Source organism: Sciurus vulgaris, assembly GCF_902686455.1.
Source record: "Sciurus vulgaris genome assembly, contig: HiC_scaffold_181_arrow_ctg1, whole genome shotgun sequence".
NCBI classification, from domain to species: Eukaryota; Metazoa; Chordata; class Mammalia; order Rodentia; family Sciuridae; genus Sciurus; species Sciurus vulgaris.
Window position 1 is genome coordinate 1,926,874 of NW_027632872.1, and position 72,089 is coordinate 1,998,962.

General features: G+C 39.8%; 1 protein-coding gene and 1 pseudogene across 2 annotated transcripts; both read left to right on the forward strand.

Moving 5' to 3' along the window:
- Positions 1-1,826: 1,826 nt before the first annotated feature.
- LOC306652386 (inter-alpha-trypsin inhibitor heavy chain H5-like) lies at positions 1,827-37,808 on the forward strand (the record flags this gene model as incomplete). Its single annotated transcript, XM_079125310.1, has 4 exons — positions 1,827-2,075; positions 11,737-11,781; positions 23,017-23,179; positions 37,280-37,808. The coding sequence occupies 4 exons, from the start codon at positions 1,827-1,829 to the stop codon at positions 37,294-37,296; spliced, it is 474 nt and encodes a 157-aa protein (XP_078981436.1). The 3' UTR covers positions 37,297-37,808.
- A 13,834-nt stretch (positions 37,809-51,642) lies between these two features.
- LOC306652376 (AP-3 complex subunit beta-1-like) lies at positions 51,643-68,379 on the forward strand (annotated as a pseudogene). Its single transcript has 2 exons — positions 51,643-52,553; positions 65,812-68,379. The product of its transcript is annotated as an AP-3 complex subunit beta-1-like (transcript).
- Positions 68,380-72,089: the final 3,710 nt, after the last annotated feature.

The following is a 72,089-nucleotide window of genomic DNA, read 5'->3' on the forward strand; positions in this document are numbered from 1 at the left end:
ATAATAGCCCAGGATACCCCTTTTCAGCACAGCCAGCCCCTGCCCCCTAGTCCCAAGCCACCTGTCTCATAATTCTGTTTATCTGAAGGTCCTTGGGACTAACTATATATTTAGCACAGTGCTGGAAGTTGAGAAAGAGGCTGTTCTCAAAGAAATTTCCATCCCATTGGAGATACTGGCCTTTAAGCAAATACAACAGAACATTAGTTCCATGGCTCAGAGTAGAATCAGGGTCATCCAGGACAAAAAATAAAGAAAACTCACATTTCTTAATGTTATTGCTACAAAACTCTGTTAGTATAAAACTAGAGAAAAAGATCAGATGCAAGGGAAAAAATAGTTGAGTATGGTGTCTCCCAGCACTGCCAGGCAGAGGGAGGGTAGGAAAGAGAAGACCATTTGGAGCCTGTAATCAGCTGCTGCAGCCCCGAAATAACAGAAACTGTTCCTGTCCCCTTCAAATAACCTGGCTTTGTCCAACACAACTTTCAGTTTCACAGATAGTTATTTTTCCCTCAGGAGAAGAAATTGGCAAACTGATTTGAAAATATTTGGGGCTGTTTTCTTCGGTTACAAATGAGGACAGTTTTTCTGCTATGAGGTCTAAGTAGAAACGTCATTGGCAACTTTAGTCCTTGTTGGTTAGGTATAAAACTATTATCTTGTAATGGCAAAGATTTTCCTTTCATTTATTGCACGGTAGCAACAAGTTCGTTTGTTTCAACCTCTCTTAATTTCCCTGTTGTGTAAGCAGCAAGAGTAAATAAAAATTTTAATGTGGAGATTTCAGTTCAAAGCACACTTGCTGCTAGACAGCACTTTTTTTCACTTTTTTTAAAGTTGTGTCCATTCACATGTATTTTTACCTAATTACAATCATAAAAGTTGATACAGTTATGTGATCTGAGATTTTTCCTTTAGATTACACTATGAGCATTTTCCATGTTTCCCTGACTTCAAGATTACAGAGGCCACCTAACATTCCACAGATCTGATGCTCCATTATCTGTGGTAGCCATTTTGCTGTTCTCGTGAGTGAGACCTATCAAACACCTCATCTGGTTAGATGGCATAGTCAGAGGTGTAGAAAATGCCTTTGAGAAATGCCTTTTGGAAGATGAAATAAACAAGTAGCCCCAGCTATATTATGTATCTATCAGACAAAAAGATGGCCTCGGACTGTAAAAGGCCATGTAGATAATAATTCTGCCTATGGCAGGTTGGATATATGACTAAAAGTTTATAAGTAAAACACATGGCATTTATTTTCATGATTAATAATCAAAAAATTAAAACTACTATCTCACCGTGCCAATTCTAACTTTCTCTTTTCTGTCTCCTTATGCCAGAACAGCATAAAAGGGAACAATATTGCTACTGGCTTAATCTTGACTTCAATGTGTCAGTGGCAGACTCAGAACATGCTGTTCCCTGAACAGAGGAAGAAGGCCTGTGGCTAAGGTCAGCAGGTGAGGGAGTGGGTACTATGTTGAGGGTCAGGGTAACCTCCCCTGTCCTTTGACACAGGGAAGCATCTCACACCTTGCAGAAAAGGAGGCAAGTGTTAGAGTAGAGTGCTAGCAGGTGAAAACGGAGAAGGTTTCCATACAGAGGGAGTCTGGTCCTTACAAGGGCACCAGGCACAGAATGGGAGGGCAGCAGGAGAACCCACTGAATGGAGCAGAGGTGACTGGAGTGGGACTGCCCTCAGGTAGAGGGCACCCTGATGGACCCAGGCCAGGGGAGGCTGGGCTCTGAAGTGGTGGCTCACAGGAGGCGGGGCCCCATGTCCACAGGGGCTCCTGGGGAGGCTGGACCAGAGGGGGATGCTTGGGGAGGCGGGCCCAGGGAAGGGGTCAGTGGGCGAGCAGCGAACTGGGCCCTTGTGTGTAGGTCTGGGTCAGAGTGAGTCCAGCAGCCGCTGGAACCCAGGGATCTCCTTGCATGTCCTGCCGCCAGTGCACTTCCTGCGCTCTCGCCCCGCCATGCTCCTGCTTTTGGGGCTGTGCTTGGGGCTCGCTTTCTGCACAGAGTCACAGGAAGAGGCACGGAGCAGGAGTGACACCGCAGAGCAAGTAAGTGGTAGAGCTGCGGGGAGCTGCGGGGGCAGGGGTGACCCGGGTGAGGCTGTAGTCCCCACAATTAGCCCGGGCCGCGTGGCTTCTGGACAGGATTCTTAGGGCAGTTGGACGCAAGGCGGGGATGCATCACCTTCCTGTCCTTTCTCAGCTTTCTGCTGGATAGCTTCCCCTTCTGTTGGTCACTTGTGGGTCACTTCTCCATCATTCGTGGTGCAAGCCCGACCCTGAGGCTCCCGCGGGGCTGTGCTTGGGACCTCCAAGCCCTGCGGAACCCAGTTATCTTCGTAGCTTCTGTTTATCTGCGCATATTTCAACTGGTCCTTGCTAATTTCTGAGGCTGAAACTCCTGTCCCCAATTAATTACACGGTTTCATCTTTACTGAGGGTTTGTTGTTGTTTTTGTTGATCCAGGGAGAAGGGTCAACCTGGGGAAAGTTCCAGACTCCTGGAAGCTCAGTCTTTCCCACGTGGAAACGGGGAGAACCTGACTTTCCCATTAGGGTCTCAGCAATGGGTCAGCAACTTAAAAATCTCCTGGAACCAAAGCTTTGTTCCTTTAACTGATAGCCTGTACCTTTGATGGAGCTTGTGCTTTAACTAGCTTAACCTCACAGGGGAATAAAACCAGCAAATATGAAACCCCAGTCCCAAGAATGAGGAAAGCCCTTTAGAAAGTATAAAGCAGCTTCCCACAAGTGGCACTGTAGAGACCTTGTGAGAGAAGTGACTGTCACAGTAAGGTGGAGGAGCTGCTCGCACACACATCATTTAAGTGATAAACGGTCCAGCTCAAAACCTGTTTTTGCAGGATGGGAGGCAGATGTAGGGGTACCTCTTCTCCCTTGTTTCAGCCCCTCCTTTTGGAGGGCAGATCTGAAATAGAAGTCTCCCCAGTCAGTTCTTAATTTCAAGCAGACTCTCTTATGAATGCATTTATTAATCAAGTGGAGGTGGCAGTAAATCTCTCTGTGGATTGGGTTATCAGGTGGAATAACCAATACAAATCCCAAGAAGCTTTGTGGTGGTGTGGGACAGGTGCAGACTTTTGATCCAGAGACAGGCTGGTCCCCTCTATGCCATCTGCAGTGCAGCTCCTTTTGGGCATATTGCCAAGGATTCAGCTCGTGGTAGGAGCCTGGTATATGTATTCAGTATAAGGAAGATGTTTTAGTAAGCAGTGAAGGGCTGCTGGAGTTTGAGTCTTGATTCTGTCACTTACCATCTCTGTGATCTTGGGCAGATTACTTACTGCCTCAATTTCCACTTCTGTAAAATGTGGGAAAATAATAGTTGTGCATTTAAAAGCAGGTTGGCACTGTATGTCAGCAGTTGCTCTTGTGCAGCAGGCGAGTGGAAGCCAGGAATTTAGGGTAAAGATCCTGTAACTTTGTTGTGGGGTGGAGGGAGGACAGTGGGGGAAGAACTGAAGTGAAGATTGTGTTTATGAACTAGGAGAACCAATTACCTCTCTAAAGTCTACAAGTCCAAATTGTAATGCCTTAGTTTCCAGAAGGTATTATCCTGGGTTACATGATTTGGAATGAATGACTTGCTCACTGAAGCCTTTGTTTTTCTCCACATGTTGTTCAGAAACTTGGGGAAGAGCTGCAAAACCAGTAATGAATAACAGCAAAATCATCTGGTGAATTTTTATACAATATGGAGAAAAGTGGGACCAAAATAAAATAACATCCCAAACATAAAACAAAACAAACCCCCACCCCAAAAAACTTGAAGAATAAAGAAACTCGCATCTTCTGTACTTCATATGATTGATGTTATGTTCCTGCTGTTCAGAAGCACTATTTTAAATGAGGATCAGAGTTGGGGCTTAGCTTAGAGGTAGAGTGCTTACCTAGCATACTCGAGCTCTTGGGTTCTGTCCTCAGCACTGCAAAAGACAAAAACAGCTGAGGATTAGGTTCTTTAAGTCATTTTGCATCTCTGCTATTCTACTGAAATAAAATCTGAATGTTCAGTTGGAAAAAAAAAAGAAAAAGTCCACAAGTCCAAGCAGGCTTAACATACTCTAAACTTTCCTTCTTAGAAAAACATGGATTCGGCCATTTAGTGGTTTCATTTGGTCTTTAATACATGGTAATAATTTGTCTTGAAAACAACTAAATAAAATAAATGAAAATAAAAACAAAACCTTTCAAGGTATGAAGTTCTATGAAAATTTGCAACTGTACCTTTGAGTAAATTTTAGTTTAGTGATTTTTGTATGTTTGGTATTTTTGTGAAGCAGAATTTAAGAGACAGGCTCTCACTCTAGACTTCCTGGTTTCACATTCTGTCTGTGCACTTGCTAGGGGTTATTTCATTTCTGAGCCTTTATGTTTCAATGAGGATGACAAAACTACTTAATTACATGGATTTTGAAGAGTGAAAGAACTGATCTACTTAAACCTTAGAACAGAACCTGAAAATGTAGTCAGTGCTCCAGTCTCAGTAATTATGCTCTTCGATATTATATGTAAACTTAATTTTAAAGATGTATCTAGGTATGTAAATTTTACGCAAATCTTGATGTAACTGAATATAACCATTAACCTGCATTGCAATTCTTATTTGTCATTTAACTTAATTGGAAATACACTGATAACACCGGAGATTCAAGTTCCTGCCTCCATCCCCACTCCACCAATCTCTAAACAATATTATTTATAGTGGAATGATTATGATACAACTGCTTTAACAGAGTCTTGCAGAAGATTAGTCTTAAAAAGGAAGTCTATTGTTTAAAATCAGTCTGCTGATTTATTTGTTTTTTTAAGTTTTAAATTTAAATAAAGATTGGCTCTATTCCTATGATTAGAAAAGCAGTTTTAACATTACAAAATAGTAGTAGCCACCAGTTATCAAGTGTCTTCAGTCTCTCAGAAAATTTGTTAGAGTTTTGTGTAAAAGAAATAAGAAGCTGGGTGTGGTGGCTCATGACTGTAATCCCAGCAGCTCAGGAGGCTGAGGCAGGAGGATGGTAAATTCCAAACCAGCCTCAACAATTTAGTGAGGCCCTAAGCAACTTAATGAGATTTTTTTTCTCAAAATAAAATTTTTAAAAAGGTCTGGGAGTGTTGCTTAGTGGTTAAGTGCCCCTGGGTTGAATCTCCAGTATTGTCCTCTCTAAAATAATCAATAAAGTATTATGATTAACCCCCTTTTCAAATATAATCAGACTGCATGGTTTCAAATCTGAGAGTCATTATTTCTTGACTGCGTATACTTGGGCAAGGAACTTAACCTCTCTGGGTCTCAGTTTCATCATCTGTAAGAGTTGGTAATAGTTCTTGCCTCATAGTCTTGGGGATGACAGTAAAGTTAGCACAACTGGCAGAGCCCTTTTATAGAGAAAGAATATCAAATTGTGACCACAAAATTAGGTGCTAAAGCGACCACTTAGAGTGACCCATGGGAACAGATCATACCTGAAAAACACCACAAATATCACCCAGTTTTAGGGGCCTCTTAAGAGGGAGGGAGCTCCAAACTTACAGTCAAAAAGAAATATGTTAATAAATTGTGGTTGCCTAGCATGTCTGAGACCCTGTGTTTGATAATAAATGCACTTATATGCTTTTATGGTTTTGGGGAGGATAGAGTTAATTCAGGCAAAGCATTTGCCTATAATAGGCACTAAGGTAATAGTAGCAGTTTTTAGCATTTATGTTCAGCCCTGTTAAATCTCCAGAAATTCCACTGCAAAGTCTCAGTGACCTGCTTTACAAAGGACAATCAGGAAAGGCCACCCAGGAGAAGTGATGCACCCAAGCTACCTGGGTGGTGCCCTCACCAGAACCCAGTTCTACTGAGACAAGGCTGGAGCTGGCCTTGACTCCTCTAGGTAGTAGCCCACTGTCATATTGACCACAGAATTGGTTTAAATGTGATATTTGTTTGTAACTCCTGGCACATCAGTTGTGTTCAATGAAAGCTGATGGAATTCTAGCATCTATTGTAATACATTTTTGATTCCCTGAATTTAAAAATTTCTTGTAAATGTTCATTTAGAGCCACATCTTTGTATTGGGGGGAAAAACAGAGAAGACAAATACACATATAATTGTGGTATGTATGTGAGTATATGTGTGTGTGTGTACCAGTTCCAGATTGTGCAAACTTCAGGCCCCTCAATCATGCCTCGCTTATGTGCATGAATGTGATTGCTGCAATGGAATCATAGAACTGAATAGGGAAGGAGGATACTGTAGGAGAAATTCCAGATTTGCTCCCCTCCCCAGCCAGTCTTGTCTTGTTTCTTGGGGGTGGAAAGGAGGGTCCTGAGCACTGTGTGATGAGTTGTATGTGACTGTGTTTCTAACTAGCACTATCTCAAAGACTTGGATGCCCAGGTTTGAGGGCACTTGCTCAGTGTGCTGTTGGAGATGCAGTCAGGAATGTGAGCAATGTTTCTGTATCCCTGGAGCTTATCCCTTATTTTTCAGAAAGAAAGAATACAGGGTGACTTGCCTTAAGGTCACTTAATTTGTTTTCCAAATCTTTCTGGAAATTGTTTGGATTTTTAGCTCAAATTTGAAGTTTCTTCTTTCATTGCTGAAGTTATAGGCACCCCAAATTGCAAGTGGCTAGTAACTGAACAACTTGCAGCACCTTTACCCCAAAGGAAGAGTAATTTTGTTCAGGTGACATAGAAAACCCAAAGGGCAGTTTTCGAACTGGTGACAACAGCATCTCAAGTGACCTTCCATGTCTGACCTTGGTTTCAGTACAGGTTCTATAGCAGACCTCTAAGGTAGCTTGTCTCATCAGTTGCTGGGTCTTAGTTTCAGCATTTTGGAAAGCTCTCAGAAGGGTGGAGACCAGCTGCTAGATGAATCCCTCATGCTTATCCCTCTATGACTTTGGTTGGGGTGTCTGGTGAGGCTGGCCTAAGTTGGCATCTCTTAGATGTGTTAATGAGACCTAGAGTCATGGATCCAGAGATAAAGCCCAAAAGGAAGAATAGAAGGATATAATCCCACCTTCATGCTCTGTTGGTTAGCCTGGGTCAGTCAAGCATCTAAACCCAAAGGGAGTGGATAGACTATAGATTTAGGCTTTGCCTGTGCCTGCCCATCTGATATTCTTTCCCACTGATGGACTATATTAATCAGCTTTGTGGTACTATAACAAATACCTGAGACAATCATTTTATAAAGATAAAAGATTTATTTTGGTCACACTTTCAGAGGTTCCAGTTCATGATCAGTTAGGCCCATTGCTTTCAGGCCTGCAGTGAGGCAGCAACATTATAGGGGAGTCACATGGCAGAGTAAAACCATTTACCTCCTTGCTGGGAAGCAAAAGAGAGAAAGGAAGAGACCAGGGTCCTACAATCACTTCCAAGGGCATGCGCCCAATGGCACAAAGAGCTCCTACCAGGTCCCACCTCCTAAATTTTCTGCCACATCCAAACACCACCACAGCTCTAACACATCGGCCTTTGGGGGACACTGAAGTTCCAAAATATAGCATGAACTCATGGAATGTTTGCTTGTTTGTTTTGTGAGACTGAAGACTGAACCTGGGGTGATTCAACACTGACCTATACCCCCATCCCTTTATTTTTTATTTTGAGACAGTGTCTCCCTAAGTTGCTTAGGCTGGCCTTGAACTTGTGATCACTCTACCTCAGTTTCCTGGATTTCTGGTGTGTACCATCACACCTGGGTCTTGGAATGTTTTAAGGACATTTTACCTTTTTTCCCTTAGCTGTGACTCAACACTGTGATAGATCCTGGAAGAAAACAGGCCCTCTTTTATTCAAATTACAAACTTATAAGAAGCACCTGCAATTTTTAAAAATAACTGTAGTTGAACTTATATTTGCAGTAATTGATGATGAATAGATGCAGAGATTTTCAACTTCACTGCCCTCATAGTGTAATGCTACATGCTTGAACCTTTACCTGCCCTTCAATTTTCTGGGAGTGATTGCTGCTTGGTTCATACAAGTTCAAGAGGCAGTGACAAATCCTTGAAGCTGATTATTTCTGAGCATAGTTCCTATATTAAACTTTAAATTCCTTTTCCCTTTCATCCCACTCCAATAGACAAAGCTAGATCTAGCCATACCTCCATCATGAAACCCTCCATAGTCATAGAACAGGATAATCTTGATCTTTTTCCATTCATTTTTTTTTTTTCTTTTGTGGGGCTGGGGATTGAACTGAAGGCCTTGCACATGCTTGGCAAGTGTTCTACCACTAAGCTCCATCCCCAACCCTTTTCCATTCCTTTGTATCTACAAAAGCTTACCTCATGCTTTTATTTTCATGGGTATAATTTTTCTTTTTTAGTTAGATAGTACACCCTTGATTGTAGAGATCATGGCTTATTATTGTGGTCTGAACATCAGATCCTGAAGAAATAAGCTTCACTTCGTAGAACCAAAGAATCCTACTCAAATCATCTCTTTGGGGTTGCACTGCAAGTTGGTGGGAGCTGAGGTTACTATTTATGGAAGTTCTTTTCATGAAGCTGAAAACCAGTAACTTTGTTCCCAAGTCCTACTCCCAAATTCTTATAAGACAATGGAGAAATACTCAAACAATAAAAAGGATCAGGAATTCCTAACTCAAAATAATAATGATGACTTTGGTGCCATTTGCACTTCCAGTCCCAGCTGGCACCAGGAATCTCTTTGTTCTGAGATGTTTTGGTTCTGGGTCACTCTGAGTTGAATCTTGGACTGAACTGTAGCCATCATGATCCCCTGAGACATCAGATAGTCATCTCAAAAATGAAAAACCCACTTCTCTTGTTCTCCTTAAAGCTTGCTTATTTTCTTGAAAAAAATATTTTAAAAAGGAGGAGACTTCAAAGAAAATACTTCAGATAAATTGGAGAATTTAATACCTATGGGGGTGCTGGGCTTTCTGCCCATAGTTATTTTAAGTGGTCCCAGACTATTTTGCAATTTTAGGGAGGGGAAGGCCTGAAATGAACCTGCAGAACTGGCAAATAACTTACCCAGGATCCTCCCAATGCTCAATTATACATATCACCTCTTTTCAAAATCAGAGACCAGCATTCACTTAGGAATTGTTTGGTTCCCATTTGAATTCAGGGTGACTGTCAACCTAAATCCTGTATTGTTTCCTCTCTATTCATGTTATTTTGAGTATGAAGTTGTATAGTGACTTCTAGTGTTAATTTATAACAACACACACACACACACACACACACACACATACACACACACTTGAGATAAAAGAGAGGGTGAGGTTAAACAATTTCTGTAAAACACACAGTTTTCAAAATGGAAATACCTTCATTGTTTTTTCTACTATGGACTGGATACCTGCTAGTTTGTCAAAACTGAAGAGATATGGCAAAGTGTTAAGAGAAAGAATTTAACCATCCCAAAGTATTCACCATTCGCATTCTGGTGCAGGTTCCATGCATAAAAATGCTTAGACTTGCAAAAATGGATCTTGTTAAATGTAGTGTTTTGTCGCCTGATACAATGCTTTAAAATGTGTCATGAATAAATGTGTCAGGATAAGTTATATGTGGTAGCAAGCCCCTTGTTCATTTCTTGGTTATACACCTTGTCTATCCTTGTTAGGCAGTAAAATGCATGTGTACAATGTTGCTCTTGTGAACTTGGGCCTGATGGAGCTCCTGATCCAAACACTGATAACTACTATACTGGAGGATAGAGTGTCTGTAATTTAATTCATGGCCCAGAAGTGACAAACATTACTTGACTTCATAAGTTATTGGTACAGCTAATCATGTGGCCCCACCTACCTGCAGGGGTGATAATTCTTCCAGAGGAGAGCTAGAAAAATATTTGATGAACAGCATTAAAGTTTAGTAACAAGAGGATTAGTTGATGCCAGTAAATATAGATCCACATCATCATTTTCAACAACTCTATTATAATTACTGTATCATGATGTGTGTGTATTTATTTGTTTGTTTGTTTATTTATTTATTTATTTAGATACTGGGAATTGAACCCAGGGGCACTTTACCACTGAGTCATACCCTCAGCCACCCCGACTTTTTTTGTAATTTATCAGAGATAGGGCCTTGCTAAGTTGCCAAGGCTGACTTTGAACTCACAATCCTCCTGCCTCAGCCTCCTGAGTCACTGGGATTACAGATGTGCACCACCATGCTCAGTTTTAATTGAACCCCTTTAAAAGGATATTTTGGACAATTTCCAATTATAAACAATTGTTTTAAAAGTTGCAGAGAATTTTCTTGTATATCTATGTTTTTCCTACTGATTTTCTCCCTTATACTTTTCTATTTTTTTCCTACTGATTTGTCCCCCTTATGATACTTTTCTATAAGTAGAATTTTCAAAGTAAAAGACATGCGTTCAGGTGAGAATATAAAATGCTGCAGTCACTTTGGAAAAACATTTTGGCAGTTTCTTAAAAGTTAAATTTTCCAGGAATTTCAGTCCTAGGAAAACAAAAGCATATCTCCAGCACAAAGGATTGGCTATGAATGTTCATTTAGGTTCTGAATTATCAACAATAGCCATGGGGTAGAACAACCCAAATATCCATTAGCTGGTGAGCAGATAAGATGTAGAATGTCCACACAATAGAATATCATTCAGATATAGAAAGGCATCAAGTACTGGTTGCTGCAGTGTGGACAAACCTTGAAGAAAAGTATGTTAAACGAAAAATGTCAGACACAAAAGTCTACATACTGTAAGTTTCCATTTATATGAAATGACTGAAATGGGCAAAACCAGAGACAAAATAATTTGGTGGTTGCAAACGAGTGGAGACAGAGAAGTTTGAGAGGTGATGTCTAAAGGGAGCAGGGTTTGTTTTTAGAATAATAAAAATGTTCAGGTTGATTGTGGTGGTGGTTGCACAGCTCTGTATCTGGTAAAAAGCATTTACTTGTGCACAAAAGGGAAATTCGTGTTATTTGATGTAAATTACACTTCATACAGTTGTTTAAAGAATATGCAGACAATCGCTCACATATTTTTCAAGATTTGGATCTATATTGTCACATTGCCCTCCAGAAAGAAAACTTTATTACTATTAGTAATAACCATTGACACTGCTACTATTGAGACAGGAATTTGTAATGAGTAATGTTTGACACTTAGCTATAACTTTCATATCAGTCCTGAAGGGTCTGTTGATTATGACTGTGATTTTTAAAGAAGGTGATTTTATTACGTTTCCACTTCCCTCTACTGCACATGGGAAAGCATGGCAATTCATCCAGAGAAAACACAGTAAGAAAATTCAGGGTGAAGAAAAAAGAAAGGAAAATTCAGGGTAAATTCAGTTTTCCAGAGTTTCCAGGAGTTTTGAGTTTCATAATGAGCCCATCAGAATAAGGCTGAGTAGCTTCACTCATCATAAGAGCTACAACAGCAAGGAGCTCAGTGTCAATGTCAAGCCCAAAGTAAAAATGAAACAGAGTACAAATATTCGAATATCATCTCTCCCTTTACAAGAAAGATCACCCAGGTGACCAGGGAGGTTAAGAGTCAACTAGGTCTGTTGGCTCCAGTTCTGGCCTGGACCCAAACTCCGATATAGAGTCAAAACTACCTTTCCAGATGAATACTGCTTTTGATGAATTTGAGTGAATTTGACTTTTAACCCTCATATTTAAGGACACCCTCCCGATCTTGCTCTTCCATTTCTTTTCTGTCATGCAGGTTGGACTCAGGGTCCCAAGGCAACTCAGGCTGCTGCAGAGACTGGTATGTATACCCACAGCACGCCTCACAAGTCACTTCTCTTTCTCTGCTGGTTCTTTTGAATTAGGTACCCACTTTGCATGCAGATCCTCTTTAGCTTATGGGGTTGCTTATAGAAGAATTCTAACATGAGGCTGCATAGCTGATTCCTTTATAAGTTTTCTAATTTAAGTAGATTTTTCTTTCTTAAAAGAGACTTGATTATTTCAGTAGGACTACAACAACAAAGCCTGGAGTTTCAAAGGCTTTCTTTTAAAAATAATCTAAACATCACATTTACTTATTTTTTAATGGCATCCTTGCCAAGGAAAGAAATACTTTGTTGTAAAATCAACAGCTAAGGCAACTAACGAATACACATTTGTGGATGAAGGCAAGCTGGTGAGAGTTGGGCAGGCTCTCACTGCATGTTGGAGGCTGGTAGGTTGAACCTTGAACAAACATTCAGAAATGCTGAGAGCTTGTTTGAAGCAATCTCAGTTCTTCCTCATGACTGAGTGCAGTGAAATATCAAAGTGTGAGGTCATGTCTTTAGGCTCTGGTGAGGCTTTCCTTCCTCTGGCTGGTATTTGAATTGATTTAGATTGTCTCATTATTAACAGTATCACATACCTTACCATCTTTGGACTGGGATTTTGTCTGTTTGTCTTTCTCTTTCTCAATATTTGCGGTTTAAACCCAGGTGCATTCTACCACTTAGCTACTTCCTCAGCCCTTTTTATTGTATTTTGAGACAAGGTCTCACCAAGTTGTTTGGGTTGGCCTTAAACTGGCAATCCTCCTGATTCAGCCTCCCAAGTGCTGAAAGTAATGGCATGATCCACCACACCTGGCATTCTTCTGTTTTTTTTTTTTTTTTTCTTGTCTTCCTCTACCTCCTTTCTTCACATAGTCCTCCCTATTCTGCCTCCCTATATTCCCAAATTTGTTAGTCTAGTATTTATTTTTTTCAAGTTTTTATTAGTGTTCACAGTTCATAGATTAACACATATATACATATGGATGTCAAGGATTGTGAAGTATCTGAGACTTTGCCCTAATTTCAGGCTGGTAAGTTTGTAACTGTATCATGGATGCTGGTAGAAAACAGGAGACTCCTGGATCAAAGACAAAGGAGAGCTTATGGGTTGGGGAGATAGCTCAGTCAGTAGAGTGCTTGCCTTGCAAGCATAAGGCTCTGGGTTCTAGCCCCAGCACTGCATGAAAAAAAAAAAAAAGAATAGCATTTGCTCTATTTTCTGACCCTAGTTCCCAGACAAGGTGATGCAGTAGATGACCAAATGACCCCTACACATGCAGTTGGTTACATGACAGCAAACTTAAGTTTAGGGAACCTGATCTAATAATGAACTTTGAGCCTTCCTGATTTTTGTTCTTGCAGGAAAATATTCTCTTTATTAGTCTGGACATTAAGCCAACTTGCCCTCTGCTTTGAAAGGAGATACCACCTGTCTCCCAAGACTATTCACTAGACAAATATCCTTGAAAAGATAGTTCAGAACAAAGGCAGCCAGTGTCTCAGTTTTGTAAAAATTCAGAAATTCCAGCGACTCAGGGGGAATAGTATTCCAATAATACAAACATACACATATTCATTCATCCCACAAATATTTTCGAGTGCCTGCTACCTTCCCAGAACTATTGGAGGCATAAAATATCTTTCCTTTCACAGAGCTAGAGTTCTAAAAGTGGACAGAAATAGACAAAAAAATTAAAATGAAAATAATAGCATATTAGTAATTGGGAAGATGACAAACATCACTGACAAGACATAGCAGTGGAAGATAGGGGAACTTATATACATTTGCACATGAGATTTATGCTCATTGCTTTAAAACAGTGGAGCCCTTCAGTGACCACTGATGTTTACCAACTGCTTCCTATGTGTCAGGCATTCCTCTTAAGTTCTTTGTGTCCTGTCTCAATTACTCTCATCATGGTTTTTTTTTTTTTAATTTTTTTGGGGGGCAGAATTTTACAGATGAGAAAACAGAGTCTGAGAGATTATCTTTTTCAAGATTACATAGCTGAGAAGAGGTGGTAGAACCACAATTCAGTCCCAATGATCCAGAAGCTTCTAAGTCCATGCTCTTAAGTAATGCACCAAGTGCCCTCTGAATTATATATATATATATATATATATATATATATATATTTATATTTCTTATAATTTTCACTCCACAATACTTTGCCTGGCATAGTTCTATTCATTTTTATAAACAATGTCGCATGTCATTGGCACATTATAGTTTATTAATCAGTCTAGTATTGATGAACACTCAATTTGGTTTTCATTTCCTCCCCCATACAGTGCTATAAAAAACCCTCTTTTTATATTCTGCTATTCACAGTGCTTTAATTCTGTGGCTTAGATATTCAGTAGGAGGATTGCTGATTCAAAGTCATATATGTTAATTTTGATAGATGTCAGATCATTTTTTGAATTCTATTACTCTTAATACTATCTGTATTTATTCCATTCTTGTCACCAGTGATGTATGTGCACATTTCTGTCAGCAGTCAATACACCTGCATTTTTAGATTTGCGCATCTCTTAGATATAAAGTGACATCTCATTGTTCCTGTAACTTTTATTTCCCTGAGTTTGTACACATGTAGAAATTTAAAAATGAGTTTGCTAGTCATTCAGAGTAGTCCTCTGAATTGTTTCTTTCAAGCCCTTTGCCCATCTTTCTATTGCATTTTAATCATCAATATCTCTGAGATCTTTATATGCTATAGATACCCACTGTTTTCTGAATCTTTCCCACATAAAGCTATTATTTGTCTATTAATTTTGTTTACATCATATTTACCATATAAATTTTAAGTCCCAAAGAGATAAATAAATTCATCTTTTCCTTTAAGCCTCTAGGTTCTGTTCTTGGTAACAAAGACTTGCTTGATCTTTTGGCTTAGACTCTTCAAAAAATCTCTTATATTTTCTTGGAGACCTCTTAGAATTTTAGTCTTATTTTTACATATTTTATAAATTTTTGACATGCACTCTACCCATCCAACTGGAACCAGAATGATCATCTTTCCAGCAGCAGACCTGGCATATCATGCTCTTGCATGAATGTCCTCAATGGCTCCACAACACCTGTAGGATAAACTCCAAGGACACAAGAGACCATGCAAGGTCTGGCTCCTGCCTGTGTCTAAAGTCTCAGTTCCCTGTCTGAGTGAGTCTCCTTATAGTCTGCACACTAGCCATCTCATACTAATTATAGTCCCCTGAATGTTCCACACTTTAATTAATGAACAGAATGTGGATGGCAACAGCTGATGTTCTCCCACCATAGCCAGGCTGCAAGGATTTGCTTGATTTATATTCTGAATTAATTAGGTACTCTTTTTATGAAGCTCCCTGCCAACCCCACACAACACACCCAGATTTTGAAAATCAGGTGTTATGTTTGTGTTTGAGTTTCCACAGTGCTTTAGGACACTGACCTAGTTTTCCTGTAATGATTCTCTGGTGTAATTTAACCCTAAGACAGTAGAGGCCTTGTCTTCATGGATCTTTGTAGCAGGTATTCTAAAATTTGTAGACAGGAACCGTGTTATTCAGGTATGGTGAGACCTGAAGATGCAGAGGTGATTTTCATGGAGGAAGACTTGTACTCACAGGTCTCTAGAAACAGGAACTGCTGCACCAAGGCAGGACCATAGGTGGAAGTACCAAAGTCAGTCAGGAGGCAGGAGAGGCAGGGGACAGCATGGCTCAGAGTGTTTATTAGGGTTTCCATGGGAAGGAGTGGGCATGCCTGGGTGGGTCTGCTGAGTAAGCTTAGGGCAGGAGAGTTTGAGTGATCCTGGGCTGTAACCATTGTCCTGAGCTGTCCAGTACCTGGCTCTGAGTGATTTAGGGTATGCAGAGTGTTGTTGTGAGCACTTGATAGAGGAAGTGGTTGCGGTGTGGGTGCAGGATTGTTTGGTTTGTGTGCAGAAGGTGTGCTAGCAGGGCAGTCATCTGCCCTCTCTAGAAATGAAAGGAACAGTCCCTCCAGGATCAAAGCCCCAGCTGCCAGAACATCAGAAACACAGAAACTAGTTGTTGACTATAACACTGTAAGGAGTGTGATTCTGGGCCCCATTGCCTCAGGGAGGCTACCTAGGCATGTGTCTGTCCCTACATCCAACTCTGGACTTCAGGGCCTATCCTTTTCAGCAGATGTATAGAATGGGTTTTTCTCCAGGTAAGATGATAATTACCTGTTATGTTTCTTCTCTCAAATAAAAGGACATACTGCTGAGTAGGATGCATTATTCCATGTAGGTAGCTCAGAGCTGATGCCCCTTGTATCTGCAGAAGGGTGAAATTATTTCCCCAAGGTGGTAAATACAGCATGTATTCTGGGAAGGGCCATTGTCTTCTGCTTCAAATAATAACAGTGCATGCTTTACTATTTTCCTCAAAGAGGAGGGGCATGCAGGTTTAGTGAAGGTCTTTGGGCCCAGAGTGAGCCAGCTGCCACAGCCAGCTTCCTCCTCTGGAAGATGAGAGATAATGAACTGAGATGATTTCTAAGGGGTTAGAGAACCTCTCAGATTGTTTCTCCTCATGGACTCTAAAGAATGGCTAGACCAGAAGAAAACAGTAAAGGTTAATCTAGGAAAAGGCACTGGGTCCTGGGGGTTGGCAATTGCCACCCCACACATTCCTGTTACATTTCCAGAGGGCAGTTTGGGTAATTCAGGACATTCTCTGGGTGGCTTGATTTTAAGTGACTCATGAGTCATATGAAAACCTTTGGTCCCTTAGACATCTAATTAAGACACTCCCTGCCTCAAACTACTTTTCCATCTGTTTTGCCTTTGCAGGAAAAAAATAGTGAATAAATTATATTATGTCACAGGAAGTTGTGTTTTTTTTGGCTCCCAATTTTCCAGTTGACATCCCAAATAAAATTATTAACTATAAATATGGAAAACATGTTAGATTTTTTAAAACTGTGAACTGGGACAATTCGAGGCAACTGTTTTATATCTTTCCTTTTATGACAAATTTTTAATGAACCTCTGTCACTCAATGTTCTGTGTTTGGTTTTTAGTGTTATTTCCTATGGTACCTGCCTGGCCAACATCCTTTCCACAGCACTTCCACTGCTTCTTCCATCTTCCGTGTCTTGTGTTCTTAGAATTTTCTCTTGGTCCTGTTTCCTCACACACAAATTCTTCATCTATTTTAAAATCTTTTCTTTTTAAAAGTTTTTGTTGATTTGCAGTGCTGGAATCAAACCCAGGGCCTTTTTCATGGTAAGCAAGTACTGTACCATGGAGCTACACCCTGTATACTACAGCTTACCTTTTTTGAAACTCTTGAATATTTTATAGTCAAGACTCTCTCACTCTCTCTCTGTCTGTCTGAAGATACATATATGTAATCTTTTTTCCTATATCTTCCTATGTTGCTTTCCTCCCATCTCATGCCTTGTGAGAAGGAATGTGTGGCATTTCTTCTCAGACCTTCATAGAGTTCAATCCATAGCAGTGCTTAATATATACTAGTTTATTACATTTTATTTTTTAGTGGCTATATATTTTTCTTTTTAATTTTTCAGAAAATTCAACTTGGTTTCATAAATGTTTTTTCCAAGTTGTCCCCTCTGATGTGGATTAAAAAAGAAAGAAGTCATGGTTTCTGTTCTCATGCATTTACAATGTAGTAGGGTAGGGTAAGGATTGGCAGTTGGAGCTATTAAAGACTTGCACATAATTGATTCCTGCAGATTCTAGAGCAAGTGTACTCAGGGGCGCAAGGCTGTATGGTGTGTAAGTGACAGAAGGGACTCCTGGGAAATTGGTAACTGGGCAGAGGCAGCAAGACTAAAATAGTTTCTTAAACTCTTGTCAGCTTGTCTCTTGGGCCCATAAACTATGCCTCATATTCTTGAATGAATATTGTGGAACATTACACTTCATCCATAATCTTAATTTAAGGCACAAGAACTTATTGCAATAAACAATGTTTGTCAGGTGTCTTCTAATTTTGGCCTTTTAAATTCAACAAAATTAAGAACAAATAAATAAGAACAAATCAATATGACATCAGAAATGGCCACAGTGTCCCAACGGAAGCAGATTTTCAATTATTTTTAAAATAGCACTGGGAAAGAACTCCCCTGAAGGAGCTAAATTTTATTTGAAATGCTCTGCAGCTAGAGTTACAAGCTTCTGTTAAACTAAGGTGTAAACTCAATAAGTCCCCTGTACCCATGAGTACCCAACTTTTATGAAAAAGAGTTAAGCAATGAGTTGATAAAGAATTTTTGGAAAATGTCAGAGTATGTTAACAGTGAAACATCAATTCAGCTTAAAGTCCTCTCTCCAGTGTTTATAATTTAATGGATGGTAACTGAGGGTCACAAGCAACTTTTTAATCAGCAACAGAAACCAAGGTATATTTAATATATTTTGGAGTTCTGTGTTTTATTGATTATCTAAAACTATGAGTGTGAAAGCCTTAGGCAGCCAGGCAGCATCTGGATTCCTTTCTTGAGAGAGGCAGAACTGTAAATAAGGGGCTTTTGACTGTCTTCCTGGTATGCTACCTCCTACCTGGGTGACCTGGTAAAGCTACATAGTAAATGACTTTGGCCTGTATTGGTATAGTGAAGGGATTGAGGTGACAGTCTTTTTCTGTATATTTTGTCTTTATAATTTATATGATGAACTCTTCCAAAAGTATTTCAAGGTGTTATTGATCTGTACAAAACATGGCAAATGAAATGCCTACAAGTCAGAAACAGCTTTAAGTTTGAGGTCACTAATAAGATGACCCATTCACTGGCAAGTAACACTGAAGTACGGCTATACATTGAAACATCTAAAGAGCCTGGGAAAGTGCTTCTGATTTCTGTTGTTGCATAAAAATCTGCAAAACTTAGTGGTTCAAGACATCAGCCATTGTATTATTTGGTTTGTGGGGCAGAAATTTGGGCACATGTGGAAGTGATTCTTTTGGCCGGTGATGTCGATGGAGGTTGCTCTGTGGTATTCAGCTGCCAGACAGGCTGATTGAGAGGGTCCAGTCCAGTTTCACTCAATGCTGGGCTTGGTTGCAGGGGAGGCTGAAGATGGGCTTGCTGCCGTTGTTCACTGCATACTTGCATGTGGCCTTGCAGCATGGACACATCAGGGTGGCTGGACTTCTTACATGGTCATACAGGACCGTAAGAGAATGTTCCAGGACACCTGGATTGATGTGGCTTCTTACAACCTGGTCTTGCAGTCCCAGAACATCACTTCTAGAGTACTCTATGGGTGATGTAAATTGCTAAGGCCCAGATTCAAAGGGCTTCTTTGAAGGAGGAGAAAGAATATGTGATCATTTATTGTTTATTTTTACTAATTCTTTTTTTTTTTGTGTGGTGCTGGGGATCAAACCTGGAGCCTTATGTATGCCAGGCAAGGGTTGTACCACTGAGCTAGTCCATGACCCCAGTCCTTGACCATTAAATTTTTTTTCATTTTAATTTTTTTCTGTGGTAAAATGCATACAATTAATGTCTTAGCTCTTTCATTCATACCATTGTTCCCCTATCACCACATCCAGCTCCAGAACTCTTTTTATTTTGAAAAATTGACACTCTGTCCTGATGAAGCAGTAAATCCCTGTTGATTGCTTTAGCTTCCTCATGTGTGTGGAATCACACAAAATTTGTCCTTCTGTGTCTGGTGTATTTCACTTAACATAGTGACTTCAGACATTAACCATGAAACATCTAACAGGATTTCCTTTCTTTTTTTAAGGATGAATATTACATTTTATCATATACCACATTTTGTTTATTCATTCATCTGGTGATTGACACTTGGATTGTTTTCACCCTGTTATGAGTAACACTGTTGTAAACATGGGTGTGCAGATTTTGGTCATTTTTAATCCATTTAAAATGAGTGGACTAGAATGGGGATAAAAAAATCCTAGTGAAAACACTACCACTCTCAGTCTCAAAGTTAATGAAGCCATTGGGATTGGGGGACCCTGGGGTGAGTGAGGAAGGTGGGATATTGGATACGGGGATGGCCTGCATGGGCAGCACCATCACTACTGATAGATTATGATGCTATGGGAATGACAGCCCGAGTTTCCCCACTGTCTATTCCAATTGAAATAGGCATTCTAGATTTTTATTTAAATTTCCCAATTTTTTGATGTTGTCCTCTAAATGTGAAAAAAAAATTAAATGACCAAAAGTCAAGTAAAATGTCTACCAGGTATATAGTTTGAGATCTCTTCTTACTTAAGCACAATAAAGATATGTAAATGACTGGTAGCAAGGCCTTATCTGTTCCAAAAGTAGAGATGAGGGTTGGCAAACTTTTTCTTAAGGGAACAGATACTATTTTAGGTCTTGTAGGATCCATGGTCTCTATTACAACAACGTGGATACTCAACTACTTGGCATTGTAGCCCCAAAGTAGCCAGAGAAAATATGTAAATGAATGGATGTGGCTGTGTCCCAATAAAGCTTTATTTACAAAAGCATGTGTACCACCATCCATAGTCTGCCTATCCCTGGTGTGCATAAATTAGAGAGGAGGGGCATCTGAAGAAGGTTTCCCACTATAATGAAAAATAATTACAAAGGATTTGTGGATGATAGGGGGATTGATTAATTAACTCTAATGCATTCAGAAAATCTAATGCAACTATTTAGAAAACAATGAGTTAGATCTTTTTGTTCAGCAACAAATGGCATTTTAAAAAATGCAGCCCTTTGACATGCCACTTCTCCCGTTAATATAGGATATATTCTCCTTGCCATTGAAATTGGTTTTTTTTTGTTGTTGTTGTTACTGTCTTGGCCAACAGTCTGACAGAAGTCATCCTCTGTGATTTTTGAGGCTGGGGCATACAATAGTGAGGGTACAGAGTCTACCCTCAGGGAATACTGCCATGTGATCAGTGAAGCCTCTAGCTACTACATGATCTTTCTGAGGGAGCCTCTGGTCTGAGCGCCCACACTTAACTCATTAGGAAGGATCACATGGAGGGGCCCTGGGGTAACATACAATAGATGCCAGCCATCACATTTTCATAACCCCAGCCACCATTGTCTGCACGTGAGCAAGGGCCCAGCCTAGTCCTTCTGAGACCTGTGACCCACAGAAACCATGTGAGAAAATACTGATTGTTGTTGTTTTAAGCCACCATTCTAGAGTGGTTTGCTAGGTATAATGTGATAACTGGAACATAGGTGAAGAAAGATGAACAAACTCCTATACCATCAGGTGAGATTAAAACAAATAAGTACATTATACGTATAAAAGGTTATATGCTACACTGTTAAATACTGCCTCCGGGGAGAAGAAATATGAATCCAGGGTGGGAGGGAGATTCATACTTTTCATATCACATTCAGTGTAATTTGAAGTTTTTACCATGTGCATGTGTGACTTGGTATTTTTAAAGAACTAGTTTAAATTTTAAATAAAGTGGAGAATGATAAAACTAAAATCTTCTTAGTTCACAGGATTTTTTTTAAGCACTGATTCCATTACTTTGCTACTATAGAAAACAGAACTATGTGCATTATATTTTTGGACTCTTTACAAATTCACAGGGTGCATCCGGGAATCATTTTCTTTGTACACCAGCTCATATTTAGAGATAAAAGAATATATTTAGTCATGAATAATTAGAAAGAAAATTTATTTCCAGAAATAACACAAATCAAAGTCAACACTTCATCTCAATTCATGGTTTTAATTCACCTTAGGGTTCTTTTTTCTGAAAGATGATCAAATACAAATTTTAATTTTAAAATCCCCACAGGTTGTTAAGCTGTGAAGGTCATTATCATGGTCATCCCCAGCCTAATACCCACCATTTTTACTGAAATGCAGTGAGTGTTTTTAATGATATCATTTAATAGAAACATTTGGTTAAACTTAATGGAATCTCTTTTTAATCCAAATAACTTCTGGTTAGAGAGACGGACTGCCGTAAAGAGACTGGATTTTCATAAAAGAATGTTGTACAATCCAATTATTTCTGAGTTCAGTAGTTATTTCCTAAATCCCAAAGTTTCGTTCCACACTTTTGGCTTTGTTTTTGTTCTGAGGATCTCAGAAGTGAGTGTGATTCTAGTGACATATTCAAGCCTTCTCAATTTATATTTTAAAACTATTCAGAGATGGTCACCTTGTTAAATTAGTATAAAACAGTGGTTCACAAACTCAAGAATACACCAGGATCTCTTGGCAGCATCCTCTGGGTTTCTGATTCTGTGACTTGGGATGGGTGCCACATTTTGAGAACCATTGTTTTGAACTCACTCCTTGTCATACCAAAACTGGGGAGTTTCTTTTGCTGTTTTAGGTAAAATTATTTCAAACAGGCTTAGTTTGTTTTTTCTTTGTTTTTGTTTTTGTTTTTAAACTTGATCCTTTCTTAAATGTTCTCTATATGTTTATCTTCTCTAACATTCTAAGACACACAAGTACCCCCAACATTTTCCCTAAGCTGCTCCAATTTTGTTTTTGCATTCTCTACTACTGAAAGTTCTGCTGTAAACCATCACAGTCATGAATGTTCCTGACACTTGCATGAAGTGCTTGCCACTGCTCTGTTCTTGCTGGTGATCTTGGCTCTAAACCTGTCAGTTCACCCTCCTGGTGGTGTTTGAGTATCTTCTCAGATGGCTTTATGCGTATACCCCACTTCTCTAATGCATTGTAGAAAACATCTCCTGAGCTCTTTGTCATTTGCTGGGCTGACCATGGTTTTACTTAAAGGTTTCAAGTAACTTGTTTTTAATTGAATAACCTGTGGTGACCCTTCAGAATAGAGTTGGGATGGCCCTTCCTATCACAGGGACAATGTGCCTTGGCATCAACAAGTCATAATCTTGTATATATTCTGGAAATGAGCCTAGGGTTGTAAATAAAGCAGCTGAGGATTGAATTGCCCAGATGTTGCCCAGTAGCAGAGAGTACAACCCCAACAGAGTAAGCTGACTCCATTCAATAGTTATTGAGGACCTGCTGTGTGTCACAGTCTGGACTGGGATTTGAGCACACAAATGTGAGTAGGCATGCCATCACAGAGCTCCCAGGCAGCCTCACCTAATGGTGGCAGATGTGCGCCTTGGAGTGGGTGGGATTGGGTTCAAGTTCCATTGCCATTATTTGTTGGTCTGGACAAATATGGTCCCTCACTAAGCTTGGATTTTTTGGTCATAAAAGTAAGAGTAAAGTACCTCCTTCACATTTATTTTTTAACAGAAAACCAAGCCCTTGGTGACAGAATTCTCTGTGAAGTCCACCATTATTTCTCCTTATGCCTTCACTACAGTTTCCTGCAGGATGATGAACAGGGCTTCTGAGGACCAGGATGCTGAGTTCCAGATGCAGATTCCAGCTGCAGCTTTCATCTCAACTTCACCTTGTAGGTGACACACTGGTCAGAGATAGAGATGTCTGTGTGGGTGGTTCAGGTGAGCCTGATGTGATGTGGAACTCCCATCAGCTCAGGCTCACTTGGGCAGGAATTGCATCCCATTAGATGGCATGTGGATTAGAAGATCAGTCCCCTTTCTTCTTTCCTTCCTTGCTTCCTTCCTGCCTGCCTTCCTCCTGTCCATTTTCCTTTCCTTTCCTCTCTGCTTCTCTCCTTCATTTTCTTCCTCCTCCTCTTTCTTTCCTTCCCTTCTTTCCTCCTGGTCCACTCTGGGTCAGGCTTTCTGGGCCAGATGATTGATATCTTTCTATGAAAAAGACCATGTTGCTCTGTTCCAGAAATTCCAGCAGGAAGAAACAGTCCACTAACAAGTAAGTAGTAAATGAGATCATTTTGGGTAGTAGTGAATGTTGTAGTATAAAGATGGCAAACAGGATCCAGAGATACTTTCTTAGGAAGAGAAATCAAGGAGATAGGGTGAGAGGGGTCATGGTTAGGTTGAGACCCCATCATGAAATCTCTGATATATTAGCTGAGGTTTTTTTTCTGACCCAAGAGTTAAAGATAGGCAAAATAGGGGAAGTGTTGGGTTTAATTTTTGGTCTGGGCAAGATTCAAGTTGGTGAGTCTTCATGGAAGTTTGAGCAGACATGATTTTCTCCTGGAGAATCAGAGGCACCCTGGGTTGGGTCTGACCATTTGGACCTGTTAAAAATTTCCCTAGATTGAAATGAATGATTTAAGGCTGGTACCCTAGTCTGGAGTGCATTCAATCTGCATTTCCCAGAGGCAAATAAAAATATTTTCTAGGGTTGTCATGGTTCTGAGGACCATGTTTGAGTCTGTCTTGGAACTGCAAGCTGGAACACAACTGTCTCTCATGTTTCAGGCTTATTGGAGAACAAGGTGTATCAGTGAAATTACAGAGAAAGAGATGAAGAACAGTGATAGGGTAAAAGAGAAAAGGAATAAAATCACCGAACAAAATGAGTAAGTATTGTTTAAGTAGGAATTTAAAATCCTGAACTGCAAAGTATCGCATTTTCTACCCCTTGGCCTATTTCTTTTCCATCCTCCAAATATTTTTTTTGTCAAAGTAATAAATATGTGATTAACAATATGGTAGATAAACATTGGTAATAAAAAAGATAACTTTACTACACCATTCCTTGGTTCTTTCTTCATAGAAAATCTGCTTCTCATATTTCTGCACTGAGTTTTCTTGGTAGTTACCTCCTGACTCTAAATTGTACAATGTGTTGCTGTTTCTTGATTTCTTAATAAAAGTAAGACACTTATTTGCTGACTATTGTGAAGAAAGGATTTAGCAAATTTACTTTCTCCTTGCAATCAAAAGTTTTATATTATTATTTTATTTCTTTTTCCACTGATGAAGTGTTTTAACTACCCTAAAGTATCCCTCCTATCTTTGTGTTGGGATCGACTCCAGGACCTCATGCATCCCAGGGGAGCACTGAACTCCCCTCCCATTTCTGCCGCTGCTTCTTAAATGATAATATTCCTTCTATTACCCTTCAATCTACCTCTCCTTATTCATTTCTTGGACTCATCTTTTGTCATGTATTCATTGACTTTTTACATTTTCAAGGTTATTAACATTTAAATTCTGGTCTATAATGATACTTGTATGTCTATAAACTTGGAAACCAAGTATTTATTGAAAATCAAATATTTATTGAAAGTCAATAAATAGTCTTTGCCTTTTGATGACTATATATATAACATTAATAGAAGAACCACCTAGAATACACTAAAATTATATTTCCCCCTCACCAGCCAAGGATGAAGGCCTCTGTTCCCTTTTCAGAGGAGTGATCCAAGTACCTACTTAAAATGGTATAAACTTGTAAGCCTGATTTTTTCATTAATAAAAAGGACACAACTTTGAGAAAGCTAGTTCTTTAAAATGATAAACTGTCAGAAACTTTGTTGTCATCTTGATCTGGTCTAGAAGATCTGAAACACTTTAATACAGAAAGCAGATGAGGTCCAGAGCTTCAGATATGGGATTTTCACACACAGAATTCCACATTTATCTTAAAAGTTACAGTTTCCAAAGACACAGAACCTTGGGTCTCCTTCACGTCCAGTCTGACATTAATGGCTTCACAAGCATCCCTGCTTTGCTTGGCGCCTGTCCAACCATGGCTTCACTGATCTTTCACCTATACTCTGCCCTTCCCCAATCCCATAATAACCAAATTTCTGCCTTTGTTTGGTGAGTTGCCTCACAGTGCCTCTTGTATGTGGTCTCTCTTGCTGCAGCAAATTATTAAAACCTTACTTTGTGTTCTGCAGCTGTGTCCCAGGTTGTCTGTATCAAAATTGTTCAGAGTCATGCCATAGTTTTCTTCAGATGGATCATAACATAGAACTTTCTGTTTTTCCTGGAATTTCTAATCACCTTCCTCTTATGAGATAGAATTTAATTTTGTTACTATTTTGAGTTGAGCAAGACCAAAAATTCATTTGAAATGAGGACAAAATGAATAGCTATAACCAAGTTTATGGAAGCAATGACATCTATGTCACCCAGAAGCCTGGCCAACAGCAATTGGAACACATTGATGACTGGGAGGCATTCAGATTTCAGAGCCATTAAAACATTCTGTGAAAACCTGGCTGTCTCCAGATTCATGAAACATTGTTATTCCTTTGAAGCCTTTTTATAAAACATTTACCCAGGAATCACTTTTCATTTTCTTCTGGGTTGGTTTTGTAATTTCTTGTATTCCATATTTTACTCTTTCTTGGTTTTCACCTTTACTTTGCTGAAATATATTCTGAAGTGACTTTCTCAGAATGAGTGTGTGAGGGATAGATTTTCTGAGTCACTTATTATATTGTCTAACATTGTATGAAATTAAGGACATAATGATTTTCCTTTTGAACTCTGGGGTATTGCTTCAAGGTCTTATCACATCTGGTATCATTGCTGGTCTCTGATGTGATCCAATATCATTCCTTTTACCTGTTTTCTGTATCTGGTACTCTGATGTTTTACCATAATGAGTTTAGCGGTCAATCCTTTTTCCCTCATTCTACCCAGTACTCAGTGGAACTTTTCCATCTCCATAGATATGTCTCTTTTCAGCACTGGGAAAGAGGAGTACAAGAAGCCTACCAGGTTATTCATTCATTCATATATGAATTAGAAGTATTCCCCCTTTATTATATTCCCTTTCTCACTCTTATTCTGTTATGTCCTTCAGAACTCAAAGTCAGCAGTCCTCTGAGATTATGCCAAACAGATATTTGTTTCTTTCCTTTGCTGCAGCCCCTTCAGTATGTGCTCTGCTATATTGAATCACCCAAGTCTTCTGGAACCTTTTTGAAATGTGTTATCTACTCACCTTTCCACTCTTCATCCTTTGGTGGTCAGCCTGCCATCTTGAATCAGAGAACCCTCACTCAGAGTACTGAAAGGATTTGGAATAGTTTGTATTTTTTACAAGTTTTATAGTCCTTTATTTCACCCTCCTGGAGTGAATGACTCCACTTTATAACTGTGTGGCCTTAGTGAGGCAAGAGAGAACAACCTGAGCAGTTGTGTTCTGTTACTCTTCCCACTTGCAGCAGAGAACCCTGAAGCTTAGAGAGGGAATTCCCTTGTCCAGTGAGCCATGGCAAGTGGAAAGTGGCTGAGCTGGGCTCCCATGCAGTCTGTCTGACTCCAGATTCTGTGTCAGTCACCCCCTAGTGTATACTAGCAATGGACAAGCAAACTGGATGTCACCCAAGCCTGCATAGGCCTGCAGATGGAGTGACCTGATATGTGTCACCTCTAGCAAGTCACTTACCCTCTCCGAACCCAACATCCTTGAGAGGCCAAAATAAGGTCCTTTCCAACTTTGAAATTCTGTTGTTTTTTGGGTTGCATGAGTTTTCAAGAAATTAGAAACCATTACACAACAGGTCACACAAACAAATAAATGAAGAAACATTCTGTACAATCCTTATACTGATGGTGTCCCATAGAATTTTGCAGAGCCAAATTTCAGGGCTCTTTTCTGAGTATCTTAGGTCAGTATTTTTCAGCATTCATTGTCAGGGCAAGAAACCCTGTTAGCATGGCCTTTGGGTGCACAGTGCAGTTAAGCAGCATTTTATTGCACAAAGATAGGAAGGCAGACATCAGCTGAGCCTTTCAGGACTTCCTGTCTTCAACAGAGACATGGCAGAAGTAAGTGGAATTATCCAGCCTTCTGCTCATGACTCCTGTTGCTCCTAAAGGCCTGGTTTTCAGAGTGTGTTAACCAGGTGCAAACCACACTATTCATCTATTGTTTTGTTCAAAAGTCCTTCCAGCAGCCCTCTGACATATTTGACGATGGTACCCATTCTACACATGGGGCGGCTGAAGCTCTCACAGTGAGTGGACAACACAGGATCCAGTCAGGCTGTCAGTTGTGATCTTCTGCTGGCCTCCATCCAAACCCAAGTGTCCTCTCCTCTTCTAGTAAATACTATGAGAAGAAAGCTCTTCTGGTGGATCCCATGGATGGCCCCATCCTTGCATCCTTGTTGGGTATGTGGTCTGGTGGTCTGAGTTCCATCTGGTCCTGGGTCTCAGGGATACCTCCTGAGGGGGGCCCCCTCACCCCTATCCAGCCTCCTCCATCAAAACTGTTCACTGCCTTTTGCTCCCAAGGCCTCATTCTGATCTCTCGGATGCATCTGGTCTCTTGGGCATCCTAGCTGGCTGGAGGGGAGGGGCAGTGAAATGAGTAGCCCAGTCTGCAGTAGTTGGGAGGGAGGGCAGCTCTCTGAGGCTACAGGTTTCCAGCCACATGTGCTCTGCAGTGGGACCCCATGCCCTGGAGTACACCAAGATGAATACTACAGTTCACTTCTAGATCAACCTGTCAGCCCACAAACTGGTCCAGAGGCACCACATCCACAGCTCAAAACTGTGGTAGGACTTGCCCAGCAAGCAGCCATCCCTGCACGAGTGGGGTGGGTAGTGGGGTTTTGGGAGTGATTTGGGGACAGGGAACAGGGTAGAGGTCCTGAAGGTCACCCCAGGGCCATCTGTTTGTCTCCCATCATATTACCATATCCAGAAGAGGCATTCAAGTGGAATCATGGATGACCAGCCATTCTTCTCTGCCTGTGACTACATGCAGCTCCTGCACCAGAACTCCAGAACCCTGCTCTATGGCAAGAACAATGTTCTGGTTCAGCCAGTGAGTGTTCATTGTGGGCCAACATCTTGCTCTGATGATTTGGCTGTAGGTTATGGAGGAGGATTTCCCTTTGGTTCCAGGTTGTTCATCCATCTCTTACTCACCTGCCAGTCCATCCATCCATCCTTTAATCTATCACCAGTATCTCTAGCCTGCTGTCCAATCAGTCCTCCCCCATTCTCTGTGGTGCTCCTTGTATCTAGGCATCCACCCACCTTTTGTTCATCAGTCTGTTTTTATCTATATCCCCCACCCACCCTTCTGTCTAATCATCTTTACATCCACCCATACCCCATCCTAACACTGAGTCCCATTAAAGGTGAACGAGGAGACAGAATTATGATTTGAATTCAGGCCAACTGGTGCCATTCTTCAGTCACCTTCTATGCCCCAGAGGCTGGTCAGGATCCAGGGATGCCGTGAGAGTAGGGCACATGCAACTCCTGTCCTTGTGCAGTGTCTCCATTGGCTGACCCCTCTCCAGGGCCATTGAGTCACAGGGTCAGTATGGTATCTGGGCTCTGCTGGGAGGAACCTCTGAGAACTGTCAGCCACCCCAGTTGCATAGGCACAGTTCCAATAACTGAGTGACCCTAGGCAACTCCTTCTCCCTCTGAGCCTCTTACCATGGGCACAAGACCCTGTTTGCTTAAGTACAAGAAGACATGGTTTCAAGATGTGTCTTCTTTTCTGAAATGCTGTTTAGATTACATTCAGGACTTTTTCACTACACAATTTCCCCTTACCCATTTTGAATCAGGTCTTTGAGACTTAATTGAATATAGGTTTTTTGGTTTGCTTTTTAATCTTACTTTGCTCTTCCCAGTACACATAAGAAAAAATGTAATTGAAGTACATTACTTAAGATATCCCTAAAGTCTTCACAGTCCAAAAGTTTTATTGAAATACAGTAATGACCATAATTTTATGTGTTATGTAGTACAGCTTTCAGGCTATGGTGGCAGAGTTAGGTTGCAGCCAAGCCTATATGACTCACAAAGCCAAAACTATTCCATCTGTTTCTTTACACAAAAAGTTTGGTGCCTCTTGACCCATGAGTGCAGAAAGTGCAACAGTTCTTCAAGAACATGCATTCTCATCTCTGGGGTGGGTCTGATGTCCCTTAAAGTACTAATTTGCTATTTTTCAAGAAAATTTGGAATTACAAGCATCCCTGCAGGAATGAATAATGTACCTGCTTCACCAATATCACATTAGTACTCTGCTGCTCTGTTCCCAGCCTCTTGCTGTCACCGTAACTTTTTTCAATTCAAAGTTGAATCACAGACTAATCTCTTAAAAAGGCATTTAAAATAGAAGCTATCCTGCTTGTGCACAATAATAATGGTGCACCGAACTCAGTTGAAGTTAGGACAGCATGAACAACTATGACCAAGTGTGTGTGAGTTCAGGCAGTCACCTCTGCATCACAGTTGTGAGCTCTCATCAAGGATAAGACATGTCCCCCATTTAGGGAGGTTAAAATGTGAAAGGAACAGAATGTGCATCTTAGGATTGATGGAATGCTGCTCCTCCATGGGGTGTGTGGCTCAGCTGATGCCGTGTGAGGACTAAGCTGAGTTCCCTATGTACTTGGTGTTCAGTAAACAGTTATGGGTCTTTGCCTGTAATTTAAGTAGATTTGGTGCAGGGGCTTCCTCCTTCATATTTGAGGGATGTTGCCATATTCCTCCTGCTTGGATAAAATAAAGCAGGTAAGAAATCCTCTGGGCAAGTCTGGGGAGGTGGAGGATCTGACTGCTGGCCTGGAGTGTGCTGGGGATACTTGGGGAGCAGGTTTTTGGGGAATGGGCCACAAAACTCAGCTGCCATCTCTTTCTCCCTTAAGATTGGCCCAGATAAATGCCTGATTTGAAAATGGTGATGTTAAGAGGGACAGAGTCCCCTTCCTTGTTCTAAAGACCCCTAGGCCTCAGGAGAGAGAATGTGACAGTGTCAGGGGTGAGTAGCTTTCAAGCTGCACTTGATAGAACTCCTCCATCGACAAGGTTGTCTGAAGATGACTTTGCTAAACATGGCCACCCAAGGAGGCTTTGGAAAGTTTCAGCTTCTCAGATAACCTGGCTCTGCATCCTAGAGTTGAATGATCAGGGCCTTCATCCGTATGTCCTCCATCACCATGGCCAGGCCTGATCTCTTCTCTTTCTGCAAAGGGATGACATGGAGGCTGTCACCAGGTACCTGTTCATGCTCCAGTCAGCTGACATCATGACCTTGAGCTGGACATCCAACCAGCTTGTGAACAGGTTCATGGGGGACCTGGACTATGAGAAGAGGTAGGACACTGGGTCCACGGTATGTCCCCTGAGTCAATTCACTCTCCTTGGCACAGGGAGATTCCTTTCCTGGGAAGCAGAGGTGTGCATCCTGCCCTGTCTGCCACTCAACATGGTTGTTATGGTGACCTTGCCAGCCTCCCTGCAGCTGTGAACTTAAGGGGAGCTCAGAAGCTCAGGAGGATGAAGAAACCAAGAGAACAGGGTTAGGGCTGGGGGTTACCCAATGCCCTGAAATACCAACCAGAGAGGGACAGCTTTACAAAGATCCACAGAGCCTGCTAATGCAAGAAAATGTCCAGTGGCTGCCCACCCTTTCTCATCACTCCTTAAAAGGGGATGGGAGTAGTTGCAGGGTTTCTGCTCCCTGGAGCTGTCTCTTCTTTGGTACCCAGGATATATGCAACCACACAACACTATAGTGACTTTGGAGTCATACTGAAAAGAATCACCTGACTGGAGCTCCCTCTTTCAATATCTGTGTTCTAGCCCAACAAGATGGCCTTATGAAGAGCACAGGGCAGCCATGGGGCTGAGGCGACCACCCTGTTCTTCTAGTCCCAGGAGCCTTGGCTGCTAGTGGGGAGGAAAAGCAGTGTTTGGGCTGTTCTGAATCCACATCAGATTTTTTTCCAAGAAGAATTTAAGCTTTTTTTAATTAATTTTTTTAATGTGATGCTGAGGATTGAACCTAATGTCTCACCTGTGCTAGGCAAGTGTTCTACCACAGAGCTACAACCCCAGCCCTTGGATTCTATTTTTCTTTTGCATCTTGTTAAAAAACATTTTTATGGTGAAGAATTCTTAACATAAAAATAGTCATGACACAGGTTTCTGTGCCCCAGCCCTCTTGACCATAAATTATGTCCTACTCCTTCATGTTATTCTGAAGAAGTTTGCAGATGACATAGGATTTTATATGCATTTTAAAATATATCTTTAAAAAATAAGGACTAATTTCAAGAAGTATGGCCAAAACTGCTTTTGGTAGAACTCCCCCGCCCACAAGATTGGCTTCAAATGACTGCTGAGCATGGCCACCCAAAGAGGCTTAGGAAGGCTTTAGCTTCTCAGATATTGTGTTCTACTTAATATCAAGCTCTTTGTGATCCACATTAGGTCCTGGGGTGACTCATAGCATTTTCTCAGCTGGTCACTTCCTGCTTAGAGGTGGTCGGTTTGGAGGTCCCAGGCTGGGCTGGGCAACTCTGTCCCTGCCAGACTCTGGAGCTTCTAATAAATAACAGTGTAGGGACTGAGGAGAGGCCCTTGGTCTGAAACTCACTTCTCTATCTTGAACCTTGAAATTTGACTTTCCCTGGCCTCCCAGCTAGGTGTGGCTCACACCAGCCCTGATCTTCTTCCTAGCATTTACCAAACCATAGTCACATGACCAGCCTGTGCACACTCTTCTGTCTACTGCCTCACCCTCTAGTCTCAACAAATTAGCAAGGCCCTAAGTAACTTAGCAAAGTCTTATTTCAAAATACAAAGGGCTGAGTATATAGCTCAGGGTCTAAGCACCCCTGGGTTCCATCCCAGACAACACCAGCCTGCTTCTCCTTTACCCACAGGGTCTCTTGCCCTGAGGTGCTCTCCCTCCTCTGTGGATTCGGGCTCCCTTCTCTCTGACCACCAGGAGCTCCCCAGGAGGCCCATCTCTGGGGACTCATTTCCTCAGCTTTCCTAAAAGCACCCGCAGGCTCCCCTTCTTTTCCCTCAGTGTCCTGTGAGCTCAGCTAGATGACAACATGGAGAGGCATGGCTGCCTGTTTTCCTGGCTCTGGTCTCCCTGTTCTTTTTCTCTCTATGGCCATCATCAGCCTTGCCCATCTTCTGGGGCCTCCAAATCTTGGTGGTAGCTTTCATTGGATCAGGTGGGCTCAAGGACCTCAGTTGGACTCTGATCTAAATGTCTCTTTGCTATTTTCTCTTTCAGGATCTTTTCTTTTCCCTGTGCCAGCCGGGAGAGTGGGGGGAGCTGCTTGCTTTGGGGATGAGGTTTTCATGACCTACACAGATTTAACCAAGGCTCTTTTGCCCCTTCTATATACCACAGTCCCCCCAAATCTGATGGATGTCTCCATGAATAACCTCCCATCTCTATAGCAGCCCAGCCCCTGAAAATCCTTCTGCTCATCCTGTTCACAGTGTGACTCAGTTGGTGGCAGATCACCCAATGGCTGCAACCATGAGAGATAGGAGGGACTTGTGCTGTTCTTGGAAGAGATTTAAGGATTACCTAATGATTTGTGGATGCCGGCTTCATTCCCTGCATGAAATTTGTAGAAATGAACTCAAGCTGTGGAATCAGCCAGAGCTAGATCAAAACCTAACCTTGTGTAGTTGTAGCTGTTGGAACTTATGCACTGTATCGGTCAGAATAAACAAGGCTGTGCCACAGTAACAAATAGACCTGATATCTTAGTGTAACTTTTTACAGCAACTGCTTTATCACACATGCTGTGTGTCTGTCCTGGGACATCCAGGAGGTCTGCTTTCTCCACATTAAAGAGCAGCCACTGTGGATGTTGCCATTCACAATGTAAGAGGGAATAGTAGCTCTGGAAGGGTTTGAATCAACAACAAATGTCCCACCAAAAAATGTTACTTATAATGTCCTCTCCCTATCCATTGACTCTACCCACAGGAAACCAGGAATTGCGGTCCTACCATGTGCTTGGAAGGAAGAAACCAAAAATAATATTTAGACAAACACCTACAAAATGCTTCCTTTATATGATTATGAGGAATAAATCAAATAATGGTTTAAAGTGGCCTGCACATGGTACTTGGCACATGGCAATGTTCAGTAAATGACACTCAATGTTGTCTTGCACTAAATTAAATCTCAGGTTAATCTCTGTCCATATCCACAGAGCTTTTGTCTCTTGGGAACTACTCAGCCCATTCATGAGATTGGTATAGTTTCCCACCGGCCCAGCTTGGCCTGGCCTTGTAGAATCCCTTCCTTCTGACCTTGCTGGCCTTCTTCCTAAGTGGTGTGCAGTCTTCAGGCATGGGACTGTGAGCGGGTGGGGGCCAGCATCAGATCTTCAAAACTACCTCACCCCCAGCTTTACAGTATGTGATTCAGCAGTATCACCTGGGAAGATTCTCAGTTTATTATCTCAAATATACTAAATGAGAAGCTGCATTTAACACCACCATAACACACATGTCAACATTTAAGTTCTGATACAATTGGGGAGTCTCAAATTTTATTGTGCATCAATCACCTGCGGAGGTGCAAAATGCATGAGTTCCAGTAATTTGTCCTAGAGATCCTGATTGAGGTTTCTTGAGAGCCCAGGGATTCACATGTTAGAGAAACCCCAAGTGTCTCAGGCTGGATCTGTCATCTCCACAGGCCATTGAGAAATTCTGCTTTCCCTAATACACACTCTAATTGTATTTTCTTATGTACATGTTGTGGTGGAGAGCTCATCACCTTGCTGAGCACCAAGCCAGCTATGGAACAGTGGTGGGTGTGATGCTATGATTCTAATCTGACCAAGACAACATCACCACCCTGAGACACAAAGAGGACATTTTCCCATGTGCATAACTGGAGATTGAGGTGTGTTTCTTCTCCAGTTTCCCTGGCTTTTCCTGGGCATCCCTTTGGATGTCCTGAGAATAAATACATGGCTATTCTTCCATTCTGTGCTCTGCAAGAGTATACAGCACTCCTTTGGCAATTTATATAATTTTCAGCAATGCTAGGGCCTTACTCTTACCTCAGTCAAAACAGCACCCAGAAATGACCATGCAAGGGAAAGCTTAGAGGTGTCACTTGCTTTGTAGTCATCTCAACTGAATACCAGCATGGCTTAGTTTTGTTCCCTTGGGTCACTTGAAGAAAGTGACAGAAACCCACTTCAAACTTATTCAAGAAGAAAATAAAATGTGTTGGCAAAACTTAGAATTTCAGAGGCAAGTGACTTCAGGGCTAGCTGATGCTCAAAATAGGAAGCCCTTTCTGTGTCTTCAGATATTGATTTCATTTGCCTGTTTGCTAATTCCACACTCTGCTCTCAGGCAGGCCCTCCCTATACAATGGCAAAGATGATTCCTAGCAGCCATGAATGTATATCTCACTGGCTTAGAAACTCAGACAGGTTAAAAAAAGAAAAATGCCAGTTTCCTGATAGTTCCAAAGAAAGTTCCAGGACTGATTCTCACTGGCTCTGGTTGGATCGTGTGACCATCTCCAAGCCAATCAATGTAACTTCAAGCCCGGTCCTATACTAGGTAAAGTCACTTGTCCCATCCAGACCACAAGGAGAGATGTTTATGGGAGAGGTGATACCTCAAAGGAAAATTGGGGTTTTGATAAGAAGGGGCAATGTAGCTGAATGAAAATCACAGCAGCCCACCCTGTGGTTCCCTGAGAGAATGTGTTGTGGTCCTCTTCAGGAAACCTGGGTTACATGCATCTCTTATAAAGCATATTCCTCTCTCTAGTTGCAGGACTCCTTTGAAGCTCTCTGTGACAATATTAAGTACCAGAGCCTCTCCAGAGCCTTTTATGAATGTGCATATAGGTCTTCATTGCTAGTGCGGTCTCCAAGGAACATCTATTAAATGCCTGCTATATACCAGAAATATCAGGGACAGATCCTGGCTCTGAAGTTTGAACATTCCTCTTTTCTAGATATCTTGTTTCAGTCTCAGTTAGCTCATCTATAGATTGGGGATAAATTTTATCTCTGGGTCCTAAGAGGGCAGTGGTCACTGGGGCCCCTGGGAAAGGAGACTTGGTTTGGTTTGGTAACCACTGAATTCTGAGAACCCACCCTGAGGGTTTGTTTTCTGAATGGAATGAGAAGTGAGTGTAAATTCTTAGCACCTAGTATTGCATGTTGTACATGCTCAATAAATGTCAGTTTTACTTGGCAGACAGAAGAGAAAAATGACCTGATCCCATCCCCAAAACTTAAAAAATAAACTAATAACACAGATATTCTGATTATTCCCATTAACCAGATAAGGCACAGAGGGGCAATGTGATTTGCCCAGGGTGACACAGCTAACAAACTAAAGACCAAGAACTTGAATCCTGACCTACTTGACTCCAAAGGCTTTGATTTTTCTCTCTACTCTCTTCTTCCTCAGCACATTTTATTTCCCAAGCCTCACAGCCTGGATGGGGAAGATAAAGCATGTGTTTTTAGGAATTCTAGAGAAGTTTTAGTACATCCCTCATGGGCCTGAACATTGATGTTTGAAAACAGTTTCCCTGTCAACTAGTTTTTCTGTATTCTTCAGGATTTCTCAGAACCTTGACTATGCTAATATCCCCGTCCCACTCAAGAAATTGAGAGCATGGGTGAGTAAGGGGAGCATTCCCTCAAATGTATTTGGTCACAGAAGTCTGGATAGGCCTGCATGGGCCCATCATCTCTGAGTGCCTGGAGAGACAGGGAGTGTAAGCTCCCCTCAGCTGAGGTTCTTGCCTGGTCCGTGACCACTATCTCCAGTGCCTGAGGCAGAACCTGGCATAAAACAGGCACTGTGCAAGGGTTTATCAGACCCAGGTGCAAGATCTTCCTGGAAGAAGGGTAGGGGTTCACATGAGTCTGGAACCAGGTGATCAGATGACAACATGGTACATCCCTGATGCTGACTGAGAGCCCAGATTCAAACCAGGAGGCCTGGGGCCAAATACTGACCCTGTACTTTCTATAGTGATGTGACATGGGCCAATGATGTGACCAGTGTATGCCTCAGTTTCCCCATCTATAAAATGAGGATAATGCTAATACCTGCTTCATAGGGTCATTGGGAGAAAAAGCTCACTTATGGAAACTCAGGGAACAGCCCTGGCTGTTAGTGCTGTGTAGCACCAAGTGCACTATGAATGTTGGACATTCTGTGACAACCACCACCATCATTGTACCTTCCTGTTTTTTGGGGTTTCATGAGTCCTCAGGCTCTAGAAGGTCCAGTATTCTCTCTAGAAATTGGGGAGGAGGTGCTGGAGAGTGCCAAGAGGAAGGGGCACAGTCATCAAATGGCACAGACTGGCATTTGCCAAGCACTTCTTGGTTGCCACGCACCCTCAGGGGTCCAGGGTGCAGAGATGAGGGGTGACACATTGGCAGGCATTCCTTTAAGGTGACAGGTCCATCCTGGAAACAGGCTGAGTGCCCTCAGATCTCCAGATCACTGACTTGCTAGGCCTTTCTTTATCCAGAGCAGTTTGAACAGGAGTCCTCAGGTTCTCTGTCTGTGAATTTGAGGCAGAGGCACAGTGAGAGTGAGGAGTCCCTGAACTTCTTCCTTGCTGATCCTTTCCTGCCTGCAGTCCATAAGTAAAATTCTTTGGATTTCAACTAGTAGGGTGGCATTACCATGACAGAGGCTGAGAAAGGTGACAAAACTTCCTGAGGGTTGAGCAGTCAAGCTATCAAGTGACCTCACCCCTCTGGGATTCATTTTCTTCTAGGAAAAGGGGTGATGAGAATTTGCAGGGCATGGGGGTTTAATAAGCTGGGGAGAAAGACACTCCTTTGAAGACTCCATGAGCCAGAGAGGGGATCCAGATGGGACAGCATGACATTTCCTTTTCCTCCCAACAGGGCGCACCTATGACTGACACCTGTCTACCATGGGGACCCATCTGTCAGCCCTGGTAAATCTCATGACTGTGTCTCTGGACTTGCCCTGTGATGTTGGGCAGGGACTGACAGCTGTTATCTGGGAGCAGTACCTTCGGGACAGCATGGTGAGCCTTTGCAGGGCTTGCATTGCCATGGGGCAGGCCGCAGGGAAGGCTGTCCTATCTTCTGAGAATTAGGGCCTCCTGCTTGTGGGGACTTGAGTTGACCTGCCTGAGTTCTGTACAGGCACATTGAGGGTCCCTTCTTCTCGAGAATTCCAAGATCCACAGCTCACTTCTGCCCCTTTAGGGTGGAGATTGAAGGACATATACAGGTTGAGCATAGCTAATGTGAAAATCCAAAATGCTCCAGAATTACTTGGGCATTGACACTACACCATGGTGGAGAATCTCACACCTGGCTTCATGTGACAGATCCTAGTCACAATGCAGCTGCACTAAAAACTACATATAATTACCTTCAAGTAATAAGGAATATATGAAACAAATGATTTCTTGTTTGTTCTTGGACTACAACCCGAAGATATCTCATTATATACGTGCAAATATTCCAAAATCTGAGAAAAGCCAAAATCTGAGCACTCTGGTCCTAAGCATTTCACATAAACAGTACTTAACCTATTTGCCTCCCCAGAAGGGTAAAGATGGATTGAGTGGGTAACCATTTATGATTATGTATCAGCTGTGTGCTCAGTCCTGCACAAGGTATGATGACTTGGATCCAGCTACAGGAGTTTATAGTCCTGTTCAGACTCTTAGAATGAGAACAGCTCAGTTCAAGGCAGGCACTGGACCTTTTCCATATGGATCAAAACTCTATCCCATTTCTGACTTGTGGCCTAGGGCCTAGGATTACATAGTTCACCTACAGACAGTCATTGCTTGAGTGCTTTCTAAGATTTCCTGATTGCTGTAAAAGTGTCCCTGGGTAAAAATAATCTTGATGTTATGAAAAAAGTTTAATTGTTAGCTAGTTTGGGAAACATTGAGGTGACAGCTCTCTGTATGCCTCAGAACTTCTCTAAACCCTGGCTGTGCTAATATCCTGGTCACACTCAAGAAATCAGGGGAGTGAGGGAGAGTAAAAGGAACTTTCCATCAGATGTATTTGGCCATGGAAACCTGTTAGAAAAGTGCCTCCCATAGCTAGTGGAAGGCAGAACTCATTTTGAGATCTTCAAGTTTGGGCCAAGAACAGGATCTTGGAGGAGGCACCTGTCTCCCTGCTGAATGGACCAAGTGGCCTTCCCACCAGGTGCTGGAGAGAATACAGCTGTTGCACCCTGGGTAAGGTGGGGAGGTGCTATTAGTTGCATTCATGGATGCCAGGGAATTAGGAGGAAAGATCAATTAGTTCCCAACCTGAATTAACAGAAAGGTGGTTTTGCTTTTTGCCAAAAATACTTACTTTTTTTTAATTATAGGAGTAATGTCCATGTACAGTGATAATTCAAAGAATGAATAGGTGTATAAAATTTAAAAAGAAATTTAAACATCACCTCTCCACTTTATTCTTCTAGTTCTGATCCCTGGAATGAATGACCTCAATTTGATGTAGAATGTTCCATGTATTAACTGTGTTTATCCATAAAAATATCTTTATATCTTATCTGTAGAAGCCATATATATATATATATATATATATATATATATATATATATATATATATATTTATAACTTGTCTATATTTCTATATCTATGAATCTATGGTATATATGATACATATATATCTTATCTGTATTTTTGTATCTATATCTGTAGATAAAAATCTATATATCCATGGATATGTAGAGGTAGAGATTTGTGTATATTTCCATATCTACCTACATATTTATATATGTAGCTCTTTATCTTTAAATCTTATTTTGATTTCTTTCTTATTTTTGTTTAGATTTATATGTAGATATGTAAGAATATATATGTGTATAAATATGTAATAGATAGAAATCTGCACCTCTATAATGTTGATAATTACCTTACTTATATCTCTCATTTTTAAAATGATATAATTGTTTTAAGTAAGCAATTTACTTTCATATCAAGGGTGTCTTTCAAATATATAGGTGAAATAGTGAATGTTAGAACTTCATATGTAGAAGATCCACAATTTATTCAAAGCTTCCCCTAATGACAGACAGCTGGGTTCTTTTTATTTTAACAAGAATGATTATAAACAACATTTCAATCAACATCTTTATAGCTTTCTGTACTTGTACTTTTATTTCAAGCAATTTCTAGGAGTAAAATTGATTGATATATGTTTAAATTTTAAATAGATAAGTCAGCTTCCTGTCCCAGAATATCGTAGTGAACATAATCCCCAGCAGTTTGTGAGTGTCCATGTTTTCAGAGGAATTTAAAAGATTTATTGATTTCTGGGCTTAACTCCAACTTTACTGATTTATCACCTCTGGGAATGCAGCCCTGGAATCTGATTTGAAAGGTCCCAAAGTTCTCTGGTAATCCTCTCAGTTGGGGAGGCCCCAGTCTAAGGACAAGTTGGTTGAGACACTACAGTGAGTAGGTCTCACCTAACACCTTTCCTGACCTGCTTGACCATGTCTCACCTTTAGCTGCCTATTGGCATTAGGGTAGACTGCACCAGGAAGGGACAGGCCCCACTCTTTCAGCTGCTTGACACCAAGGGATTGGTTTATTGCTGACTCAAGAGTCCCAGATGGGCATTTCTGGTGAAGGGCATCTGTATGAGTAAAGAGAATGTTCTTCATATTGCATAGAGAATTCTCTTTCTGCACTGAAGTTTTGCTCCACTATCAGTAGATGATAGGAGAAGAGTACGAAGGATATTGGTGGATTAGAAGACACTGACAAAAGGTTAGGGGAAGGCTGGGGCCCCACAGATCTACTGACCAGGGTCTGTGACTGTTTGCTCTCCATGACAAGATAAATCCAGTAATGGAAAGTGTTTACAAACTTCTAGAAATTTCAAATTGTATCCTATTAAAAGTTACCCCTCTGAATTGGAAATGTAAAAAGTAAAACCAAACAAAACCAACACCCTGCTCTTCATCACATAATTTGGGAAGCATGAGTATCAAGACAAGAATAATTCATGATATCTATACTAAAACCTACTAGGGAACATATGTGTAGTGAAGTATGTTTTCTAACTTAAAAGCAATAAAAGCATCACACGTATTTTAAGTAAATTTGACTAATATATATCTATAATATATGGTAAATTTATACTGAATTAACATATTGTATGTATTAAAATTCACCAAAGGACATATATGCAGTGGATTATCTTTTTCTATATAGAAGTATTATAAGTAGCACACATACTTTTTAAATGTATCTGACTAATGTAAACCTATCCTTCTAGAATACAGAAGTTCAAATAACCAGGGGTTGTGATGCATGTCCATAATCTCATCCACACAGGATGCTGGGGCAAGAGGATCTCAAGTTCAAGGCATGCCTCCATGTCTCAAAATAAAAAAATGAAAAGGAGTTGGGGATGTAGCTGACTGGTAAAACACACCTGAGTTAAACTCCACTACCAACAAAAAGTATTAAGTTGAAATAAACAAGAAGAACATCATGGCATAAAGCAGAGATAAAATCAAGTAGAGAAATGTTAAAATGCCAGGAAAAAGCCTGACAAAGGCCATAGAGTGATTAATCTCATAAAAGGAAGTAGAATTTATTTATATAAATAGCAGGTTATTGCTAGAACTTGGATACTTGTTAGGAGATATTGAAAGGTGGCTTTATGCTTTATAATAGCAAACACTAAAAAGAAAACAGTGAGATAAAGTTAAGGTGAGGTTTGCACATGTTAGGAAGCTTGGCAATTTTAGCTAATATATGAATTTGATAAGTTTAAAAAAGTAAAAAAATAAAAAAGGATTTCTCTCTGGTTTAAATTCTTATATACATGTTGCACTGTGTGGTAAGCTATGAGATTAGTCTTGGTGTATTTTAAAGGGTATTATACCAATAAGTTTTCTTTAAATTTTAAGAAATCCTATGAAAGTTGATATTTCTACATGGTCTAATCACAAATTATATTATGAAATATACTATTTTGAATTAATGTTTTTCAAATCTAAAGAGAATGCACACTTAATTTATCATGCTAGATAAATTACTAGTGGGATTCTGAATTGAGAAGTACAGGTTGAATAATTGCTTACATTATGGAGTCCTAAAAGTGTTAAGAATAACATTTAGTTCAAAGAAAAATAATTTTGTGGAAGCAATGGATGGAAGAAGAAGAACAACAAATAAAACACAAAATAATGATTTCTAGGCAACTTCCTGAACTGCCAGAATGTCTTTCTTCATCTCCCAAAAGCCAGCAGTATATGTCAAGATCTGTCTCAAAGGAGACTTCTTGTTATGATCCTCCCCCAGCCTCTCAGACCAGGCACACTGCTTCTTACTTCTGATATTCAGAAAGCACTGCAATTTTTAGAAAGTGGTTTATTTTGTCAATAATGTCTGAATGTGTATTTGTTTCCTCCTGCACTCTCAAATTGAGTTACCTTTCCTTCCTTCCTTTCTCTCTCTCTCTCTCTCTCTCTCTCTCTCTCTCTCTCTCTCTCTCTCTCTCTGTTGTCTTTATTTTTTCCAGAGTTCAGGGAATTGAACCCAGGGCACTACACTTGCTAGGGAAGTCCAAACCCCCCCTTTTTTTTGAGACAGGGTCTCGCTAAGTTGCTGAGGCTGAACTTGCAATCCTCCTGCCTCAGCTCTCGAGTATCTGAGTTCACAGGCATGCAACACTGCACAAGCTTACATTTATTTCTTGTCTTTCTTTTCTTCTGTTCCTTCTTCTTTTCTTCTTTTTTCCTTTCCTTTCTGCTTCTCCTTTTAATTTCCATTTATTTGCCCCATGTATACAATAGATTGATTGGTCTTATTAACCACTTCCCAAAACAGAAAGAAGCACTGTTCTCTGATGTCCAGAGCCAGCAGGTCACGCCCCCTGCCTCGCCTCATGCTGAGCTAAGATGGCACCTGCCGGATGCTGGCAGGGCATGCCTCTACCTGCACACACAACTATCAGACTATACCAGGTGCATCAGACTAGATTGCGTGGTGCTTCACAACTGGCCAACAACACTTCCTTATTCGAGTTCTGGCACGAGACTAGTCTTGCCTTCACGCCCTTTCCCCGGATTGGTTTTTGTACTTTATATTAACTGTGTTTATTCCCCTAATAAACGAGACTTGATCAGGCTTTTGTCTTGTCTCCATTTCTCATGTCTCTTATCTCTCCCAATCCCCGCTCCCCCCTCCAGTTTCCCGTTGAAGTCCTGCTTGTCGGGACACTCTGAAGGCATGGAGGTGGGGTTGAGGCAGGAACCAGATGAGGAAAGGGCTCTGCATGGTCACCTGGCTCTGAGTCCTTGCATCTTACCTTATTGGAATATTTGGAGTAACATACACTAAAAGAAGGCTTTCATCTCACAAAGACTATGAGGCAGTCTTCTTATTTCATTGGCATAGCTAATTAATTTGGCTAAATTGTCATGGAAATTTTGCTATTTTTATATTTGAAAACCAACCATAAGCTATTTCCTCCCCTGCCATGAAACACAAATTGAGTTAGAAACTCATTAGTCTCTAGTTTTAACTAAAATGAAGAAATGTGCTCTGAGGTTATAAATTCTGAAAACAAGAATGTGGATGTTGGAAATAGCAGCTCATCTAAGGTCATGTGGCCACAATGATTCCTGACTCTAGCTCCTTGGACAGTAGCATGAAAGGATTGAGACCATCCCTTCTGTGGAGGGTCCTTATTAGAAGTTAAGGTGATTCTGGAATTCTCGGGGATCAAACAACGACCATGGATCACATATAAGTGTTCAGAAGTTTTCTTTTGGAGGCAAAAGACTGCTGGATTCTGATAAATAAGGTTTCTCCATTGGGCCATTCTTGGGTCAGATGATCATTTTTTAATATATATTTTATTTTTTATATTTTTTATTGATTTTTATAAATTTGTTCTAATTAGTTGTAATCATTTGAGCTATTTGGTGAAATTGAGAATTCTCATCCCTGTCCTGTCAACACCACAGGGGACCATGGAGAACTAATTGAAAGGAGACTTCTCCAAAGGCTTTGCAAACTTTTGCAATGCAAGTGAAGAATCACAAGTATTTTACAGAGGAAGTCATTGAGAGTCAAAGCAAAATGTCTAACATCATAAATCTAGAAAGTGACAGAAAGAAACAGGTTCCTCGATTCAAAGTTCAATGCTCTTTCTATCACATGCTATTTATCATTAACCCATCTTGTGTTGCAATGAGAAATGTAATACACTAGAAAAGACCATATGGTCTTAACTTTTTCACTATGAAAACAGCTGCCTTTCTTATTTCATACTTAAAAATAGTTTGTGGGCTTCCAGTATAGAGTTAGAGAGATAGAAAGAGTGCCACTCCTCCAAGAAGAGAAAACCTGAATAGTCTGTAAATTAGAGACATTTTTTGAACCCTTGAGAGTACTGATGTCATAGGGCACATAACTAACCTGAAAAAAATTGAAAGAGACAGGTGTCTGCAGGGATAAGGAGGACCTGATGATTGAGCACTTACCGATCTGGAGCAAATGCAGCCTGATACTGTATAAGACACTACAAAGACTGAGCTAGAAACTTCTAATGAACTGCCTAAGGTGGAGTGTGAGCTAGCAAGAACATTGGAGGTCATGGCAGTTTCAGGCAGAGCAAAGTTTGTTCCATCCTGTCTATATGCTTTTTAAGGAGAAAAATTAAATGTGTGACATTTTGTGTGCTGTGTAACTTACAAAAAGTAACTTGAGTGCTGTGTGCTGTGATGATGTAATGATGTGGTCTTGCCTCAACATAAGACTGATGTTGCCCCAAGCTGGAGACATGTGCAGCTGATCCTGAGTAAGACAACTGACTTCCCCTGACCAAGACCGGCTGGAAGGGTCTGATAAAAAGGATTTATAAGGACTCATATTGAGCCTAGCCCCATTCTCCATTTTACACCAATGATGCCAGTGCTGCACCAAGCCGGGAGGAGACTCACTGACTTGCTTGTTGCTTGCTGGAACATCTGTCGTCCTGACCGTGACTGAGACATTCCCATGGAGGTAACCTCAGAGCTGCCTCATTTTCCATGACAGTGGAGCTTCCCTGTGTGCATCCCGCCTAAGACATCTCTACCTGGCCTGGAGGCCATGACCTCACCACACTCCTACGCCTTCCAACCATCCTCTCCGATCAGGACTCTGGCCGGAGGGAGTTCCCCAGTGAGATCTCCTGAGCTGTCTTCTTGATTAACCTTTGGGAGTCGCTGCCCTTGGACTCAAGACATGTCATATAGGAGTGGACCTTAGGAATGGGTCTCAGTAAGGACTGAGTCCTGCTTATTTGGGGCTTATAGTAATTTAGTGATTAAGTAATGTGTGATATTGGTGTGACTAAAGTTAAAATAAGTATAATCCTTGTGTGATTAGCATCAAATAAAAGCCAATTGATTTTGGACCAAATTTATTCTCTTTGACTCCTCCTTGTCACTCATGAGAGCTTTCATTTCAGGGATTCCAAAAGATGGGAATTCTTGGGAGCCCTGGGTAGCCTTCCACATGGTGCTTCCTGGCAGAGGGAAATAACAGCCACTGCCCAGACTCCACAAAGACCCCAACCATCTCTCCTGTCCCCTAACAACTACAGAGGAAGACAGCATGGTTAGAAATTGTTCACCTAATAGAGAACAGAGAAATGAAGCTCACGACAGGGAAATGAGGTTCTATCCCTGAAGGTGCCTGACTTAATGATAGGTTCAGCATTATATCCAGGTGGGACTCAGGAACATTTGTGAAGACCACACCAGAGACTCAGGTCCTCACTGCCTGTAGAAAATGATGCCTTCTTCAGAATCACAAAGAAAGAACGCCTTCCCGACCCAACACAATGTCAGCAAGTAAAAAAAAGAAGCAACAGCATCTGTGGAATATAACAAGCAGATGTTTCTTGGGGGACACAAAAATAGAGAACCAAAACCCCACTCTTGAATAGATGAACATAAATTCCTGCACCAGAATCCTAGCAACAGAAGAGTTGTGCTCATTTCCAATCATCAAAAATATCTATTTCATTGTCTACTGCCCTGTACAACATAGGTTGTCCATAACAATGTATTATGAGGCATCCAGAAAAATCAAGAAAAACAGTCCCAAGAGACAAAACTACCCTGAGCACCAGGCTCTCTCTTATACCTGTGAGAGAGGAAACTTAAAATATTTATAATTAATAGGTTGGCAACTCAGAAAAGTAGACTTTAACAAATTAGCATCAGTGATAAAGAGGACATTGTATATTGATACTAGCCAATTTTTCTTTTTCTTTTTTTGTTTCTTTGGTACCAGGGATTGAACCCAGGGGTGCTTAACCATTGAGCCACATCTCTAGCCATATTTTGTATTTTATTTAGAGACAGGGTCTCACTGAGTTGCTTATGGCCTCCCTAAGTTGCTGAGGCTGGCTTTGAACTCCCAGTCCTCTTGCCTCAGCCTACTGAGCTGCTGGGATTATAGGTGTGCACTACTACAACCAGCTACTAGTCTGATTTGCAAGAGGACAGTAGCTCTAAGTGTGTATGCACCTAACAATAGAGCTTCAATATATGTTAAAAAACTAACAGAGCCAAAAGGACAATTGATACATCTATGATTATACTTGGAGGCTTCAATATTTCTCTCTTTAAACTGAAAAGAACAAAGAGGGAAAAAATGTAGTAGGAAGATAGGAACAGCATAGTCAATCAGCTCGATCTACTTGACTTATGGATCACTTTATTGAACAAGAGTAGAATACACATTTCTCTAATTTTTTATGGAACATTCATCAGCTAGATAGCATTCTAAGCCATGAAACATAACCTGAAAAATCTAAAAGAAGAGGAAACTCAGTAAGGTGTCATGATGCACATCAGTAATGCCAGCAATTTGGGAGGCTGAGGGAGGATGATCCCAAGTTCAAGGTCAGCCTTGACAACTTAGTAAGTACCTGTCTCAAAAATGGAAAGAAAGGCTGAAGTTCAGTGGGTAGAATGCCTCAGAAATCTCACAATGTCAGTTAATAGACCACAAAAGAATTAAACTACAATGACAACATTAATAATGAATCAGTAACAAAATTACTTCTGGAACACAGCAATTACTTTGAAATTGAGTGGTACATCTCCAGTTCATGGTTCAAACAAGAAGTCTCAAAGAAATTATAAACTTGTGTTTTAATTAAATGAAAATACAAGATACTTGAGATTGATGCCAAAAATCCAAGCAAACCTAAATAAATGAAATCATACTCTGTGTTCACTGATTGGAAATTTCAATATTATTGGGATGTCATTTTCTACCAATTCGATCTCATCTATGGGTTCAATGTAATCCCAATAACACAGTAAGTTTTTTTTTCTCTTTCTGTTTTTCTATTTCTCTCACACCTTCATCTCATGATAACCACAGTTCCACTTTCTGCTTCTATGAGTTTGGCTATTTTTTAGAATCCTTATTTAAGTGTGATTATGCTAAATTTGGCTCTATGTATCTGGTTTATTTCACTTAGTATAAAGACCTAATGTTCATCCATGTTATCACAAATAATAGGATTTACCTTCTTGCTAGCTCCTGCGTGGTATTTCCTTGAGTTTCTACTGCATTTCCTTTACCCATTCATGCACTGGTGGAGACATGGGTTGTTTCTGTATCCAACCTGTAGTGAGTCATGCTGCATAAACATGGAGGGGCAGATATCTCTTTGAGATTACTGTTTCATTTTCTTTGTGTATGTACCCAGATGTGGAATTCTGGTTCATATGTAATAATTCTGTCTTATTTTTTTGAGGATCCTCTATACCATTTTCCATAATGGTTACATGGATTTATATTCCCTCCCAGGGTGCATGGTTCCATTTCTTCACACTGTCACCAAGACTTACTTCTTGTCTTTTCATGATAGCCATGCTACAAGCTGCATAGCGACATCTATTATGGTTTTGATTTGCATTTTCCTTACTAGTGATACTAAGAATCTTCTCATGTACCATTTGTTTGCCTTCTTTGGAAAAATGTCTACTCAAGCACTCTGCCCATATTTAATCATGTTATTTTATTATTATTACTACTGATGAGTTGAGGTCCTTATACACTTTGGATATTAACTTTTATCAGATAGATGGCTTGTAAATACCTTCTTCCATTCTGTCATTTGTCTTTTCATTTTTTAGAGTCTGTAAGGCTTTTTGTACATATTATATGTTGATCCAAAATTTTTATGGAAAAGCAAAGGAACTACTTTAGTCAAAATAATTTTGAAAAAGAAGATTAATAAAGTTGGAGAATTCACATGAACCAGTTTCAAAACAATGTGAAAGCACAGAGATCAAGGTGCTGCAGTATTGGCAAAAAGGTGCAGATAGAGATGGATGGAGCAAAGCAAAGTGACCAGAAAAAAGATACAGAAATATAATTTGCTGCTCTTAACAAATGTGTGAAAACAGTTCAGTGGAGGATGGATAATCTTTTCAACTAATGTCAGTAAGTTGACCACCATGTTCCAGAAAACCAATAATAAACCTGGAGGCATACCTCGTCTTATAGAAAAAGTAAGTAAAAATGTATATGTGACATAAATGTAAAGCAGAAATTATAAAAATCTTCAAGACATATAGGATAAAGTATGTGTGATCTTGGGTTTGGTATTGTTTTTAAATTCAACATTAAAAGTGTTATCCATAATAGAAAAAATACGGATTTTTTTCAAAATTAAAAACTTTTCTTCTTTAAAAATGTCATGAAAAAATACAAAATAGAAGTGACAGGGAGAGAATATCTGCAAATCACAAATCTGATACAGGGCATGTTAGAAAATATGAAGAACATGTAAAGCTTAACCATTAAGGAAGAAAAAATAAAATAAAACACACATAAAAACACGATAAAATTGGGTAAAAGCTGAACACAACCTTTTCAAAGAAGACAAGTGAATGGCAAACTGATAGAAAGATTCTCAACTTTAACTTAATAAGTGAATTATTAGATAAATGTATATTAAAACCATACTGAGATTGTAGTGCTCATATATTAGAATAGATAAAATAGCACTTTAAACATGACAATGTCAAATGTTGAGGATACAAAGTAACAGAAATTTTAACTCATTACTGGTGGGAATGCAATATGGTGTAGCCTCTCTGAAAAACTGTTTGTCAATTCCCTATAATTTGCAATCATGATATGATCTAGCATGATGCTTGCCAAAAGAAAAACATATTCTCACACAAAAACTGTGCATAAATATTTGTAACAGCTTTGTTCATAATTATTCTCCAAATAATCCAGATATCCAATAAAATATTGGAGTAGCAAATTGTAGTATGTGTATACAATAGAATGGTGCGTTAAATAAAAAGGTATAACCATTTACTCAACAACTTGGATAAATTATCAATTCTAAGTGAAAGAAACCAGACCCAAAATCTATATTGTTTGATTCTATTCATGTGACATTCTTAAAAAGAATGCAGAGACAAATGAAGAGCAAAGAAACTATAAGGATTTGGGTGATAGAAGAAGGTTCATGAAAAGGAGCCTGCCCACAAGTTGTAGAGTGCTGAACATGTTCTACATAGTGCTCTGGATGGTGAATAAAGGATTCTAGACATTTGCAAAACCCTTAGAACAATTTATATACACCATAAAATGTAAACATTATTGCATGCAAAATGTTAATCTCAGTGAAAGGGATAGGAAATAATGAATGATCTAAGTTTAGTAATCCTTCCTATCTTTAGTTTCAGTTATCTGTATCAACCTCAATTTAAAAACATTAAGTGGGAATTCCAGTAATAAACAATTCACATATTGTAAGTGGTACACTGTTCTAAATAGCATAATAACATATCTCTTCTCACTTCATCTTGCACAGCACATGAATCATTACTTTGTCCAGTGGATCCACATTCCTGTTATTGTCTTAGTATTTGTCCAGGTAATCAAATTAACTGTCATGGTATCATAGGGCCTGTGTTTAACTAAACTTTATTTCTGCACAATGTGCCCTTTGATAAGTTCTTAAGCCTTACAGTGTATTCTTTAATTTTCAGTGTCAGCTAGAGAAGTGACCTAGTATTTTGATTACTTACACTTTGGTTTCCAATATAGATTGACTGGAACTTGCTGCTAATAAGTTGTTTGTTCTCTAAGATATATCTCATGTATCTCTTTCCTTCTGACAGAATAGCAGACTAACTGAGAATATATATAAACGAATCTATTTCAGAGGTGGCTGTGATAGTTTAGATTTTAGAACTAACTTTATAAACTGATTATGAGTCTGCTCACAGCCTAGAATATAACTATAATAGCATTTAAATAAATTTTACTTCTTTGCGTCTAGGCCATTGGAAGCCTATGTAAACTTATTTTGCAAAGAGCCTCTACATATGAATGAAATAACTAAAAACATTTACATACGATAGGAATGCTTTCTTTGATTAGAAAAGGCATATTCTTTCACGGTTTCAGTGATAAAAAATGCAATGATATTTAAAATATTTCTATTGGATAGGTTTGGTTTTTGAAAACACTCATGGAAGAGCTCCTTTTGAGAAGCTGATGTCTCAGTTTCTCTATAAATCCAAAAGCCCATGAAATATGTGCCTATGGATCTAATTCTAAACAATAACTTTCTTTTGTCAAATATTCACAAATGTATACCTTTAGCAGGAAAAAGAAAATCACTCAACCCTTTCTCTGTTTTCAGGAGTCCTCTTCAGTTTTCAACAAAACCACCAGGTAATGATTGTGTTGATTAATATCATATCAAGACTAGCCAAGCCTCCCCACGCAGTGAACCATGACTCTGACCACAGTGATGAATTACTCAGAAACACACCACAGGGTTTAGCAATTCTTGGGATTTTTCCCCCCAGGAAAACTAAGAGCAGGTGAAATAGTAGGGTGGGAAAGTCCTAGTGGTGATTCAGCGTGAAATCACCTCCCTGACGTAATCCCAGACTTCTCAGAGTTCCTCTAAATTATTCATGCCTCTTGGTGCGCAATTGGGGAGGCACTCCTGCCCTAACGTGCCTTCTTTTAGTACTGTTTCAGCAGTGTGGATGGTAATGACGATCCTATCCTTTGTTTGTTCACTTTGGGGGAGTGCTTATGGAATTGATGTGATGTAAAAGAGACTCTTTGGTGGAGTCCTGAAATCTGATCAGGGAAGAGCAATGCTGGGTTAGTGTTTTGTTAAGTTTTTTCATATCACACTTATTAAAATGGAAATTTAATAATAATAAATACACCAAATACTTGAGATGTGCCAGGTTACGTATGTTCATTTTCTTTGCAACTACCATTAGATCTTCACCAAAGGATCACAAGCTCTGAAATATTAAGGAACATGTCTGAGGTCATCCAGGCAAGAAAGAGGAGACAGGAACTCAACTTTGGTCTGTGAACCTTGATGAGAATGATTGTAAAGTCAACTTTTAGAACTGATGCATTTTTGGGGGTATTTAGCAATGAATCAGATTTTCATGTAGTACAGATGTTCTAATGCAGAGGTTTCAAATGCTGATGATATTTCTCTATAACAAGCTGAAGCTTAAAAGTATGTATGCCTTCATTTGAAGATAAAGAAGGAGACAGGATTAATTGATCAACTGGACATGAAGGGCAGAGTGGGAGCACCTGGCAGTGAGAGCAACTGAGCATCTCTTTATGGTAGGTTCTGTGTCAGACACATGGGCTGTGAGTGCTTCCTTCAGAAACACTGTCGAGATTCATAGGAAGAACTAATCCTGGGGAGAAAGACAAGGGTAGGTACTAGAGAAGTTTAAGCTATAGTTAACATAAGAAAAAGAGTCCCTTGATGAATTACCCAAGGCAGGATAGGAAGTGAGAGAGAAATACAAATGGTACTGGGGGAAGCCAAATTATTATATGCATTGCAGTGTGCAAATGAATGTGAAACCCTTTATGTCACTTTAGAGAGCTTTGAATATTCAAAAATATCCCAGCAAAGAAAGAGATAAAATGTAAGTGGGACATTAATGGTGAAGAAAAACTGAAGAAATTTAAGATTTTCCCCCTAACATGAGGCCAGACAGTTTCATGGATGAATTTTATAAAAGAATAAAATTTACGTAAAAATACACCTCCACTAAAAAGTCTAAATTTCACAATGATATGATAACAAATTTTATCCCTCACATTAATAATATTTTAAAATTTTTTATAATATTTGCATTAGAAACCCTCAGGACCAACCCAACCCTTGCCTGCACGGTGGCAGTGTCCAGCAACAGGGCAATGTCCAGCAACAGTTTTGTGTACACTGAGCAGTCGGGAGGAGGAGAAACGGCAGAGTTGGGTCAGTAGGCAACCTTGACCATTTCCCCCTCAGGTGACTTTGACCTCTTTAGCAGCAATTTGAAGAAGAATGAAGATATAAAACAAATGTTGGACAGCAACAAATATTCAGCTAAATTGGATGCTATGAAAGGGATTGTTGGGATGATTGCAAAAGGGAAAAATGCATCTGAACTCTTCCCTGCTGTTGTGAAGAATGTGGCCAGTAAAAATACTGAGATCAAGAAGTTGATGTATGTTTACCTAGTCCAATATGCTGAAGAGCAGCAGGATCTGGCACACTTGTCTATAAGCACTTTTCAGCGAGCTCTGAAGGACCCAAATCAACTAATCTGTACAAGCGCTTTAAGAGTTCTGTCAAGTATTAGAGTGCCTATTATTGTTCCTATCCTGATGCTCCCAATTAAGAAAGCTTCTGTTGACTTATCACCATGTTAGGAAGAATGCAGCCCATGAAATACAGAAACTGTACAGTCTTGATCCAGTGCAAAAGGAAATGTTAATTGAAGTAATTGAAAAACTTTTGAAAGATAAAAGCACATTGGTAGCTGGCAGTATTGTGATACTGCTTTTGAAGAAGTATGCCCAAAGAATAGATCTGATTCAAAAGAATTACCAAAAGCTCTGTAACTTATTAGTTGATGTAGAAGAGTGGAGGCAGGTGGTCATAATCCACATGCTAACTCAATATGCTTGTACATAGTTTGTCAGTCCTTGGAAAGAGGATGATGGTCTAGAAGACAATGAAAAGAATTTTTATGAATCTGATGATGAACAGAAGGAAAAGACTGAAGACAGGGACAGAAAGAAGCCATATACTATGGATCCAGACCATAGACTCTTTTTGTTTTGTTTTATTTTTATTTATTTATTTATTTATTTATTTTTATTGTAAACAAATGGGATACATGTTGTTTCTGTTTGTACATGGAATAACAGCATACCATTTGCATATTCATACATTTACATAGAGTAATGATGTTTGGTTCATTTCGTTATTTTTTCCTCCCCCCCCCACCAAACCCACCTCTCTTTTCCCTCTATACAGTCCCTCCTTCCTCCATTTTTGATCCCCTCCCACCCCCCATTACATTTCATCATCCGCTTATAAGTGACATCATTTGTATTTTGGATTTTTGAGATTGGCTTATCTCACTTAACATGATATTCTCCAATTTCATCCATTTGCCTGCGAATGCCATAATTTTATTATTCTTTATAGCTGAGTAATATTCCATTGCATATATATACCACAGTTTCCTTATCCATTCATCAATTGAAGGGCATCTAAGTTGACTACACAGTCTGGCTATTGTGAATTAGGCAGCTATGAACATTGATGTGGCTGTATCTCTGTAGTATGCTGATTTTAAGTCCTTTGGGTATACACTGAGGAGTGGAATAGCTGGATCAAATGGTAGGTCCATTCCAAGTTTCTAAGGAATCTCCACACTGCTTTCCAGAGTGGCTGCACTAATTTTCAGGCCCACCGGCAATGTATGAGTGTATGTTTTTCCTCACATCCTCTCCAACACCTATTGTTCTTGTATTCTTGATAATTGCCATTCTAATTGGGGTGAGATGGAATCTTAGTGTAGTTTGATTTGCATTTCTCTTATTACTAAAGATGGTGAACATTTTTTCATATGTTTGTTGATCGCTTGTAGATCTTCTTCTGTGAAGTGTCTGTTCATATCCTTAGCCCATTTGTTGAATGGGTTATTTGTATTCTTGGTGTAAAGTTTTTTGAGTTCTTTATATATTCTGGAAATTAGTGCTCTAGCTGAAGTATGGATGGCAAAGATATTCTCCCACTCTGTAGGCTCTCTGTTTGCATTGCTGATAGTTTTCTTTGCTGAGAGAAAGCTGATTAGTTTGAATCTATCCCAGTTACTGATTCTTGCTTTTATTTCTTGTGCTATGGGAGTCCTGTTAAGGAAGTCTGATCCTAAGCCAACAAGGTGAAGATTTGGACCTACTATTTCTTATACAAGATGCAGGGTCTCTGGTCTGATCTCAAGGTCCTTGATCCATTCTGAGTTGATTTTTTTGCAGGGTGAGAGATAGGGGTTTAGTTTCATTCCGTTGCATATGGATTTCCAGTTTTCCCAGCACCATTTGTTGAAGAGGCTGTCTTTTCTCCATTGCATATTTTTGGCACCTTTGTCTAGTATGAGAAAATTGTATTTATTTGGGTTTGTGTCCGTGTCCTCTATTCTGTACCATTGATCTACCTGTCTATTTTGGTGTCAATACCATGCTGTTTTTGTTACTATTGCTTTGTAGTATATTTGAAGTTCTGGTATTGTGATACCCCCTGTTTCATTCTTCGTGCTAAGGATTGCTTTAGCTATTCTGGGTTTCTTATTCTTCCAGATGAATTTCATGATTTCTTGCTCTATTTCTGTGAGGTACGTCATTGGGATTTTAATTGGAATTGCATTGAATCCGTATAGCACTTTTTGTAGTATGGCCATTTTGACAGTATTAATTCTGCCTATCCAAGAACATGGGAGATCTTTCCATCTTCTAAGGTCTTCCTTAATTTCTTTCTTCAATGTTTTGTAGTTTTCATTGTAGAGATCTTTTACCTCTTTGGTTAGATTGATTCCCATGTATTTTTTTTTTTTTTGAGGCTATTGCAAATGGAGTTGTTTTCCTCATTTCCCTTTCCGCTGTTTCGTCGCTTGCATATAAAAGTGCTTTAGATTTATGCGTGTTGATTTTATAGCCTGCTATTTTGCTGAATTCACTGATGAGGTCTAGAAGTTTTCTGGAGGAGGTTTAGTGACAGCTTAAGATCCTCTTTTCCTATTCATATCCCTTTAATTTCTTTAGTCTGCCTAATTGCTCTGGCTGGAGTTTCCAGGACAATGTTGAATAGAAGTGGTGAAAGAGGACATCCGTGTCTTGTTCCTGTTTTTAAAGAAAATGGTTTCAGATTTTCTCCATTAAGAATGATGTTGGGGTAGAGGAGGCCGCTCGGCACAGCGCTGGGACTCGGAGCAGCCACTGGGGCTCCGTCGGCTGCCCGGGGGAGGAGTGGCGGGGAGAACTGTGTGGACTCAGGACACCGGGGCCTGCCCTGAGGAGGAGGAGAGGAGCGTGGCCACTTGGATTCGGAGAGACTGCACCAGAGCTGCAGGCGGTTGCCAGAGGAGAAGCTGCGCGGCGAGCTGTTTGGAATCAGAACGACGCTTTTGAACACCGGGGCCTGCCCTGAGGACGAGGAGGAAGAGGAGCGGCCGCTTGGATTCGGGTGACTACACGGGAGCTACAGGCGGTTGCCAGAGAAGGGGCTGCGTGGCGAGCTGTTTGGACTCTGACCACTTCTGAACCCCGGGGCCTGCCCGGAGGAGTAGGAGAAGGAGGAGAAGGAGCGCGGCGGGTCCTTTGGACTCGCAGTGACTGCATTAGCGCTCCAGGCGGCTGCTCAGAGGAGAAGGCGAGTGGTGAGTTGTTTGGTATTAAAGTGACAGCTCCTGAACACAGGGGGGCTGCCTGGAGGAGAAGCGTGGTGGGACGCTTGGTCTTGAGGGGCCGCACCAGAGCTCCCGGCGGTGCCCAGAGGACCCGTGCAGCGGGTCACGTGGATTCAGAGCCACTCAGAGGGACTGCTCCTGAACACCCGGGGGGTTATCTGGAGAAGGAGGAGGAACGGGGAGGGTCACATTGACTCGGAGTGATTGATTGCCCCGGGCTACGGGTGGTTGGTGGGAGGAGGAGGCACGAAGTGAGTTTCTTGGACTCCTAGTGACCGCACCGGCATACTGGGCGGCTGTCTGGAGGAAGAGGCCTGTGGTGGGTCTCTGGGACTCAGAGCGATTGTTCGGGGCCACAGGTGGCTGCTCAGAGGAGGGGCCACGCAGCCAGGCGATTAGGTGCAGAACAGGGTTCCAGGATCTAGGAGGCTTCTGGGTGGAAGAGCCGCACAGAGACAGGCTTAGGGCGGAGCAAAGGTTCCAGGCCTATGGGCAAATTCTCTGAGGAGGGGCAGCCTAAGGAGATTCATCTGCGAAGGGTGAGGCTCCCAGGCCCAGGAGGTAGGGCCGGACCCCTGGAAACTTTGCAGAGGAAGGCAGCCCAGCCCAGGCAGTAGCTGTAAATTGAGGGGAACCTCTAGGAGGAAACTGACCAGCGAGACCTCCCCACTGGGTGAGTCTTCCCTGCCTGGTGAGGTTTCCCCACAAGGACGGTAAAACCAGAGACACAGGCCCAAACAGGCCTTGCCTCAGCCCACAGCCTAGGTCCCCTTTGGATGACCATTGGTCAACAAGTGGAGGCACCTCTGCCCACTAGCAGGGAATATACACCACCTGAAGGCCACCACTCCTAGAGAGGCAGCTTCCTTGTGGAGCACCGCATTATCAACTTCCTCCAAGACTTCAGCCTACTGAAGGCTAAGAGGGGATATATATAGAAATCTTCAGGGACATTGTAAATCAACAGAGGAAATCTGCAATATCTCAGCGGTCCACTGATATCTGAACAACATGAGAAAACAAGGAAAGAAAATGCTGCAAACAAATCTAGATGTTACATCAATAAAACCCAATGACAGCATGGCAGAAGAAATGACAGAAAAGGAGTTCAGAATGTACATAATTAAAATGATCAGAGAAGCAAACGAGGAGATGAAAGAGCAAATGCAAGCATTGAATGATGAGATGAAAGAGCAAATGCAAGCATTGATTGATCGCACCAATCGACAGTTAAAAGAGCAAATACAGGAAGCAAAAGATCATTTCAATAAAGAGTTAGAGATATTGAAAAAAAACCAAACAGAAATCCTTGACATGAAGGAAACAATAAACCAAATTAAGAACTCCATAGAAAGCATATCCAATAGGATAGAACACCTGGAAGACAGAACCTCAGACATTGAAGACAAAATATTTAACCTTGAAAACAAAGCTGAACAAACAGAGAAGATGGTAAGAAATCATGAACAGAATCTACAAGAACTATGGGATATCATGAAAAGGCCAAATTTAAGAATTATTGGGATTGAGGAAGGCCTAGAGAAACAAGCCAAAGGAATGAACAACCTATTCAATGAAATAATATCAGAAAATTTCCCAAATCTGAAGAATGAAATGGAAAATCAAGTTCAAGAGGCTTACAGGACTCCAAATACACAAAATTACAACAGACCCACACCAAGGCACATTATAATGAAAATACCTAACATACAAAATAAAGACAGAAGTTTAAAGGCTGTGAGAGAAAAGAACCAAATTACATTCAGGGGGAAACCAATACGCATATCAGCAGATTTTTCAATCCAGACCCTAAAGGCTAGAAGGTCCTGGAACAACATTTTTCAAGCCCTGAAAGAAAATGGATGCCAACCAAGAATCTTATACCCAGCAAAACTTACCTTCAAATTTGACGATGAAATAAAATCCTTCCATGATAAACAAAAGCTAAAAGAATTTACAAAAAGAAAGCCAGCATTACAGAACATTCTCAACAAAATATTCCATGAGGAAGAGATGAAAAACAAAGAAGCAAATCAGCAAAGGGAGGAATTATCCTAAAGGAATTGTCAAATAAAGGAGGAAACAAGTTGTGTCAAACAAATAAATAAACAAAATTTTAAAAATGAACCAAATGACCGGGAAACCAAATCTTTTCTCTATAATAACCCTGAATGTTAATGGCCTGAATTCATCAATCAAAAGACATAGACTGGCAGACTGGATTAAAAAGAAAGATCCAACAATATGTTGCCTGCAAGAGACTCACCTCATAGAAAAAGATACCCATACACTAAAGGTGAAAGGATGGGGAAAAACATACCATGCACATGGACTCAGCAAAAAAGCTGGAGTATCCATCCTCATTTCCGATAATGTGGACTTCAAGCCAAAGTTAGTCAGAAGGGATAAAGAAGGTCATTTCATACTGCTTAAGGGAAGCATAAATCAGCAAGATATAACAATCATAAACATCTATGCCCCAAACAGTGGCTCATCTATGTATGTCAAACAAATCCTTCTCAATTTCAGAAACCAAATAGACCACAACACAATAATACTAGGTGATTTTAACACGCCGCTCTCACCACTGAACAGATCTTCCAGACAAAAATTGAACAAAGAAACCATAGATCTCAACAACACAATCAATAATTTAGACTTAACGGACATTTATAGAATATTCCATCCAACCAAGAGTGAATACACTTTCTTCTCAGCAGCACATGGATCCTTCTCTAAAATAGACCATATATTATGCCACAAAGCTAATGTTAGCAAATACAAGAAGATAGAGACACTAGCATGTATTCTATCAGATCATAATGGATTGAAGTTAGAAATAAATGAAAGAGTAAAACACAGAAACTATTCCAACATCTGGAGATTAAACAATATGCTATTATATGATGAATGGATAACAGAAGATATTAGGAAGGAAATTAAAAAATTCTTAGAGGTAAATGAGAACAAAGAAACATCATATCAAAATCTCTGGGACACTATGAAAGCAGTACTTAGAGGGAAATTTATTTCATGGAGCGCATTTAATAACAGAAGTAAAACTCAACAAATAAACGACCTAACACTACAGCTCAAAGCCCTAGAAAAAGAAGACCAGAACAGCACCAAAAGTAGTAGAAGACAGGAAATAGTTAAACTCAGAGCTGAAATCAATGAAATTGAAACAAAAGAAACAATACAAAAAATTGACAAAATAAATAGTTGGTTCTTCGAAAAAATAAACAAAATTGATAAACCTTTAGCCACACTAACAAAGAGAAGACGAGAGAAAACCCAAATCACTAAAATTCGGAATGAACAAGGAAATATCACAACAGACAGGATGGAAATACAAAACATAATTAGAACCTATTTTGAAAATCTATACTCCAACAAAATAGAAAATTTCGAAGACATCAACAGGTTTCTAGAGACATATGAATTGCCTAAACTGAATGAGGAGGACATAAACAATTTAAATAGACCAATGTCAAGTACTGAAATAGAAGAAGTCATCAAAAGCCTACCAACAAAGAAAAGTCCGGGACCAGATGGGTTCTCAGCCGAGTTCTACAAAACCTTTAAGGAAGAGCTCATTCCAATACTTCTCAAAGTATTCCATAAAATAGAAGAGGAGGGAACCCTCCCAAACTCATTCTATGAAGCCAATATCACACTGATACCTAAACCAGACAGAGACTCATCAAGGAAAGAAAATTTCAGACCAATATCCTTAATGAACATTGACGCAAAAATTCTCAACAAAATTTTAGCAAATCGCATACAAAAACATATTAAAAAGATAGTGCACCATGACCAAGTGGGTTTCATCCCAGGGATGCAAGGTTGGTTCAACATCAGGAAATCAATAAACGTAATTCACCATATTAATAGACTTAAAGTCAAGAATCACATGATTATTTCAATAGATGCAGAAAAAGCATTTGATAAAATACAGCACCCCTTCATGCTCAAAACACTAGAAAAAATAGGGATAGTGGGAACATTCCTTAACATTGTAAAGGCCATTTATGCTAAGCCCATGGCTAATATCATTCTAAATGGTGAAAAACTGAAAGCATTCCCCCTAAAAACTGGAACAAGGCAGGGATGCCCTCTTTCACCACTTCTATTCAACATCGTTCTTGAGACTCTGGCCAGAGCAATTAGACAAACCAAAGAAATTAAAGGGATACGAATTGGAAAAGAAGAACTCAAACTATCCCTGTTCGCTGATGACATGATTACATATTTAGAGGAACCTGGAAATTCCACCAGAAAACTCTTAGAACTCATAAGTGATTTCAGTAAAGTAGCAGGTTACAAGATCAATGCCCATAAATCCAACGCATTTTTATACATAAGTGATGAATCTTCAGAAAGAGAAATTAGGAAAACTACCCCATTCACAATAGCCTCGAAAAAAATAAAATACTTGGGAATCAATCTCACAAAAGAGGTGAAAGACCTCTACAATGAGAACTATACAACACTAAAGAAAGAAATTAAAGAACACCTTAGAAGATGGAAAGATCTTCCATGTTCTTGGATAGGAAGAATTAATATTGTCAAAATGGCCATACTACCTAAAGTGCTATACAAATTCAATGCAATTCCAATTAAAATCCCAATTGTGTACCTTACAGAAATAGAGCAAGCAATTATGAAATTCATCTGGAAGAATAAGAAACCCAGAATAGCTAAAGCAATCCTTAGCAGGAAGAGTGAAACAGGGGGTATTGCAATACCAGATCTTCAACTCTACTACAAAGCAATAGTAACAAAAACGGCATGGTATTGGTACCAAAATAGAAAGGTAGATCAATGGTACAGAATAGAGGACACGGACACAAATCCAAATAAATACAATTTTCTCATACTAGACAAAGGGGCCAAAAATATGCAATGGAGAAAAGATAGCCTCTTCAACAAATGGTGCTGGAAATCCATATGCAACAGAATGAAACTAAACCCATATCTCTCACCATGCACGAAACTAAACTCAAAATGGATTAAGGACCTCGAAATCAGACCAGAGACCCTGCAGATTATAGAAGAAAAAGTAGGTCCAAATCTTCACCTTGTTGGTCTAGGACCAGACTTCCTTAACAGGACTCCCATAGCACAAGAAATAAAAGCTAGAATCAACCACTGGGATAGATTCAAACTAAAAAGCTTTCTCTCAGCAAAGGAAACTATCAGCAATGCGAAGAAAGAGCCTACAGAGTGGGAGAATATCTTTGGCAATCATACTTCAGATAGAGCACTAATCTCCAGAATCTATAAAGAACTCAAAAAACTCTACTCCAAGAATTCAAATAGTCCAGTCAACAAATGGGCTAAGGAAATGAATAGACACTTCACAGAAGAAGATCTACAAGCAATCAACAAACATATGGAAAAATGTTCAACATCTCTAGTAATAAGAGAAATGCAAATCAAAACCACCCTAAGATTCCATCTCACCCCAATTAGAATGGCAATTATCAAGAATACGAGCAACAACAAGTGTTGGCGAGGATGTGGGGAGAAAGGTACACTCATACACTGCTGGTGGGGCTGCAAATTAGTGCAGCCACTATGGAAAGCAGTGTGGAGATTCCTTAGAAAACTTGGAATGGAACCACCATTTGACCCAGCTATCCCACTCCTTGGCCTATACCCAAAGGACTTAAAATCTGCATACTACAGAAATACAGCCACATCAATGTTCATAGCTGCTCAATTCACAATAGCCAGACTGTGGAACCAACCTAGATGCCCTTCAATTGATGAGTGGATAAAGAAACTGTGGTATATATATACTATGGAATATTACTCAGCCATAAAGAATGATAAAATTATGACATTTGCAGGCAAATGGATGAAATTGGAGAATATCATGCTAAGTGAGATAAGCCAAGCTCAAAAAGCCAAAGGACGAATGATATCGCTAATAAGTGGAGGTTGACACATAATGGGGGGGAGAGAAGGGTTAGAGTTAGGGTTAGGGAGGGGGGCAAGTATGGAGGAAGGAACTACTGTATAGAGGGTAAAGAGGGGTGGGAGGGGTGGGGGGAAGGGAAAAATAACAGAATGGATCAAACAACATTGCTCTATGTAAATTTATGATTACACAAATGGTATGCCTTTACGCCATGTACAAACAGAGAAACAACATGTATCCCATTTGTTTACAATAAAAAAAAAAAAAAAAAAAAAAGAATGATGTTGGCCATGGGCTTAGCATAAATAGCTTTTAAAATGTTGATAGTAGTATGATAGTAGTATGTTCTTACTATCCCTATTTTTTCTAGTGTTTTGAGCATGAAGGGGTGTTGTATTTTGTCAAACACTTTTTCTGCATCAATTGAAATAACCATATGATTCTTATCCTTAAGTCTATTGACATGATGGATTAAGTATATTGATTTATGAAAGTTGAACCATCCTTGCATTCCATGGATGAACCCCACTTGATCATGGTGCACAATTTTCTTAATATGTTTTTGGATACGGTTTGCCAATATTTTGTTAAGGATCTTTTCATCTATATTCATCAAGGATATTGGTCTAAAATTTTCTTTCCTTGATGTGTCTTTTCCTGCTTTGGGTATGAGGGTGATATTAGCTTCATAGAATGAGTTTGGTAGGGTACCCTCCTTTTCTATTTCCTGGAATACTTTGAGAAGTATTAGAATTAGTTCTTCTTTGAAGGTCTTGTAGAACTTGGCTGAGAATCCATCTGGTCCTGGGCTTTTCTTGCATGGTAGATTTTTAATGGCTTCTTCTATTTCATTGCTTGATATTGATCTGTTTAAATCATGTATATCTTCCTGGTTCGGTTTGGGAGGACCATATTTCTCTAGAAATTTGTCAATGTCTTCGGTAGTTTCTATTTTGTTGGAATACATATTTTCAAAGTAGATTCTCATTATCTTTTGTATCTCAGTGGTGTCTGTTTTTCCTTTTGCATCATGTATTTTAGTAATTTGAGTCTTCTTTCTCCTTCTCTTTGGTAGTGTGGCTAAGGGTTTATCTATTTTGTTTACTTTCTCAAAGAACCAACTTTTTGTTTTGTCAATTTTTTGAATTGTTTCTTTTGTTTCAATTTCATTGATTTCAGCTGTGATTTTAATTATTTCCTGTCTTCTACTCCTTTTGCTGTTATTCTGTTCTTCTTTTTCTAGGGCTTTGAGATGTAATGTTAGGTCATTTAATTGTTGACTTTTCATTCTTTTCTGGAATGTGCTCCATGCAATGATTTTTCCTTTTAGTACCATTTTCATAGTGTCCCAGAGAATTTGATATGTTGTATCATTGTTCTCATTGACCTCTAAGAATTTTTTAATCTCCTCCCTGATGTTTTTTGTTATCCATGTTTCATTCAATAGCATATTATTTAGTCTCCAGGTGTTGGAGTAATTTTCCTTTTTTATTTTGTCATTGATTTCTACTCTCAGTCCATTATGATCTGATAGAACACAAGGCAGTATCTCTATTTTTTTGCATTTCCTAAGGGCTGCTTTGTGGCATAACATATGGTCTATTTTCGAGAAGGTTCCATGTGATGCTGAGAAGAAAGTCAATCTGCTCGTTGATGGATGGAATACTCTACATATGTCTATTATGTGTAGGCTGTTGATTGTGTTATTGAGTTCTATGGTTTCTTTGGTTGGATTTTGTTTGGAAGATCTCTCTAGTGGTGACAGTGGTGCGTTAATGTCACCCAGAATTATTGTGTTGTGGTCTATGTGATTCTGAAATTGAGAAGGATTTGTTTGATGTACAGGGATACACCATTGTTTGGGGCATATATATTTACTATCATTATGTCTAATTGATTTATGGTTCCCTTAAGCAGTATGAAATATCCTTCTTTATCCCTTCTGACTAACTTTGGCTTGAAGTTCACTTTATCTGATATAAGGATGGAAACCACCGCTTTTTTACTGAGTTCACCTGCATGGTAGGTTTTTATCCATCTTTTCACCTTTAGTCTGTCAATGTCTTTTTCTATGAGATGAGTCTCTTGCAGGCAGCATATTGTTGGGTCTTTCTTTTTAATCCATTCTGCCAGTCTATGTCTTTGATTGATGAGTTTAGGCCATTAACATTATTATTGAGATATGATTTGTATTCCCAGTCATTTGGCTTATTTTTGGTTTTTAAGTTGGCTTGGTTTCTCCTTTGAGTGGTTTTTCTCTAAGGTAGTTCCTACCTTTGCTGACCTACATTGTTGTTTTTCATTTCCTCCTCATGGAATATTTTGTTGAGAACATTCTGTAGTGCAGGCTTTCTATTTGTAAATTCTTTTAACCTATGTTTATCATAGAAGGATTTGATTTCATCTTCAAATCTGAAGGTTAGTTTTGCTGGGTATAGGATTCTTGGTTGGCAACCATGTTCTTTCAGAGATTTAATATGTTGTTCCAGACACTTCTAGCTTTTACAGTCTGGGTTGAGAAGTCGGCTGCTATCCTTATTGGTCTCCACCTATATGAAATCTGATGCCTTTCTCTCGCAGCCTTCAAAATCCTATCTTTATTTTGAATGTTAGGCATTTTCATTACAGTGTGCCTTGGTGTGGATCTGTTGTGTTTCTGTGCATTTGGTGTTCTGTAAGCCTCTTGTATTTGATTTTCAATTTCATTCTTCAGGTTTGAGAATTTTTATGATATTATTTCATTGAATAGGTTGTTCATTCCTTTGGTTTGTATCTCTGTGCCTTCCTCAATCCCAATAATTCTTAAATTTGGTCTTTTCATGATGTCCCATAGTTCTTGGAGATTCTGTTCATGATTTCTTACCATCTTCTCTGTTTGGGTGACTTTACTTTCAAGATTAAATATTTTGTCTTCATGGTCTGAGGTTCTGTCTTCCAAGTGGTCTAGTCTTTTGGTGATACTTTCCATTGAGTTTTTTATTTGGTTTATTGTCTCCTTCATTTCAAGGATTTCCGTTTGGGTTTTTTTTGAGAATCTCTATCTCTTTGTTGAAATGATCTTTTGCTTCCTGCAGGTGCTCTTTCAGCTTATTGGTATTATCATTCATTGCCTGCATTTGCTCCCTAATCTCATCCTTTGTTTCACGAATCATCTTAGTCATGTATAATCTGAAGTCCTTTTCTGACATTTCTTCTAACATACTGTCATTGGATTCTATTACTATAGAATCTAGATTTGTTTGGATCATTTTCTTCCCTTGTTTTTTCATGTTGTTCATGTATCTTCCCATCCAGCAGTGCAGATCTGGGGTATTGCAGATTTCCCCCTATAGGCTTATAGTGGCCCTACAGGTTTCCAAAACCCTTTCTTTAAGGGGAAATCAATATTAGCAGTGCCCATATCAGACACTATGCAATCCTAGACCTAAAAGCACCTATGAGGACAATAACAAAGTTGTCATAATAAACAAAATGATTTCAAATATGATCTTTGGTAAAACAAACAGGTTTGCAATAAGGTCTGCAGTTTCTAATGGAGGACAAAGAGGATGCAGAGAGATGTAGAATGTGGCTGTTAATGGGATAAGAAAAGAATATACAGAAGTTCTAGAAAATAGAAAGTGTGAGAGTGTAATCAAAAGAAATCGGATGTTAACATGCAAAAAATGGAGAAAGAGACTCTGAGGGAACAGTAAACAATAGACAAAGAGAGCAAGAAAAGTAAAGAAATAAAAATTTAATTTTTTAAAAAGGAGAAAAAAGAAAATTTACTGTATAACAGTCATATACTAATGAAACCTCCCAGTGTTCAGTAGTCTGATGCATGAGAGGTACCTGACAACGAGCTTGAAGCCTCCAGCAGGCGTCGCAGAATGGGATTTGCCCCACCCGAAAATCGGAGCTACGGCTTCCAGGATTATCCAAGATGGCCACTCTGGCTTCAAAATATGTTGGCAAATGGGGAGCTGCAGCTCAGGGGTGGATGTGGTCAGCTGGAGGTCCGGGGGATGGGATGCAGTTGGTCTGGCAGGGGTCCTGGAGGTCCGGTGTGTTTGGTGTGGTTGTGGGGTCCTGGAAGCCCCGTGCAATCAGTCGATCTGGGGTACCCATGATAGGGCGCAGTCAGTTGGTCTAGGAATCCTGGCGGCAGGGAGCAGTCAGTCAATGTGAGGGCCCCAGAGGCAGGGATCGATCAGTTAGGCTGAGGTATCCTGGAGACGGGGCTCAGTCAGTCCGGCAAGGGGTCCTACAGGGCCTGGCTGTTGTCTCAAAATGGCGGCAGCTATGTGTAATCAAACCTGCAGGTACTGTAACAGTGAACTTCCAGGCAGCAGCAGGCAGCTGGTGCTCCACTGGTGGTTGGCGATCAGTTTGCTAACTGTTGTCGGAGGATTGGGATGTGAATCTCGAGCGTTGGGTGATGGATAGGTGTACGGCAGGCAATGGACAGGCGAGAGGCAGGCAAATAGCGAATGATAGATGCCTGACAGTGAGCAATCTGTTCTCAAAAAAGGTGTCAATATGCTGGCAGACTGCAGGTCATCACAGCAGACAAATGGATAAACACCAGGGGATCAATAAGCAGCAAAAATTGCCTCACGGAGAAACAGATATCCTCTGCTTGAATCCGGCATTACAGAGCGACAAGGAACGCAGCCTCCCTCTAGTCCACCATCTAGGATCTCATAGACTCTTAATTAGAAATGTTTCAGAGCAGGAATGCAGTGGTGGTTATGGCGGTTGCTCAGTTGTACTGGCACATATCATCAAAATCAGAAGCTGGCATTATTTTTAAGTCACTAGTGCGCTTACTTCAAAGCAATAGGGGGGTGCAGTATATTGTCCTACAATATATAGCAACTATGTCAATTCAAAGAAAGGGCCTGTTTGAACCTTACCTGAAGAGTTTCTATGTTAGGTCAACCGATCCAACTATGATCAAGACACTGAAACTTGAAATTTTGACAAACGTAGCAAATGAAGTCAACATATCAACTCTTTTATGAGAATTTCAGACCTATGTGAAAAGCCAGGATAAACAATTTGCAGCAGCTACTATTCAGACTATAGGCAGATGTGCAACCAACATCTCAGATGTCACAGACATCTGCCTCAATGGCCTGGTATGTCTGCTCTCCAACAGGGGTGAAATAGTTGTTGCTGAAAGTGTAGTTGTTATAAAGAAATTACTACAAATGCAACCTGCATACGAGAAATTATTAAACATATGGCCAAGCTATTGGGCAGTATCACTGTTCCTGTGGCTAGAGGAAGTATTCTTTGGCTAATTGGAGAAAACTGTGAGCGAGTTCCTAAAATTGCTCCTGATGTTTTGAGGAAGATGGCTAAAACCTTTACAAGTGAAGATGATCTGGTAAAACTGCCAATTTTAAATCTTGGAGCAAAACTGTATTTAACCAACTCCAAACAGACAAAAATTGCTTACACAGTACATATTAAATCTCGGCAAGTATGATCAAAACTACGATATCAGAGACCATACAGAATTTATTAGGCAGATTATTGTTCTGAATGAGAAGAGTGGAGCTTTAAGTAAATATGCCAAAAACAAAATTTCTAGCTAAAAAGACTGCACCACTGCTTGAGTCTCCTTTTAAAGATAGGGATCATTTCCAGCTTGGCACCTTATCTCGTACTCTCAACATTAAAGCTTCTGGGTACCTGGAATTATCTAATTGGCCAGAGGTGGCACCTGACCCATCAGTTAGAAATGTAGAAGTAGAGTTGGCAAAAGAATAGACCCCAGCAGGGAAAGCAAAGAAAGAAAATCCTGTTAAGAAGTTTTACTCTGAATCTGAGGAAGAGGAAGACTCTTCTGATAGCAGCAGTGACAGTGAGAGCGAATCTGGAAGTGAGAGTGGAGAAGGAGGCAAAAGTGAAGAGGAAGAAGAGAGTAGTGAAGACAGCAGTGAGGATTCCTCTAGTGAGGAAGAGAGTGAGAGTGGAAATGAGTCCAAAGCAGAAAACAAAAGAACAGCCACAAGGAACTCAAAAAACAAAGGGAAAAGTGATATTGAAGATGGGAAGAAGAAAAATGAAAAATCTGAAACTTCAGGTTCTTCTGATGCTGAATCTAGTTCAATAGAAAGTTCTTCAGATTCTGAGTCAGAATCTGAAAGTGCATCTGAATCCAGAAAAGCTACTAAGGAGAAAGGAAAAAAACCCAAGCAAGATAGAAATCATTCCAAAGATGTTTCACTTCTGAATCTAATGATTTTAACCCAGTATCCACTCCAGTTGCACTTCCCACACCAGCTCTTTCTCCAAGCTTGATAGTTGATCTTGAAGGTTTAAACTTGTCAACTTCTTCATCAGTCATCAGTGTCAGTATTCCTGTCTTTGTACCAATGAAAACTCACGTGCTGCTTTATCGAATGAGTGGAAAAGGACTGGCTTCCAATTATTTCTTTCCAAGACAACCTTGTGTTTTTGGTAATAAGATGGTCTCTGTACAAATAATTCTGAATAATACTTCTGCTCAAAAGATAGAAAATATCCATGTAGGGGAAAAAAACTTCGTATAGGCATGCAAATGCATGTTTTTCATCCAAAAGACTCACTGGAGCCTAAGGGATCCATTACTATTTCAATGGGTATTGACTTCTGTGGTTCTACACAGACTGCCAGTTTCCAGTTGTGCACCAAGGATGATTGTTTCGATGTTAATATTCAGCCACCTGTTGGAGAACTGCTTTTACCTGTGGCCATGTCAGAAAAAGATTTTAAGAAAGAGCAAGGAATGCTGACAGGAATGAATGAAACTTCTGCTGTAATTATTGCTGCACCCCAGAATTTCACTCGATCCGTGGTCCTTCAGAAGGTTGTAAACGTAGCCAACCTTGGTGCAGTACCTTCTGGCCAAGATAATATTCACAGGTTTGTAGCTAAAACTGTGTGCACAGTGGGTCATTGATGCTAGTCATAGTGGAACTGAAGGAAGGCTCCACAGCCCAGCTTATCATAAACACTGAGAAAACTGTGATTGGTTCTATTCTGCTGCAGGAGATGAAGTCTGTCCTGTCCCAGGATTAACCTGCTTACATCTGGGCTTTGGAATCTGGCATACAACAAAAATGCCTGGCATCCACTACTGCTGCCTTTCATTTATAATAATAGCCCTTCCATCTGGCAGTGGGGGAAGAATACACTCCTGACATTCTTGTCTCCTGCTTTAGAATGCTAGTGTGTATCCATCATGTAAGCAATACTTTCCCCCTTTTTGCTTTGCTAACCAAAGAACATATATTTTACAGTTATCTCGACACCTGAATCCATGTGGCAGTTTTTCTGTCCTACTTCTTTTGGCCTCCTCATCTTCCTTCTCTTTTTCGACAATGATGGACATGAATCAGATATTTAAAGTGTATTGGAAATCATCTTCCCTTCAACAGTAAGCAAACATTGCAAAGAAATAGCTTGGTGTAGGAAAATTAGATAACATACCTTTTCAAATTAAATGCAAAAACATGGTCTCTGCAAAATTTTGTTCTTTGCTGGTATTGTAATTGATTCATAACAGCTGTCATGAAATTTTTTCTGAATAGTAAGATAAATAAACTAGCACATAAATAGAAAAAAAATTGCATTAACTTCTATCAAGTTTTAAAATCTCTGTGACACAGTGATTCTGCTTCATTGAAATTTTCTTAAAAATTTCACAGGAGATATGCAGAGCAAGAAAGCTTTTTGTTCAATAGCAAGATACTTTTAATAATGAGATGGTCATGAAGTAGTGGGGATTAATTATGATCTATGAAATTCACAAAAGTTCATAAGAATGTTAAAAAGAATGAAATGTGTCCACGTGAACTAGTGACTTGGGGAATGTGATTAATTCTTTTTAAAGCAGAGTCTAAAACATATCTCTCTCTCTTTTTTTAAGTAGTAAAAGATAAAGAGAGTGAGAGATACAAATATGGATACTGATTAAGGATAGGAATAGAGCTAGAGATAGGGAGGGGGGAGGAAAATAGAGATAGGAATAGATAGACAGAAGTAGAGAGGTAGACACAAAGACCTAAGTAGAGCTAGACACAGAGGTAGTGTGTGAAATATGGAGCAACCCCAGGATGTCTGTATAAAGACCATCTCCAGAGGCATGTTCAGGAAGCTGCTGATAATTTCTCCTAGAAATAGGACTGTGGATTTAATATCAGCTCTAGGCTGATGATTATGATATCTTTCATAATCCAAAATTATGAGATATTTCAGATACATATACACACAAAATGTAATAATAAACATCCTTTCTTTGCCTGACGGTTTATAAAATAAAATATTGTTAAGATACTGCCCTTAGTTGTCTCCTAAGAAGGTAAAGCCCTTCTTTCGAGAGGTAACCATATCTTGAATTGATGCTTGTGCATTTCACATATGGCTTTGTACACAGACAGAGAGTGTTCAGGGGTGGAGGGAGCCCAAATGTGGCTGCAGGGTTTTCATTGCACCTCATGCATGATGTCACAGAGGTATAAATGCAAATGCACACATGTAGATTTGTAAACCTTCCTAATCATTTCACATATTTTTATATTTGTAGATTTGTATCCTAATATGTATAGCATTTTATACCTTTTTTTCTACTCTTATTATCTCCACCCCCAGGTCAATGTATATTTTCAGGTTTTGAATGGTTTCTTTTTCATATATTTTTCTTTTTTTCATATGGATGTGTATTCATGAGGCACTAATTTTCATTGCTCACAGCATTTCTTGGAGTGAAGATGTATGGATTTTTTAGCAGTTTCTTCTGTTACCGCATCCTGAGAGCATTTCCGTCTGTCACCATGAATGATCATTTGTAGGTTGTGTCTCTATACACATACCAAGGAATGCAGTTGTTAGGTGGTAGCAAAGGTACATTTTCTCATCTACTTCATACTGCTAAATTCCTTCATTTTCCATAACTATTTGCATGTACATGGTTTTTCTTAGACTTATGGTTTACAAAATAGTGTCACATGAAGCCTTAATTTCCATTTCCGAATTATTAGTACCAAGATTAGTCATATGTGGTAGAAATGACTCTTGATCTTTCTTCTGTTTCTAAGCACACAGAAGACTGCACTTTGTAGCACCAATTAATTCTTTGTGGGTGAAGAGAATAAAGAGTAGTATATACATGGAGTGTATCCTTCAAAGAAGTTACTTGTGTCTTAGTACCACCTTTTGAATGCAGAAGATTGTGCAAGCTGATACCCACTATAACATCTTGTTACACTGGTTCCTACCATTACTATATAAAAGTTGTTGTTTTTTTACATGAAGTATAAAAATCATGTGATTTTCCTTTTTAATCATTAAAGTACTGAATCACAGGAATAGATTGTCTAATCTGGAATCAGCCTTACATTCCTGGGAGGAAGCTAATGTGGATTTTATCTTTTTAATATATTGTTGGCTGAGGTTGTCTAAAATTCTATTAAGATATTTCAGTTCATACCAATAAATAATTTTGATCTGAAGATTTTCTTTTTCATGTACCTAAATTTAGGGTTTGTGTTACAATAGTCCTCTATTGTAATTGCTAGCATTCCTCATTTTTTAAAATTCTCTTGGAAAGTCTTGAATAAGACTGAAATTCTCTGTCCTTTGAATATTCAGTATAAATCACTTAAAAAAGCCTGATTATTGTTTTCTGTATTTTTTAATGATCATTAGTTATTTATTGGTATTTGTATTTATCTACACACTTAGCTTTACACAAAGAGTTTGAGACATCATATTTACATTTTAAATAAGAACAACAAATAGAATAAGAGGTCAAGCATATTATTTTAAACAAACCAAAAAGTTCAAGAAAAGGAGAAATACAAACATGTAAATATATGAGCAGTGCTTGAATTTTGAACTTGGTTTCATCAATCACTGGCTTCTGCTTGAGATGTAAGTCTTCATCACCAACACACACATCATATGATTTCATATAAAACATGAAACTCACAATTTAATAATTCACAATTATTAATATTTACTTCAAGAGAACAATGAACACAAGTACTGAAAAGAAACATTTAGTAGTGCCTATATTTTAAAATTTCTATAGATAAAATCAGAATAATAATGTAGGTTAAGACTACTTTCAAACAACTTATCAGTCTGCAGTTTAAAAATGTAGCCCACTGGGCTGGGGTTGTGGCTCAGTGGTAGGCACTTGCCTAGCATGTGCGAGGTACTGGGTTCGATCCTCAGCAGCACATATAAATAAGTGAAAAAAATAAAGATCTCTCAATATCTAAAAGATACTTTAAAAAAATGTAGCCCACTTTCCCCATCAGCCCTGTAAAGGTGGAGGATAAAATCAGTCCACTTTTTTTTTTCCTACTTGCTTAGCATCAATAATGGGTGACTGAATCTCCACAAGTTTGCTTTAAATTGAACAGTCCTTTAAACTAACATTGTATTCTTAAAGCAAGATGAAGTTGGCATCTAAGAAAAAAGAAACACTTTTTGATCCCCAAAGAGACTTTAAGAAAGCCAAAGATCACATAAGCAGTCTGTTTGGCAGCAGCAATAGCATAAGGAAAAGCTATTACTAAACACAGCAGTGCCCACTGGGATGCAGGGATCTGCACACATAATCTCATTTTGTTATTTGAAATATTATTTTTGTTCTCTGCAAATTGGACAATAAGTATTTGGTAAGACAAGCAATGTTCTCTTAAACAAAGAAATAGTTGGTAAAAGAACTGATAAGAGATTAGCAAAGTCAGGCCTGCTCTGGTCCAGTCCATCACAATATTAATGAATCACATATGACTGCCAGAGTGCCTATAGGACCACTGAGCAAGACTCTGGCTGCTGGAAAAATGTCTCAGAATTGAGATGCTGACAGCAACTGTAAATGCATAGTTGTGCCTTGGAAGCACCTACTAATGTGGAGCAAAAACACACATATACACACATAATTCTTTATTCTCTCCTTGCAATGTTCCAACTCTAAAATGTATTTTTTAATT